At 36.4% G+C, this 71,317-nt stretch overlaps 6 protein-coding genes and 1 non-coding gene across 12 annotated transcripts; 4 read left to right on the top strand and 3 right to left on the bottom strand.

The window, feature by feature from the left end:
- Positions 1-7,905: 7,905 nt before the first annotated feature.
- LOC141653199 (uncharacterized) lies at positions 7,906-10,604 on the bottom strand. The gene is made up of 3 exons (XM_074460880.1): positions 10,122-10,604; positions 8,682-9,076; positions 7,906-8,570 (listed from the first exon to the last, which is right to left on the bottom strand). Exons 1-3 carry the CDS (start codon positions 10,237-10,239, stop codon positions 8,091-8,093), a joined length of 993 nt encoding a protein of 330 aa, XP_074316981.1. The 5' UTR covers positions 10,240-10,604; the 3' UTR covers positions 7,906-8,090.
- Positions 10,605-22,173: 11,569 nt separating this feature from the next.
- On the top strand, positions 22,174-34,243 carry LOC141653201 (protein NRT1/ PTR FAMILY 4.6-like). 3 transcript variants are annotated; one of them, XM_074460884.1, is made up of 5 exons: positions 22,174-22,289; positions 31,088-31,193; positions 31,734-31,951; positions 32,628-33,068; positions 33,239-34,243. In XM_074460884.1, exons 2-5 carry the CDS (start codon positions 31,100-31,102, stop codon positions 34,145-34,147), a joined length of 1,662 nt encoding a protein of 553 aa, XP_074316985.1. In that variant the 5' UTR covers positions 22,174-22,289; positions 31,088-31,099; the 3' UTR covers positions 34,148-34,243. The 3 variants fall into 3 exon arrangements, with proteins under 3 accessions (XP_074316985.1, XP_074316984.1, XP_074316983.1); XM_074460883.1 differs by lacking the exon at positions 22,174-22,289 and adding an exon at positions 30,893-30,980; XM_074460882.1 differs by lacking the exon at positions 22,174-22,289 and having other exon boundaries at positions 31,076-31,193.
- A 180-nt stretch (positions 34,244-34,423) lies between these two features.
- On the top strand, positions 34,424-34,496 carry TRNAA-AGC (transfer RNA alanine (anticodon AGC)). Its single transcript has one exon. It is a non-coding gene; the product is annotated as a tRNA-Ala (tRNA).
- A 189-nt stretch (positions 34,497-34,685) lies between these two features.
- On the bottom strand, positions 34,686-36,243 carry LOC141653200 (uncharacterized). Its single transcript, XM_074460881.1, has 2 exons — positions 35,982-36,243; positions 34,686-35,268 (listed from the first exon to the last, which is right to left on the bottom strand). The coding sequence occupies exons 1-2, from the start codon at positions 36,132-36,134 to the stop codon at positions 34,825-34,827; spliced, it is 597 nt and encodes a 198-aa protein (XP_074316982.1). The 5' UTR covers positions 36,135-36,243; the 3' UTR covers positions 34,686-34,824.
- A 1,299-nt stretch (positions 36,244-37,542) lies between these two features.
- LOC141653203 (pectate lyase-like) lies at positions 37,543-44,718 on the top strand. 4 transcript variants are annotated; one of them, XM_074460886.1, is made up of 6 exons: positions 37,543-37,692; positions 41,704-41,779; positions 42,505-42,645; positions 42,741-43,398; positions 43,630-43,872; positions 44,154-44,718. In XM_074460886.1, the coding sequence occupies exons 4-6, from the start codon at positions 42,886-42,888 to the stop codon at positions 44,376-44,378; spliced, it is 981 nt and encodes a 326-aa protein (XP_074316987.1). In that variant the 5' UTR covers positions 37,543-37,692; positions 41,704-41,779; positions 42,505-42,645; positions 42,741-42,885; the 3' UTR covers positions 44,379-44,718. The 4 variants fall into 4 exon arrangements, with proteins under 4 accessions (XP_074316987.1, XP_074316989.1, XP_074316988.1 ...); XM_074460887.1 differs by lacking the exon at positions 37,543-37,692 and adding an exon at positions 38,497-38,588; XM_074460888.1 differs by lacking the exon at positions 42,505-42,645 and having other exon boundaries at positions 37,588-37,692.
- Positions 38,708-41,171, bottom strand: LOC141653202 (uncharacterized). Its single transcript, XM_074460885.1, has 2 exons — positions 41,030-41,171; positions 38,708-40,325 (listed from the first exon to the last, which is right to left on the bottom strand). Exons 1-2 carry the CDS (start codon positions 41,169-41,171, stop codon positions 38,989-38,991), a joined length of 1,479 nt encoding a protein of 492 aa, XP_074316986.1. The 3' UTR covers positions 38,708-38,988.
- Positions 44,719-50,899: 6,181 nt separating the features above from the next.
- LOC141653204 (pectate lyase-like) lies at positions 50,900-53,037 on the top strand. Its single transcript, XM_074460890.1, has 4 exons — positions 50,900-51,208; positions 51,389-52,052; positions 52,200-52,442; positions 52,643-53,037. The coding sequence occupies exons 1-4, from the start codon at positions 51,009-51,011 to the stop codon at positions 52,865-52,867; spliced, it is 1,332 nt and encodes a 443-aa protein (XP_074316991.1). The 5' UTR covers positions 50,900-51,008; the 3' UTR covers positions 52,868-53,037.
- The last annotated feature ends 18,280 nt before the right edge of the window (positions 53,038-71,317 follow it).

Genomic DNA, 71,317 nt, shown 5'->3' on the forward strand with positions numbered 1-71,317 from the left:
GTAACGGCTTCGTTTTTCCTATAAATAAAGCACTAGTTCAGCACTCTCAACATACAATATATACAATCTCTTCATCTCTTTCTCTCTAAAAATGTTCCTGGTTAAAGTAATCATCTTGCTATCGTTCCAAAGCTCTCGCGTCTTGAGTGGGCAAGTCCGAGCGCTGTAGTGTAAATCCTTGGGGGACTACCGCCACCTGTTGATCGCCACCAAGGTCGTGCCGAAATAGTTTTCAAGGCAGTGGCTCTCATACCACGTCACTACGAAACCGGTTTTATTTTTTTGGTTTCCTTATCTTTCCATTGTTACTGCTTCTTTCGCACCAACGTTTAAAAATCAGAAATCTTAACTGTTATATCGAGATATAAATCCACCTATATATGAAACTGTGACGCCGTGTTGTTTATAAATATTTCAAAATTAAACATTTGTAATAAAAGTCTTATCAGTCTCCTAAGATTTGTGGCGCAGTCACATAATGGTTACTAGATTTAGTGCCCGTGCGTTGCACGGTTACTAAAAATTGTTTTTTTTAAGTGAATTTGTGAAAAATGTAATTATATTGTTGTAAGTAACTAATGACTTCAAAATTACTTTGTAAGATCAATATTGTACTTTATCCAATTTCTTATTATCTTCCTCCTTTTTTTTGGCACAAAAAATAAGAGAGGGAAAAAAGAAAAAATAAAGTATTGTAATAGAAAATGAATGAAACTTACCAAAAAAGAAAAGACGAAAGATAATCAAACTTGTTTGAAAAGAGAAAGAGGGAAGATAATAAAAAATTGGAGGGATGTTATATCGAGTATTATTAGGAGTTGTACTAAAATTTTATCCTCGTGTACTCATATATTCATAGAAGTATTTAAACTTGCGGAAATTATAGTGCTCCGTACGCAAATGAGATTGTGCATTTCGTGTTCCCACACTATATCACTACTACAGATACAGGCTATAACAACGGTCAAAAACCGTTGTTATATAAAAAAGCGGACGTTGTTAAAGCGTCCGTTGTAGAAGGTTTTAACAACGGTTAGTTTTCTTAAGGAAACCGTTGTTAAAACTATTAACAACGGTTTTATGTATAAAAACCCGTTGTGGAAAGTGTGACTCAATTTTGGGGGGAAAGTTATAACAACGGGTTTTAATATACAAAACCGTTGTTATAACTAAAGACAACGGGTTGTTTTAAAATAACCGTTGTTGTTTGTTCTTAAAAAATAAAAAAAAAATTAAATTAAATATTACTAGATGCATGCATAATTACGGCCTGTTAGAATTCCGATGCATGCATTATTACTGACATCACTGTACATATGAACGGATAATATGGAATGAGAAGGGTTAGTAATAAGATTTGAAGCAGCATTATTGAGAGATATGATGATGATTATGGCACAACTTCCTAACATATATATTAATTAAAAAGCAACTCAACCCACACATTGCTTAGTATAAATACATTGCATATCTCAACTAACATTTCCATTATCTCAATATATTCATCTACAAACCCTAACTGCTAAAACAAACTCTACTTAATCTTTCAAAACAAACTCAAAAACTCCAACAAAATGAATGATTTCATCCTTAAGACTCTTACCATGATCGAGAACAACAACAACTTCATCCGCCGGTTCCTCCATATTGAGGAAAGTTTCTCAAGAGCTACCTTGCGGATGCTCGATCCGCACCGAAAGCACGCCAAAGAAGATGGCTTGATTTAACAATGACGAGCCATTGCGGCTATATGACGATATAGCAATCACTGAACGGAACCTCCAAATAGCCAAGGAGGAGAGGACGGATACGATAGAGCAGAATAAGATCCTCTATGAAAATATAAGAATTGCATTTTTACATATGTAATTTTTTTTTTAATTTATGTATTTATAAATATATATATATATATTAATTATGTTTATCTTACTTCTTCATCTTGCTTCTTCATTGTTTTACTAACTAATTATGCGAACAATACTTAAACAAATAACATAATGGTCGATACAAACACATACATGCAAAAGAAATAAATAGAAAAAAGAAAATAATGACGATGAAACTAACAGTGACGGCGAGGTTTACCTGATAAATACAGAACGTAATAGACGATGAAATCACAGTGACGGCGAGAAGATAAAGCGACGATGAGAAAGAGAGAAAGAGAGAAAGAGAGAAAGAGAGAAAGAGAGTGTGTATGTGTTTTGTGTTTGTTTGTCTGCTGTGTTTGTGTTTGTGTTTGTGTTTGTGTATTAAGGGTTATTGTGTTTTGTGGTCACAGCAGATTTGTTTGTGTGGTTTATAGTATGGAAGGTATTGACAACGGTTATTAAACAACAACCGTTGTGAAATATGTTTTAACAACGGTTGTAAACAATAACCGTTGTGATTACTTTTCACTAACTTTGCGCCAATTTTGCGCCAAATTATTAACAACGGTTGTGCATGTGTGACCCGTTGTTAAAACTAATAACAACGGTTTTTATAACCATACCCGTTGTAATTTATTTTAGTAAAATTCGCGCCATACATTCTACAACGTCTATTGTGATTTTCGTGAATAATCGTTGTTAAAGGGGCGTTGTAGTTGCCTGGATTTGTAGTAGTGTATTGACCCGATTAAAATAGAAAGTGAAAAATAATGAAAAGATATATACTCCTTGAGATTGAGATTAGATATATTACTTTATATAATATTAAAAAGAGATAAATCACCTAACTAATACCCAAAGCTCGCATTGTTGTACACATTATACCCATTATACTTTTCCATAAATTTCTAAAAGAGACAGTTTTTCATTAATTTTTTGTGAAAAACCCCTCTCATTATAGATAGTTATTATTTTTAATTTTAATTTTAATTTTTATCTTTTAATTTTTAGTTTATTTATTGGTTGACTCTTATTGTTATTTTTATTTAATTTTTATCTTTTATCTTTTTAGTTAGTTTTTAGTTTATTTATTGGTTGTTTCTTATTAATGTAGTCAGAGACGGTTTATCGGGAGATTTATTGTTTTGGGTAAGAGCAACTATCGTATTTGTATTGTCTCGTGTCATTGTCTTATCCTTCTCCCACGCACATTTAATTTGCTTATTATTATTTTTGTTTCTTTCCGTCGTTCATAATTTCCTATCCTTCTACTGGACGTTAATTTATTTATTAAGTTATTCGGGTGTTTGTTCTATAATCAAATCCCTAGTGATTAAACCTTAACTTGATTAGTATGATTAAATATCAAATAACATTCGTATTTATGATTCAGTAATAAATCAGCCGGAAGCCGAGACTAATCAACCATTACTATTGTTATTTTCCGTTCCTTCTCTTGATTGCTAAAAGAATAACCAAACGTTTAATTCACTACTAAGGAAATTAATAACTTTGCATGTTGCTAATATAATACTTCGGTTTATGAGGTTTTTACCAAAATTCAGAGATATATTTTGTACAAACATTACCTAATACAGTATCATACCATATTTTAAACAGAGTTTACATATTAAAGCATCATACATATATTTTTGGTAGTTAAAGAATATAGTACTACGTTTTATTAGTAAAGAGAAACAAATGAATAAATCCGAGAAAGTATAACACAATATTTATGCCAATAAGAATAGTTTGTTCATATAAGGAGTATTATTTAATATATTTAATCCCAATAAAACTATAACATACATCTATTAATCGTAAAATAATGAGCATTTGCTGAAAAGTTGTGCAAAGCCCTCGACTAAATAATGATGGCCGTCTTTGAACCTCCATTTCTTTATATTTGTGTTTTCTTTCATGCAAATGCATCTTGAACTTGGATACAACATAGAGTATACAATAATATTGCAACGCATCAGGGTCGGTCGCTAAGTCCTCTATGTTATATAGAGGGCCTCATGTTAAATTTCCGCACAGTGACCCTGAAATCTCCGGACTGGCCCTGTTGCAACGTCACATAGCATTAGTCGTTGGTGGTTAATTACCTTTTAGTCGTATTGTGAAGACAATGAAATTACCCCCCATTATATTCCATGCTACTCCCTATATGAATATAATTGTTCTGCATAAGAAAAAAAGAGATCAATGTCAAATTATTATTTCTATGATCAAATAACCTGGAAGAAAGAAATAGATTAAATCAATATCAAAACAATTCGAGTGGGTTAATTTTACAATTAAAACTGCAAGCAATAACGAATATAAACTATACAAAATTGCATTTAACTTTACGGTAAAAGTATTTTAACATCACAAGAAACTAAAAACGTGAAGCTGTTAAGGAGCATTGAATGAAAAAGACTAAAATTATTATTGACTATTTATAATATGTTATTATGGAAGAATTTAAGGTGTAATAGGAGTTCGTTTAGCAATAACAAAGATACAAAGAGTATATAATATATATGCATATATATGTAAGTGTTTGGGATAGAATTCACTTTGGTTTAATGATCTTCGATATTATCTCTTATTATTTTAATTGTTACTTAATTAGGATATTGGGGATAACTAACTATACATAAATATTGGGATAATTATACATATTTTAAATAAAAATAAAATTAATTAGGCAGTTTTATAAAGTTGGAGTCTCTAAAATTGCCTGAAAAAAAGGCTCTTTTATATATATATACTAGATTTAATGTCCGTGCGATGCACGGGCCTAAATGTAAATGCATTACTCTAGCTACCTATTTGTAGTATTCAATGTTTATAATGTAGTAATTGAAGAATGTTACAGTGTATGTTTAAAATACACGCTACTTCAAGTAGGATAACGTTTTTAATTTTTCTTTTTTACTCAAAAAATTGTTTATAAACAATATTTGATCTTCTTATAAGAGTAACTCAATAAATTAACTTCGTAAATTTTCTTCAACTATATAAATAGATCCAATATTAATTATGCTTCTGAATAAAGTCATTTGAAATGGTGTGCCAAAGAAGTTTTAAAATATGACTTCTCTTATGACATCAAAGAGCTGCTATTTCGTTGGAACACCAAGAGGAAAAGAATTTATAACTTTTGATAGAGTTAAGATTATATAATGTGTACCATGACTTTTTTTTTAGCAATTGTCCATCTTATCTTATTTAAATTTAATCTTAAATATAGAAGCATTAACAATCTAAACATGTAAGTGATATAGTCCCTCCTATTCACAATAAACTTCCTCTTTTATTTTGACACAAAAATTAAGAAAAGTAAAAATATTTACTTTCACGTGAACTTATACCTACAGGCTACAACTACTCATAAAGACGGACTCTGCCACAAGATAATGCTGACTCTGCCATTAAGATCACTTTATTTTCTGGGGGTTTTTTCTATCTTGTATGAGGACGATTAGAAATTCTTTAGTATGGAGTATATTTATTCAGTTGGTCTTGCTTGTGACGAACTATCTATCACAAGTTGAAAATGGATATTGCCCCTCTCACAATAGTTGGGGGAAATGAAGCACCCCATGGATAGTGTCACTTGCATATTGTAAGAGGGATACTATCCGTCATATACTATCCGTTTTCAACTTATGACGGATAGTATCCGTCTTCAATGAGATTTTGTGTTATTTTTATTAACGTTTTTTATTAGAAGATATTTTTTTTTATAGTTTTTACTCCCTCAATTTCTTTAGTAAAGGATTACACTTCCCTTGAATGCTAATATTTCTTCCAAACTAACAATTTGTGCTTCAATCAAAGTAGCCGGATAGCCAATTTTCTATAGTTTTTAGGTTTCTAATTTTATTTTATAGGATGACAACTTCTAAGATTACTTCAACTTTCAATGAGAGCAATTAAAGTGGCGTGCGCCCCGTGCGGTTAATAGCTCAAAATAATCCTTCATCCAACTTAAACCGGAGAAAAATAAGACAAAAGTTAGCTAAATATATAAGGACTCCAATAAAGTTAGCTAAATATATTGTCACACCCTAACTTACATTTACATGTCCTATATATGAGAAACAAACTTTAAAGAAAGCATTGCTTTCACTTTATTACTCTTAATAATAATAAAAATAAAAATAAAAGCGTTGTCAAACAACAATCGGCAACAACGAAATTAGGGTCAACAAAAATAAAACAAAAGAAAAATGGATTACTATAATCATAGTAAATGCTAATTACCATGCATAGTTGTATCTGGTCGTGTTGAGATCAGTATCGATGTCGATATCTATATGATAAATAATCTCGAAGCAACAATGCTCAATAGTTTAATGTTAAGCAGGAGTATGCCACTTGTAGATTAAAACTCTCCATATTTTTAATTGTTTTAGAGTTTTTGCATTTTTGAGCCTAAGATCCTGTGTTCCTTTATATACGAACGTTATAATACGCCATTAGTCCCGACTATCACAATTACGACAACGTTTTATACGGACTACAATATTATTTTTCTATCTATAATATCATGAAATTTAATCTGCACGCTTTATCCTTTTGTCGACTTAATTTATTACGTACGTACTATGTTTTGAACCAAATTTTAATACAAAGGAGGCATTAAAAACACATTGCAATTCGCAAATCATAAAAGTCATTTGTGCGTATATGTGTAAACACGGCTTGGAAACATAGGCAAGTGCTTTGTACCTTCAAAACTCTAACAACATGCAAAATTGTAATATACATTTAAAATTTATTTCCATGCAATATTCTCTAATTGTAGGCATCCAAAACATCATATCTAAGTCGCCAAACCACATCCTCAATGCCTTATGGCAAAGTAAGCAGAAAAGATATGGGAAAAATAAATTGACATAGAGCAAGTTTTGAATTTATATCTAGTAATCTAACCTAAATATATATTAGTATATATACGTTAAACAAAGGAAAATTTGAAAAGTTTCATTGACATGGTGAATGCAACAAACTCATCAGAACACTGAAATATGAAAAAAAAAAATATTAAATACAAACTACAACGATATTCAAAAAAGCCTGCTACAACTGAAATGAACGACTCATATGCAGAAATAAAAATACAATGATTGATAATGCAAAAGGGTAAAGTTGAGAGATCAAAATCACTTACACGTTAATATATGTGGCGATTTTTGTTTCCGGGCTTGAAATCTCTTGCGTATTGTCAAGACAAATGACAATCTTTCATAATATTGCAAATTATACCCTGAATAAAATTATGAAAAATCATTAATGTATAAGAACATAAATATCTCAGAAATTAGGTAACAAAATACATAACAAAACCTATAATTAAAGTAATTAAAAAACTTCTAAAGTTAAGCAAAAAGTATAAACTAATCATCATAATAACAACTCTAACAATAACAATAAGCTAAGCAAAACGTATAAAGTTGTCAAAGCAGCAAAACAAAAACATTAATGTCAAATACTATGAGCAACTAAAAAAATTACATGGAACAATAAATAGAAAGAAATTGAATGACGATCAAGTCAGAGCATTGAATATATATAGCTTTGGAGCCAATATATTGGAGTCGTATTAGACTTCTTAAACATAAATCCTAATCATTGTTAGTTTTCACTTTTTTATTGTTCATAAACTCTATCTTTTGTTCGTAAACTCTATCTTTTTGTTATATACGTAGTTTACAAAAATTGGAGACTCTATAATCGCTCGAAAAAAGCTTCCTTTAATAATATAGATAGATAGATAGATATTGATTGGTTTAGTTGTCCGTAGTTAAGTTCAAGCAAATTCAGTTTAAGGGACAATCGATGTTTTGTGATGTGCTTTGAAATTTAGTATTACTTTGTTTATGATAACAGGAAAAACCAGAAACGAACAAATAATTAAAAATTATATTAAATCGACCTCACATTCTAACAAGTATGGCTACGCTATTGTCTAATATCGACCCATATTAAAAAAATGCAGCATTTCTTTCTTAACAATTCACATACACTATTAGCAACATGCTGAAATTGGAATTTGCCAGTGACTGGATTTATTTAGGAGTGTCTCCACACTTCCCACTAGATATTATATGATACTTAAAGTCTTGGACCAACAGAAAATTCACAAATTCTTATTTAAGACGGTTATATCCGTCTTAAGGCAGAAAAATAAACATGATGCACAACAACTGCACAAGTATCAAATCACATATACAAAGAGCTTGGCATTTTGAGGTTGATATCCCAGTAAGGCCAGAACAGAGAAGTATGATCATCTCCTGAGAGGCCAAGGTGACCAGAGTTGGATGGCAGTTCTACGTCCTCGATTTTTGGAAAGACGTGGGACGAAGGCATGATACTCTTGTTAAGGTAGTCTTCATCATCCTGAGAGATATCGGAATGGTCTGCTTCGAAAATGTAAGAAGAGTTACCAGGTTCTGCATAACTTGAGGAATGCCCAGCTTCCACATAGTACTGTGAACTGTCTGAGTCGATTACATCGCTCTTAGCGGAGCTCAGATCTTCATGCTTGCTATAGCTGAAGATGGATGGATGCTGTTCCTCATTTTCTGAGGCAGATTCAATATTCGGGTTTTGTTGAAGAGTTTTCAGTTGATCAGACATGTTGCATGATGCAGGGTTTTCATGCTCCTTTTGTTCCAGCTTGTTTGACAAATGAACAACCTGAATTCACAATAACATCATTATCCGAGTGCCTCAGGAGTCTCACTGAAAACCCGTAACAAAACTGCATACTGAAAACTCTGATAAATGACAAATAGAGAGTAAATATACCTCAGCTTTGAGCTTCTCCTTCTCTTCAAGGAGACTTTCATAGTCGGATTTCAGACTGTTATAATTGTCTTGCAATTTGTCAAAATCCTTTTCCATTTGCTTAGTTTTCCACCTTGCCCTTCGATTTTGGAACCAGATCGCAACTTGACGAGGCTGCAAGCCAAGTTCCTTGGCAAGCTGAATTTTCCTATCTGGTTCAAGCTTGTTGTCAGTCTCAAAGCTCTTCTCCAGGAAATGAACTTGCTCAATGGACAACCGCCTTTTCTTCCCAGGTTGATGTAAATATTCGTCATAGTCATCGTCTCCATTTTCCTCCTGGTCGTATGTACAAAAGAAAGGCCTTTCTGACCTCTTTCCTCCACAAACATCTTCAAAGCTAACCATTGAACTTGAGCCTAACATATAATATAACACAATAACTTATATGAGACGGACTTACATGTGAGAGTATGAAACCAACCCAGTATTCATATAACAAAGTGATGAATACGCAAATTTCAGTTAATTTCAATACTGTTTAGTTAAGTTTAGACGATTTTAGTCTAAAAGAACAGGGCCTAACTCATAAGACTTCCTATAAAAAAGAAAGCGAATCCACATCTTCCAAGACCATGTGACATGACAAGGAGACCGTCTCACACAATATCGAACATATAAAGATGTGGGGGACAGATTTTCATGTTTATAAAGAATAATGATCTAATACTGGTTAAACACACTAAAAGTAAAGATTATGTTTGATTAGATTTGGTACTTATTATTGATTTGTGGTTTGTCAATGAGGAACAAAGCTAACTTTTCAAAGGATACCCTTAAAAAGATGGAATCATTTCTATACAACAAATTTTAAGCTAATTATCATAAATCAAAGTACTAATAACCCAATTTAGGAGACAAACATAGCCCAACTCCCTACTAAAAAAGGACTCATTTTAATCTTAGACTCATATCATGACTAAAAAGAGAGCAATTATAGCAATAAGTTGACTTAACCAAATAAACCCCATGTACAACAAAAGTACTAAAAAAACGTCTATAATCATTTCTATGTTGGTTTTGTTCGGTGTAAAGGGAGCCACACAAGGACGATTTTAATGGGATTTGAACATAGGTCATGAGCACAATTTCTCATGATTTTACCAACTAAATCAGTTGATATCTACATCATTTCACAAATAATCGGGATAAATTGAGTAATTTGCTGCTAAAAGGATCATCACTTTGTTACACCACCATGAAGAAGTATATCAAATCAACAATAAACAAATCCGATAAGTCAAAGTAGTGGTGGAACCAGGATTTATACACGGAAATTTTTAGGAGGACAAACTAGTAAAAAAAAAAAAAGGAAAAGTCAAAGACTTGGACTAAAAATTTCGAAATTTTCATTTGCTTTGGCAAGCGAGTGCAAGAGACTGATAAGAGAGAAAGGAGAGATACCTAAAACAGAAGAGGAAGAGCCATAAAGGGAAAAAGATTGAGGAAGGTGAGAAGATGAAAAAAACCCGGCACCACCACCACCACCACCACCAAAGAGCCTTCCACGGGCGCCAGCCATGAGAAAGTGAGATCGAAAAGGGCTTATTACAAATTACAATATGATCAGAAAAGTATTATACGACCATAATTGAATATAATAAGCTAGAAATGTATATGATGGTGTATTGGTGTAAGAAATTAAGATTAGAGCTTCTTATGACGAAAAAAACTGGTAATGATGAGTTCAGTGATATGGGAAGTATGAGACCTTCTATTTAGAACACCCATCATTTATTTATTTGTATTTCAACAATTGTGTTATTTGAATGTTTTTATGTCATGGAGGTGGGATTTTGAGTGTTTTTTGTTGGAAGAGAGAGAGGTGGTGTATGTGTTGTTATTGTTTTGAGAATTTGAGGTGTTGATGTAAGTAAAATCGAATATGAAAGTTTGGAAACCAATTTTGATTGGGGTTATAAAAGTGAGTCATGTAAAATGTTGTGGGGATTACTTTATTTTCATGTGGGGTATCATTTAGGAGTGTCGAGATCTTGTATAGTCCTATGTCACTATGTGTATGGTGGTGTTTTTTTCATCTTTAATTAGGTGTGGCTATTGAATTGATCTTAGCTTAGTTATGAATAGATCTTAGTCTAGTTATTATGGTTGATATATCGTGACAATCAACATGTCGGGGGTATGGAAGAGATTTTAGCCTGTTGAGATTAGTTTATTTTGGTGTGGGGTACGATTTAGGAGTGTCGATATAATCTCATATAGTTTTATGTGTATGGTGTTGCTTTCTAAACATTTTCAACATTTTCGTTTGGGGTACGATTTAGGAGTGTCGATGTGATCTCGTATACTCATATGTGTTATGTGTATGGTGGTGTTTTTTTCATCTTTAATTATATGTGGTTATTGAATAGATCTTAGCCTAGTTATAAATATCATCTTAGGCTAGTTATTAAGGCTGAGATATCGTAACAAACACTCCGTAAGTACAATCAATAAGTCGGGGGTATAGAACAGATTTTAGCCCATTTATATTAGTTTATTTTGGGGTGGGGTCGGGTATGATTTAGGAGTGTCAATATGATGATCTCGTATAGTTTTTTTTTTTTGACAGCTGGGAAGAAAGAGTTTTACATTATAGTGGTACGGTGCACTAAACCGTACCTATAAACTACAACATAAAACACAAGACTACTACTACTAACATAAGCTAGAGCAAAGTAACACTTGCATCGGTTAATAACGTTGTGTTGACGGCGTACGACTGAAGTCTGAACACGCTCTTCAAACTCAAAATCTACCACATTCTCTAATGGATGAGCAGCGTCGGCCAAAGGAAAACACTCATACTTGCTTGTCTTGATTGATGGAGCTTTGGAGAAATACCTGCAACAAGACCCAAACAAGGATCTCGGAGATTCATCTCCTTAGTTGTGAAAATCTTCCTCGGAAAACCAACGAGCCCCCACAAACACATTTTTACTCTTCATAAACGATACAGCTTCGGAGAAATACCTTCTACAAGACTCAAGATAGCGTCTCGGAGATTCATCTCCTTGGCTGTGATACACCTCATCTAAAAATCAACGAGCCCCTTGACCCAACGAAAAAGAACAAAGTGCACTTACGCCCCAAGGACGTAGAAAGAAAAGGCGAAAAGCAGACCACAAAGATCTGTCTCTAAAGGAGATCAAACTCCTACACTTTGGAACATAACCCCCGTTGACCAGAACCTCGTAGCCAAGAAAATCGAGTAAAAAGGTAGATAACAAAGAGGGAAACCACCCCCTTACCAAAACGATCTCAGGAGACCGCACCAAGCTATTCTCAACACCGACACGATGCAATGTACCAGTCAGCTTAACTAACTCGCGGATAAGGGGACAGGACACCCCAAACCACAAGGAGATTATTATACGGAATAACAAAAAACAAGAAAAAACGGAAATAAACATTAGTTAAAGGCGGATCCACCGCATCCGACCCAACCAACCCCACTTCCAGCAAACCAACTTCAACCTACCCAAAACACCTCCATTTTTAAGAATAGCCGACAGCTCACTCCAACCAACGAACAAAACGGATCTCCCAAACCAACCACGAACGACACGACCGATCCAACAAACATCTAAACCTGAAAACAGACCCTGAGACTCCAAAAGTAGTTGTAAGTGTATGGTGTTGCTTTTCTCATCTTTAATTATGTCAAGGGTATTTTGAATAAATCTTAGCCTAGTTATTAAGGCTGGGATTTCATTTGTGAGTCATGACAATATGTTAGAAGTATGGAACATGTTTTAGCCTAATTGGTAAGACTAAGATATCATTGTACAATGATCATATGCATCTAGAGGTTTGCTAGAGGTATAATTCTTTTTATAGTGTGGTGATCTCATATGTGTATGTGTTGCTTTTTTCATTTTTCAGGGATGGTTAGGAAACCGTAGATGTTATTTTTGGTGTACACTGGGTAACCTATGAGTATACTACTTGATAAGCTAGCCTAGACATGACCTCATGCCATAAATAATCGGAATTTCACTCAAGTCTTCACCACGAGACTCCACCCTTGCGAACTAACTTCGTGACAAGCTATTTAACTATGATGTTAGAGTTGATTTTAGCTACGAAGGTCTGAGGTTGTGAGCAAACTTCGTGACAAGCTGTTTACTCTTTTGTAGAATACTAGTACGACTAGATAATTATTGACAGTTATTAACGTTAGAGTCGTTTGTTTATTACACGAAATAAACTATTACACGCCAAGGTTATTTACTTTTATACATTTGGTTCATTTTGGTTAAGTGTTATTTCTTTAACTAAATCAATGATAAACGAATCGAATTCAATTAAAATGAATTGTTAGTTTCAAAAGAACACACCTGTTTTATTTTATAGCGTTTTAAGTATTTATTTAACTTTGTTCGTGGTTTTTTTTTTTTTTTCCAATTTGAAATTTCCTCTCTTTTCTATATTACTTGTATAAAAGTCTTTTTGTATGTTACTCTGTAGTTGTTAACTTGTTATAGAGTATAGAGTACTTAGAATGAACTATTGAAGTCATTAAACTAATATATGGGCAAATACTTGCTAATTTAACTTTTAACTAATAAAGGTAAGATCTAAAGACCTAATTCAGTAATTCACTAGAAGAAGTCTTTACGAGTATACTCCGTATATTATAGTCTCATACATATAATGGGAGAGGTATATATGATGCGAGTATGGAGGATTTCCTCATCACAAATGAGGAATCAACCAAAAAGATAAAGTAAGAATAGGACGTGAGCCACTAAAATGGTCTCAAGGAAAGTGCAAGTGTCCAATTGTGTGATTGTAGCAAAAAACATTGTCATACTAGTGACACAATAACTAAACAGTGACATACTTCTATTACGAAATACTGGTATATACTTTAGTTTACCTTGAAATTTAATAAGGTAATTATATCGTATGTAACGACCTTATTTTTAATAAGAATCTCGACTAATAATTGCACTATCCTGTAGTATATTGCACCGTTTAACAATCTTATACGAGGTACAAAAGTAATCGAGTAAATTATAGTGAAAAGTGACAGTAATTTTGCCAAGCAGCATTATAGACTACGAAAATTACTTAGGTCGAGGAATGTCCTCCCTGGCCAATAGGAAGTTTTATTTCTAATATTTTCCTTAAGAATTTTTCATAGACTACAGAACTAGGCAATTGTCATCACCTCAAATAATTAAATATGTGGGTTAAATTTTCTAAATTGGTATAACAACAAGACATAAATTTTCTAAATTGCATCAAACACTGCTACATGTAGGGGTAGATAACATGATCGATCAACCGGTTTGACCCATTGGTTAGGGCTTTAAAGGCCATACCTCGAACTAGGTTGACTCAGTGACCCGGACCCCTACCTGCCCAAAACCCCTTTTACAACATTTTAAAATTAAAAAAATAAGAGGACTTAACATAACCTATTCTTAATCACGCCCGGATTAAGTTAGGGTTCAAACTAAGTTAACTCAACAAGAAAGGCTTTCTCATATAACCAGGTTCACGTGTTGTCTAATGTTTATCCAACCTAGGCCTGTGACTGAAACCAACTCGGTCCGGCCCGTGTCACCCCTACTAACTCGTGCATGCAAACATAGGGGTGCGCTTATCCATAGCAGAAAATGTTTCCACACAAAATCTCATTATAGACGGCACATATCCGTCTATAACTAAAGACTGGTCAATTACATTACGACATTTTTAAACCGACAAACAACAAGTGGGATGATGGGGGTAAAAAATGTCACCACTTTAAAGCTATTTGACCCGTTTTTAGTTATATCCGTCTATAACGAGACTAGCTGGTTTTTCCACATGAATAGATTTTACCATTTGATTGGCACGAAGGGGCAATAAGGTAAAGTGGGAGTGACAGTAAAGTCAAGGGTGCGATGTGGATTGAAAACGAGGCAAGAGACGACTTACTTGAGCTATTTGTCCAAATCAGTCACTATCTTCCTACAAATGGTGGGCCATTAGACAACTACTTTTGGGCCCACTTTTACTATTTTCTTGTGAGGATTGAGCCTGGAAAACCACTACCTACACGTCAAAGACTCAGTTTATGGGCTTACTATTTTGCAGTCCAATCTAGTTTTTCTAGCTTTTGTGCTTGGGTCCCTTGTCTTTTGGGTCATTTGTCCTTCTCCATCCTACCCCATAAGTTCTTTTTTTTAGACGGTTATTTTTGTCGGAAGATTTTAAAAGGTTATACTCCGTATGTAAGTAATGTAACTCATCTGAAACCTTCAAAAGAAATTTGTCGTCTGAAATAAGAATTAGTGATCCCCACCCGTTTTACATTTATTATTAAGGGAGACTCGTCGATAAAATCAAATGATAATATAACAAATTGCAAACATATATTTCGGCTATAATACCACGTTACTTACACTTTTCATTGAGACTTAACAATTGTAAATCGGAGATACTACACCATGCTAAAGTTCAGGCATGAATCTCTCATGTGCGGATCAAAATTTATTAAATTTGTTATTATAGTTGTTCATAAATGAATTTGTGGATGCTTAGTGTAATTCTGCAGCATAATTTAAAGTTTTTTTGTTTTTTTTTTTGTGATTTAGTGAATTAATTTTTTTTTATTTAATTGAAAGAGTGGAGAATGATATAGAAAGTGAAAGGAGCTGCTACTTGCCGTTGACATAGTTATTAGAGCCAAATGACCAAATTGGTAAAAAAAAAGGCGCTAAGTGACGAATTGGTAAAAAACTTAGCAAAGTGACATATTGGTAATAAAAGTTGATGGCAAGCGACAAATTGGTAAAAAACATTTCCGAGGACAATTTGACGGAAAATTGGTAAAATAAACATTTTGGAGGACAATTTGACGAAAAATAAAACATTATTTAAACTAACTTATTACCGGATTGTTCCTACCATAAAACCGTCTTATAAAACTTTCCGAATGGGTCCATCTACTATTTCTTATTCTAATTCCTCCGTAAATTCCATTTCGCTAAATACTTAGGTTAATTTATGACCTTATTTTGACATTTTAAAAAAAAAAAAATTCTCTTTCGAATCAGATCAACTTTAGAGTTAACTTTCAGGTCATGTTCACCTTTCCAAAGTCTAATAGTTTGTTTGGCTAGACAAAGAGGAAGGACATTGCGGATTGACAAGGAGGAATGGAAAAAAAAATTAATTTGCAGGTTTGAAATGCTGAGTTTCTCCTCCCAATACCTTCAGTTTAAACTTGGCCCAAAACTTTAAAACTTGTTATGTAATGTCATAAAATCGTCTAATCTTTATTTAAGTAAATCGGGCAAAATCGTTGAATCACGGAGTTATTACGTTTTATGAGCATACATCTTTGTAATAGTAAGTCGCCTGCGATTTAACAACTATAGAGTAATAAAAATTCAATCAACATTTAGTGACTTCGTACCAAGTTTGGAAAAGAAACACCGAACATATGTCCATTATACTCATAGTAAATATTTTCAGTTCAACCCCATTTACGCAATTATCTTGTCTTCCAACTAAAAAAAACAAACTTAATTTCACCATAATTGTAGTTTTTCAAGGGTTATCATTTCATATTTTTCAACATAAGAAAATTCAACATAAAGAAAAAAGAAAAAAAATAATGATTATATTTCATCATGTTTTTTTGCTGAATAAACGTAAATACTTTGACAAACAATGATAAAAAATTGCTTTTACATAAAATTATTTGATAGAAAATGTTTACTTACTTGGAAAACAAAATTCACGTTAAATAAAAAATATTTGTAATATTACCGTGTTTTATTTTCGGTTAAATTATCCTCGGAAACCTTTTTTTACCAATTTGTCACTTATCATCCACTTTTTTTTTACCAATTTGTCACTTTGCTTAGTTTTTTTACCGGGGAAGTGGTAAACTAGCCCCTTAAGTTTGCATCAATGTGAGAATAACCCCTTAACTTTATTTTGGTGTAAACAACCCCATAACTTTGTAATAAAGTGAAATCAAACCCCATTCACTTTTCCGGTCAAAATCTCGCCGGATTGTTAATTTCTCACCAATATGGGCAATATCTCACCAATATTACGTATAATTGCTCATAATTTAACAATGAGATTTGGGTGCAACTTTTACAAAATTAAATTGCTATGTCCGTAAACAACTGGCTCGGAAAAAACAAGGAAACCTGAGATTGTTATCGCCTCTTTGAGAATAGAATGCCATGACATCATTTAGTCTTCAACAATGAAACTCTCCTCGCTCGCTTCTTTAAAATTAAATTTATTTATTTATTTGGCAAAGTTGAGAAAAGGAAAAAAGAAGTGATAATGTTGGTGTTGAGTGTTCTGGGTGATAGACAAGACGCCGGGGAGAGAGAAAGTCAGAGGTAGGAGTGGTAGGACATATGTATTGTTGGTTAATGTGCTAAAATAAGACGTATAAATCTTGCGGATACATGCATTGGTATAAGACTATAAGTATATAGAGCAGAAAGGGTGAAAATTATACGTAATATGTACAACATATGAGATATTGTACAACATATGAGATATTGGTGAGAAATTGGCCATCCGGCGAGATTTTGACCGGAAAAGTAGAAGGGACTTTATTTCAAAGTTATGGGGGTTATTTACACTAAAATAAAGTTAAGGGGATTATTCTCACATTGATACAAACTTAAGGGGCTAGTTTACCACTTTCCCGGTTTTTTTTACCAATTTGTCACTCATCCCCTACTTTTTTTTTACCAATTTGGTCATTTGGCCTAGTTATTAGTATCGTTGCGCAAATTAGTGTAATTGGCAATTATACCCTCTCACAAAAAAAAAAAAAAAAAAAAAAAAAAAAAAGAACTCAAACATTTCTCTAATCTCTCTAATTAACTTCAAAATTTACTAGAAATCAATTAATCTCAAAGAACAAACAAATTAAACAAACTGTAACAATAAATTAGTAAAAACAAAAACTAATATAAGTAATCGATTCAATAAGGAAAATTTCGACGGTCGAGTATGTCAAACGACGTGAATAACGATGAAGAAGAGGCAAGTTTGCAGACTTGGTGTAACTAACTACCGATATACGTATTTATGTAATGAAAAAGGGCTTGGATGTGCAGAACCCGCATCCTAACATTGGCTTGAACGTGTATGTTGATCCGTGTCCCAAACATAGGTTTAGACATAGGCGTGGACGTGAACACACGCGCGCCTAGACCTAAAGCTTGACGTAGTCGATTTGTTGTTGTTGATGGCACACTTGAAGTTTTGACGACGTCAATTCGTTATTCTTATGGAAAATTTGAAGTTTTGAAAACGGTTTTTGATTTTGATTTAGTGAGACGATGGTAGTATTTGGGGTTTAATTACAAGAAAACAAAATATAGGGGTAGAATGAATGGGTAATTTATTAACTTTCTCGAAGATAATTAGTAGTTTATCGTTGACAAATAGCGATTCATAAAGTGAATTGTAAAAGTCCGTTAGCTAGGGCAAAGTTAAAAAAGGCGAAGAAAAAGCCAACGTCACTAAGTAGAAGGTATACCGTATACCCATGACCATGAACACTAAGATCAATTAGTAAAGAGTTGTTCTAAGTTAACAAGAGGTCTTGGTTCAAACCGTAATTAAGCATGTAACTATGCTAAAACTCTAAGGGAGAGGCTTACTGCCTAATGGTTCTACCCTACCCGCTCGAATTCGGACAAATCAGACGATTTACAAAAACTAGGTAATGGCAAATTCTCATTGGGATAATTCCCATGGTACCCCTAAAGTTCATATTTTTTTCCCCACATATCTTTACTTTTCTGAAAAATTACTTTAATTGCTTATATTTTTTAGTTACGATTTCATAAAGCTGCGATTCTTTTTCTAAAATTGGAGATTTCGGAAAGACAATCATTTAAAAAAAAAATTCATTTTCTACATATGTGATCGAAAATAAGAGTCGGTCAAAGTTTCTTAAACATAAACTTTGACAAGCCGTAACTCCGTAATAAGATGTCTGAAAACACATTTTTTTTTTCAAGCAGAAGATCTTGTAAAAACGTTCCACTTAGGAAAAAAAGTCGCTGTTTTTCGATCTCGTATCTAAGAGATATGACCAGTCAAACCTTATTATTATTATTTTTTTTTTTGAGACAATAGTATGGATATTCGGGTAAAAATTGCAAACCTCAGCGGTACCATGTGAATTATCAATTCTCATTTAAGAGGGTTATATTCGTCCTAAGTTTAAGACGGGTTAAATATGTCCATTTGAGTGAATAAGACAAAAACAAAATTGATAAAAACAAAAAAAATTGTCCTATATATACCCATGTGAGAAGATATTTTACCTGTTTTATTGTTATAGACGATATATCCGTTTTAAAGAAGGCTAGCCGCTAAAGTGCTAAGTATAAGGTGGAGTATACAAGTTTTACAGTTGGTCTCCCTTCAAACGGGATTTTGGGATCATTTTACAACTAAATGTGACCATTTTAAAAAAAAATAAATTATCATAAACCGTAAAATTAGTTAGATCATTGTGGTTAAATTTGACCATAAAATGATTCTTCCAAGAATTTGTGCAAGTTTGAAGGTGGAGTAAAAGGTGAACTACATTTGGGATTTTGGGCCATACCATGCTAGACTACGCAGGCCTAATAATCCTCGGCCCGAGTTTTCAATTTTTCATGTCTCTACCAGAAAAATTAGTTATTGACATACTCCGTTTGACATTTGTTCTATCGAGTCAACGAGCCACTGCTATGCGACTGCATTGACGGCATTAATGAAATCTCGTATACCAAATTAGTGCTATTAATTGTGATACTAAGAACCTTATTTAGTATCTGGGTTTGAATACAAAATATTCATATTTTGGTGTAAAATTACTTAATTAGGCGTCATGAGGAATGCACGTAAGGTGTTTGTTTAAATGCTTGATTGAAATGTTGTATTTTTGACTGCTTTTGTTACATGGGTAGTTCTAAAATGGGTTATTTGAGAACTATTTTACCATACTTGTTTAGAAGGATCCGACACAGGTGCAAGTTTAAGTGTTGGACTCGGTTTATTTATGAAATATTCGCCTATTTTGGCTTAAAATGAGGTGTATTGGACAATGGAAGTCTGGCACGCGAGGAAATGTGAAGGATCGGAGTAACATAACTTGAGAATGTTTTGAACTTCTGATAGTTTGCTCAATGTGTTAAGAGCATGTACCAAGTTCATGTGTCTAAGTCTAAGTAGTTGGAGACAAATCTCAGGGCGGTAACTGAAGACTGTAGCCTGTAGGTTTGTAAGAAATGTGTTTCTGCAAAATGCACTGGTTGAACTGAATTCAAAATTCGGATCATGACGGATGGAGTTATGTCGTTCGGTAGATGTTGGTTTGCTGGAATGCGTATACTGGGTGGATAGTCAGCTCACGGGTTTGAGAACGACATGTTTAGGGACGTTGGGAGTTATTGCTTTGAGTAGGTGAGCTTGTAACCACTCAGGACTTGATGGTGTCATAGTAGCATTCTGACTGGCATTGATGCTCAATTGAATTCTTGAATGTACCTGTTAGATTGGAGGCTTACCAGTAAGTAATGCACGGAAAAGTGATGCTAGTTTTGTACTCGGTCATTTCAAATTCACAACTATGATATTTGATACATTCCAGTCAATGCATTCCTGTTGTTTTTGGCTCCCTAAATGCCATGTCTCTTCATATATTGATACTAATTGCTGCTGAAGTTCATGTGGTAAAATGTAAATGTTAAAATACATGTTGGGTACATTATAGAAGAAACTAGCTTCTTTGAGCTTCATTAGTGTTTCACTGAACTGCAGGTAGGATCCAGAGCCCTGCTCGGAAGTGTTCGATAAATTTTATTCTTTACGAGGTTTGAAGCTATAGAACTGCTCTTGAGTTGAATCCAGGACAGTCAGATTACAAGAGCTCTTTTTTGTCAGGTAAAGTTGCTGTTTCTTGTAGAACCTGAATCTATTTGTACATTCATCATGTTTTGTGATAAGGGAATATTGCAAATTTGCAATTAGTGGCCATCTTCCAGTGAAGGCATTCTGCTTCTCATGGCCATCGGAGTCTGAAAGGGTTGAGCCAATTATTCAACAACAAATTTCTTGTGAGACCGCTTTATTTATGGTTCATCTGTTAGTTGGATATGAGAATGATACATGATTGAGACCGTCTCTTAAGTAATCAACTGATTAAACCACACACTCACAGTTATAGTCATGTACCAGTCGATATTAACTCTACCACACATAATTCATTTGCTGATCACGGTCTGAACTGTGATTGTGATTGGTACAATGGTACCACATTCTAATACAACATTAGATGATTGTTCGAGCCTCTAGAGTCATATGTATAGCACTGTTAAAAGCACACAGGGGAGGGGCAGAGCACAGGGCACTTATAAAAGCTCCCACTGTGCTGTCGTCATGTTGTTGGTAGTTTGGTTTTTGGTACTTGAAGGAGATTATATTCACAGGAAACTGCATTTCGTAATGCTGTTTCTCACAGACCACATTATTCCAATATGTGTGGATATGAGTCTTGTACTCTTGTTGAAGGTGTCCTACTGTCCTATGTATCCTTTCAATTAAACCAGATACAAACACAACATTTTATTATCAGGATATCATGTTTGTTTTCTTTTGTAGTACTAACAATTCATAAAGCTTGAGAAAATACTTCGTTAGTCCTAATTCTTTCTAAAATAAATCTTTGTTGTTCGTTTCACATAGAACATAGGAATTGAAATTTCGTATGAACTTTTTGTCTTTGCAAACAAGAGAAAGGTCCACTTTACCTAGGAAATAGTGAAATACTAACTAAATCAAATACTTCTGCATTGGAAATTAGCACATGGTAGTAGTTATTTACGGCTTTTAACGTGTGCTTAGAGTTTAGACTCTTTAGATGGTTGTTTGGTGGAACCTGCTGATCAAGGAGGCATGTTTGCGTTTCAAATTATGCGTCTTAGACTAGCGACTAACTATCATTTGAAAGCAATATTTTCCTCTTTTCCCTGTTTAAAGGCACCTCTTCAGTGCAGTAGCTATTACATTTTGAAGAAGACTCTTAGTGGTACCTCCAATATGTGTGGCTTGAGACCAGCGTATCGGAATATGGAAAGTTTATTTGATCAATGCTTTACTGCATATGGAAATTCCCTTCTTGTTAAGGATGAATCCGATTTTCTGTGATCTTTTTTCAATGATGTCACGGAACCAATTGATAAGGTATATGAGCTTAGTATTCTTTAGTCGGTGCCCCCTTTAAATGATTAGTAACTTTACTAGAACCAAAAGACTTGTGTAAAACCGTCCTACATTAAGTTATCACTTCACCCTAAGTGATTACTGTAATGGGGACACAAGTACTCAGGTAAAACTGTAAAAGACTTATTTGTCAGTGCTCTCAGGACCATATTCCCACTAGCTTTCCAATTTTGGAATATTGCAGTTTTCCTGAAGAAGTTGCCATTTTGCTGTTGGTTTCTTACAGGTGTTAAAAATCAAAGTTGAAAGTGATGCAATCGCACGAACACGTTGGCGATCAAGAAACTTCTTGATTGATAGACACTCACTGTAAGTAATTGTCAACCTGTAATTGTTCCATACTCAAAACCTATGTTACTCAGACACGGATACGAAGTATCGTAATTCGTATCTGATACGTATCGGAGTAACCGACACGTGATTTTGAATTTTAATAGATACGGGAATACGGTCAAAGGAGTATCTTGACTTTTTTTTAGATACGGATACGATACGTTTTATATATATATTTTTTATTATATTTGAGAAATAAATAAAAATATACTTTATACTGTATTTTTTTTATTTTATACAAGTCTTGTTATAGAGTATACTACCCATATCTCTCTCTATTAGAAAAAGAAAAACTATAAAATACTATACAATAGTAATTATTAAAATATTATCACCTTTTACAGCTGTGTATCATTAACCCAACTACCCACCCCCTGCCCCACATTTCTCTTTTAAAAAATAAATCCCTAATCTTTCTCCTTTTCCACTCTCCTTTTCCACGCACACCGCTCTCCCTCACACAAAGATCAAGATCAATCTCTTTCTCACACCAAAGATCAAGATCAAGATAAGATCCTTTCCATACATAAATATTAAAATATTACAGTTAAATCTTGTTTTTCCATCAAAATTAAGATCAAGATCAAGATGTTTCCATTGTTGTTGCCGTATCCGTATCGTGTCAGTAATTGGCATATCCGATACATATCCCGTATCGTATCGTATCGTATCGATACGGAATACGCCACTCAACAGACGTGTCCGAGTATCGGAGCTCAAAACTAACTTGTTCTTAAAGTTCATATTAGAAAACTAGTTGCCTATATCAATCTTATATTATGAACTTGTTTCTGTTGTCTGTAGTGCACTGCTGCTTAGTACCATTTGTAGTTGACTAGATGGCCTGAATTTCAGATGGATGTAAAGGGAAAGAATGTAGAATATTTTTTGGTAAATTGGGGTTCTTCTACAAATTAATTTGCTATTTTAGGTCGGTTTCAAACTAATTTGGGCTAATGGGTCCACGTCATCACTTGTATTTTTTTTTTCGTGTTTTAATATGAAACCGCTAGGATAGTTAGTGGTTTTAGTCGTTCTTATTTCTCAAAACATACTGCAAGAATTAGAAAACGTAAAAGGATAAGTCGCTAATGCCCATAGCGGTTTCAACCCTTCATATTTTCTTGAACATCCTGTAAGTGCTAGCAAAATGTTGAAAATGTGGGAAGCCGCCTATAACTTAAGCGGCTTGCATGGTGTAATTTTATTTATTTATTTATTTAGTTTTTAATCTACTAGCCTTATGGAATATTATGAAAATAGTAAAGCCGCTAACTATCCTAGTAGCTTCATATAAAAATATAAAAAAAAAATATAAGTGATGACGTGGACCCATTGGCCCAAATTAGTTTGAGACCGACCCAAATCGCAAATTAATTTGTAAAAGAACTCCAATTTGCCAAAAAAATTCAAGTATCAATATGATTTACTCTATATGGGCTTTAGCTAAACTATCTAAGATGTGAGATTTGCATGGTCTTAGGTTATACCTTTAGTGGGACAGTTATATAGATTATCCTAAATTGCTAACCGAGTCTGAGCCTTTAACACTGGTTTAGTGTGGCTGATTCGACCGTGTGGTTTGCGGTTATCACAATGTTGGGGATATACTCTATACGCAACGAGGGTACGTAGAACACCCGAATTAACCTTGGTAATGTTGTTGGTATCCATTTGGGTTGTCTCATGTCTGTCCTAAGTCCTAACTAAGAATGTGTAGTAAGTGGGTTAGATGACTACCACTTCAGCCTTACTTAAAGAGGGTATTGGTGGATGAAAACTGGGGGTTTAGAAACCCAACAGTGGAGAAAGAAAAGGGAAAGAGATGAAGAAAGAAAATTCCGTAGGTCTGGTAGACGCAAAATCTGTAGTCGTTGTCGTGGTTGTGGTCGGGCATAGGGCCGTTTAAGGACTTTTAGAGGCTTAAATTTTAATTTTCTTAGCAAAAATTCAATTACTCAATGAAATGCATTTTTTTCTTGATAAGAGTACAAGACTTTAATCTTAAAACAACTTTCAAAAGATAGAGGTTAAGTTTTCACCTGAACAATGACGTCTTTCTAACGTTTTGTGACACAAAACAATCAACTAAAATTAAAAGTATGATAAATATTCAACAATATATGAATATTTTTTAAGTAATTTAATTAACAATAAAAATTTCAAAGCTTAACCTTTCTTTCTTCTAGAAATTCTTGAATTTGTTGTGTAAAAAAAGCAAAGTTGTATGAAAAAAATAGGAATCAAAGTAAAATGAATTTAAGTTATTCTTTGATAGGAACACTAATGAAAGATTTAATACACTTCTATCTTCTCTACTATTACGAGGGAAAAATTATTAATTGCGTACTATTATTTTGAGAAATCACAATATAATTGAGTTCAAAGGAAATTTGGTTAACTTAGTGATTTGTAATACTGATCTGGATTTTTTTTTTTTTAAAAAAAGTTAGAGGAAATCAATTAACTAGGAGCCCTTCTATCTCATGGGCCCTGGTTCTGAGAACCTAGCGAAGCCCCTTCTTGGACGGCCCTGGTTGGGCATCCAAATGAACTCTAATTGTCTCTAATTTTTCTTGTTCATTTTTCTTCATATAAATGTTTCAAAATATGTAAACAAAAAAAAAAAAAAAAAAAAAGTTAATGAATTCTATAGCTTAAATTATCGGTCATAAAATTACACAAAACTTAGTTTCGACAATCTAACTCATCCAGTATTTAATATCCTGAAAGGTACACATTGTGGTCCGAATATGGGGAGAATTTCCTACAAAGAATGTACTTTCTAGTGATGGAGAACATGTATATGAATTTGAGGTGGAGAATGAGCTTTTTGCCCACATGAGGAAAAACAAATATATAGTCTTTTTCAAAGTTTTTTAACCTCTCATTTGCTATGTCTTATGTACACTCGTTTCATTTTTCTACCCTTTGTTTGGATACAAAGATTCGGAGATGTGAAAAAAATAGAAAGGGAAGCGAACAACTTATTGTTTGGATATATGGTAGTGGTAAGGTAAGAGAAGAATAGATTAACAAGAAGTTGCATCTTTTCTCTTGAATTACCCATATTCTTCCATAGTTTTGAGAAGAAATATTGGTGGTAGATTATATCTCTAATGCGCGATTTGTAATAAGATACAACATATTAAATAAGATATTAAAACAAAAATAACATTACAACATTACCTTAATTCCTCGGTGGTGGGGTTAAGAGAGTCTTTTTTCTGACTGTAATAAAATGCTACAAAAACAATGTAATTGAACGAAAATCTAGAAACAATGTTTAACAAATAAACACTATTGGTCTTAATGTCGTACAAGTAAACAACGTTTAATCGGAGTCATATTAGTCGTTATGTTACTATCAGATAATCAGATATGCATAATGTGCACGAAAAAGTAACAAAATTTGATGATGAATAGATAGCAAGAAATAAAAACTAGATCATGCAAGAAGAGGCAACATAACTTCATGATTAAATTGACATTGGATAATGATAGGGCGTCATCGGGTGGCGCCGAAATTGGGTGTCACCCTCTCACATGCATCCTTTCCTTTATTAAAGGGGTCGCCACTTATTGCATGTGAGAGGGTGACGCCGAGATTGGGTGTCACCCAGTTGCGCCAACTCCTTTTCCATTGACATTTGCTTTAACTAAGTGGCCGTACCACTACTAAAAGGAGTTTATATGAGGGTCATATTAAGGTCGGTGATGTTAATAACAATGTAGGGCATATCAGAAAATAAAGACAGCCTACATGTTTCATCTTGAAAATACTGTGAGCATTTAAACACACATGGCCACTTGCATTTGTCAATTCACATCTTATATTTTTATCATCATATATGGCCTCAAATTATCTGATAACTTGATAAGGCGCATGTGGCTACCGTTTATTACTATTATTAAATGAAAAGGTTTATGATTGTAAACCATTGTACGCTATACAATAGTCTTACAAGATAGTTACATGTTACTGCACTTATAGTATATGGTAAGGGTCTTAGATCAATGCCGGGGTTATAGGATGACAATGCATATTGCATACACCGGGTCTTAGGGATGATGGGATGATACCTCGTTGGGTCTGGTTCACATCTGTGAAACTCAATACTGATTGGGTGAATTGGTTTCGATTTTTACTCGGTGGATGGATATGGAGTAATCCATTATTTGTTGATGATGATTTATCTAGTCTTTGTTGTCAAGTTTCCCTAAAATGCTATTTTTGATCGGATCGGATCAAAATCTGTTACAACTAACATTGTCGGATTCAAAACCGAATGGGGATATTTTGAACCCAAATAATCTTTTAGGGCAAATCTGAATTCTAAACAAAGAATCGTGAGTCGACTATAACCAGTTCAGATTGGGCCCCTTGCCATATTCTTACTAATGAACTCTAGAAGTACCTCACCACAAAAACATTGCTGGATCACCCGTCACACATAGGCAATCTACCAAAACCACGCATCACTTCCCCTTTTAGCAAGTAACACCCTTTCCATACCAAAGTGTACCTGTTTTTACTGTACACCTTTTGGCTTTTGTGAGATATTGGTATTCTCATACAATAGGTCTCCCTTGCGACGGGTCGGATATTGCGACGGGTATTATGTGAGTGGAAATGGGTAGAGGGGACAAGGTGGACACCCACCCCATGTGCTTTGTCTCTCACCCTTGTGGGTTTTTTGTGAGACGATATGGTATCCGTCGCAAGTTTGCGACGGATACCCTCCGTCATAAGGGAGATTTTGTGATTCTCATATGACTACAAATAACTCCTGAATATATTAACAAAAAAATATTAATCACAATGTTAAGTTATCTAGTGTTACTGAATTTAGTACTATTTGGTAGCACAAACACATTTCCCGAGTCAGAATAATACTTTTAGCTTAGTTCGATAGGAGTCATTTGTATCTCGACCTGGTGCGCCTGCCTCTACTAGTCTTCAACCGTCCTCCCTTTATGTAATACCGGCCTTGATTTGTTTTAAGTTTTAATTACACTCAGGTGACTCAAAGACGGAGTGATAGGGCTAGCAAGGACGATGGTCCTTTATGAAATTTTTTACCATCTGAGTTAGATGCCGTATTTAGCACTAATACATTGATGCATAGTTTACTTGATCAAATTCATGATTTCCTTATTTGGTAAAAAGCAAACTTGCCCATAAATAGATCACAAAATCTTATTGAAGACGGCACGTATCCGTCACTTTGGAGTGACGGATACCATTTTCTCTCATAAATGACCCAAATGGAGGAGAGAGGGAAGCACATGGGGGTGCCCCCACCTTGTCCCCCCTATCCGTTTTGTGAGTGACATTACCCGTCACTTGCTCCGACCCGTCTTCAGCAAGACTAATTGTAAATAGATAAAGCTTAATTAATCAAACAGTGGAAGAATCGCAGGTGTTCCTCACTAGTGGGACTATGAAATTCTCCACTAAATAATTACCTTAGAACACTAATGAAGTTAATGATGTAAGAAGAGAAGTTTTTTTTTTTTTTTTTTTTTTTTTTTTGGTACTGTCCCTTTAGACCATCCCCAAACAAGGTCACCGACTGGGTCGTGACCTTGTTGGGTCACCTTAATGACACCTTAAATTAGGATTAAGGGGTTAATTTTGGTGACCTTCAACTACTCAGGGTCAATTGGTGACCTTGAGTTGAGTTGGTGACTTTGTTGGTGACCCGCTAGGTGGCATATTCCCATTGGCTGAAAACAAAATAAAGGACAACCGTCAAAATAAAGAGAAGGTGACATTTGGTTGAGTATGATGACCCGGTAGGTGGCACTCTCTCATTGGTTAAAAAGTGAAAAATAATTGAGTTGGTGACCTGCAGTCGTGACCTTCTCGCAGGTGGAGGATGAAAGTGGGTCAAGATAATTAAGGTGTGATAATAAGGAAAAATATTGGTAACCCGATTAACTCGACCTTCTGCTTGGGGATGGTCTTATAGTTTAGGTCCTTTACATGAATTTTTGGCTAATGAGTGTTCAGTAGCAAGCTAGTTAGGAAATTAGTGTTAGTTTCAAACTAATTTGGTTTATTTTTATTTTTATTTCAATTTTATACAAAACGCTAAGAAATTTAGCGGCTTTACAAAATGTCATCGTCCAAATAATATTTGTATCTGTTTTATTAAAAAAAAAATATTAAAAGTAAGGCCGCTGAGAACTTCAGCGGCTTATTCCAAGTTTCCAACAATTTCATACAAGTTGCATTTGCTACACTACAAAATGACCGTACTGATATGATAAGCCGCTAAGATTCCTAGCGGTTTTGCCTTTTATATATATAAAAAAAAACTAAGTGAAGCCGCTAGATTTTTTAGCGGTTTCATATAAAAATTGGAAAAAAAATAAAAAGTGCTGACGTGGACACCATGGACCCAAATAGTTTCAAGTAAACGCTTATTACCTAATTATCTTGCTAATTAACGCTAATTAACCAAAAAAATTCCCTTTACATCCTACCTGACGGGCTGAAAGTCGTATGCCTATCAAATGTAAATTTATAATCACTTACTTACTAAACTACTAAAACAGTAATATAGCGAAAGTAAGGGGTCGAACCCACAAGGAAGGACTAAGTCAATTAAAGTGTACGATAATGTAGAATAAAGTAACCAGTTTAGGGGGGGATTTGATTTGTTTGATTAACTAAAGAACTAAGATTAAGCAAATAATGAAATAGATGAATTCAAATGGTTTAAAAAGGTCTTAGACCCAAGCATATATCCACACTCAATAACAATTGACCATTGACGGTTTCAATTACTAATCTTGATTACTCTATCGTGAATGTAAAATTCCAATTCTCCTTAAGAATAGTCAATTAAAACGAATCCCGTTCTTAATCAACCCTAACTATTAAACAACCCTAACAATCCAGTTCAAGGTTTAATTTAATAGCAGCAATATAATTTAGAGAATTCGATAGAGAATAAATAGCGCATACAATCCAGTTGCACTTTAGATATTTATGTGAATCGCTTCTAAGTACTAATATCAACGTATCCCGTTCAATATTAATTCCTAGTTGTTACTATTGTAAAGTCAATCAATAAATCCTATTCAATCAACAATACTAACAATAGAATGAAGAAATCGGCTACTAGTTGCGCACCTAGCAATTATCAATCAACATTCATATAATTAATAGCTAAGCAATTCACAATAAGCAAGAAGAGAAATTAAAACATTCAAACTCACAAGAGTGCTTCAATCGCTTGAATCCAAGATGAAAGATTAGTTACACATAGTCTTGATGAAAATAACAATAGGGTTTTTTGTTTCTCTCAAAACTGCGTAAGTCCTTTCTAAAACTGAAAATGCTAAGTTATATAGTAATAAGGTAAAATAACTAGATTAGGAAATAAAGTACTAATAATAATAATAATAATAATAATAATAATCGGAACACATCGAGTAAAATAAATAAACAAACACGAGTCTAACGATGCTTAATTACGCGACTAAAGCACAAACAAGTGTCAAATGTAGGTCGCGCCTCGGTCGCGCCTCAGTTGAATGCAGGTTGCAAAAACGTTGTTGCTGCGTCTCAGTCTGTCCCACGCGCGCACGATTAGTGCACCTTAAGCGCACACGTCTCAGGTATATTCATAGGTATCCGGGCCCATCTTTCGTCGGACTTGGACTCCGTTTTTGACATACAAAACCGACCCACAAGATCTTCTTCATCGTTTCCAAGCTTAATTCTCAATATTTGGATCCAAGTTCCGTCAACGTTACAACTTAAAGCATTGTACCATTATAATTCATTAAGTACCGCCTTTGTCACTTGAACTTCACTAATTCAACCTTCTTAATACCTACTAAAACCGTCTAATCACTACCGTTTATGTTACTTCGACTGTTCATTTTAGAGCCGTACTCGTGTCTGACAGTCTGACACTACGCTAAAGATTATGAAATCTGCACCTGACCGTATTTGGGTAAGAGTGTCTGGTATCCTTAGTTTGAAAAGCCGCACCTCGAGTGTGCGTGCCTAAGGCGCGCCTTGGATGAGGCACTATCCAAAACGCCTGGATGCATTTTAGGTGCGCCTTTTAGATAAGGCTCATTTAGTAAGGTTCATTAGTATGTCTAAACCTTTAAATATGCCTTTTCCTTACCCCATTATTCCTAAATTTTACACATTTAGATGCTAGTCAACTTGAAAACTCCTAAAAAAGGTATTGTAATACCCAAAATTTTATTTGGGAAATAAAATAAGATTCCAAAAATAACGCGACTCGGGTCTAAAAGGCACGCGCCTTCGCCTTGGGCCTCATCGCCTCAGCCCCTTAGCGCCTCGGTGCCCCTTGCGCCTATTCAAACTAAACTGGTATCTAAAAATACGAGTCATACCGAGTCCGTCACTTAGATACATACCCAAGTTCAAGTAACATAGCCTGCCGCAGCAACATTGGTCGAGCGAAAAAGGTTAATACGAATGTCTGGTCGCTTTCATTGAACTCTAGACCTTTCTCTACAGCTCATATTATTCACTATCACGCTGCTATAAATACTTATAGTCACCCTGCAATTGCATTTAGTGCAAAAAAAAACCCTGTCATAAGTCATACCCTTAAGTATTAATCTAGGTTTATCATATCCCAGCTCAACTTGCAACTAAAGATCAAAATGGTTGGTTTCCGATTTTACATTTTCTACACAAAAACTGCATATCTTCAGCCAATGCTGTTTTTTCTGCTCTCTTCAATTTACTGACAAGCATGGTCATGTACATGCAGGATGAAGCACAAATGGTAAGCAAATGGGAAGGCTATGTAGATTGGAGGAATAGACCGGCATTGAAGGGCCGTCATGGAGGAATCCTTGCAGCATTTTTTGTCTTAGGTTAGTACTTACTACATCTTCATTATATGTCATCTAGAAGTAGCCTCGAGAGATATTTGTGTTTTCAGTACGTAAGGATGTATTCATCCATGCAATAGCAACAACATTACCCTCTGCCTCGAGGGTTCCCACAGTGACGGAGTGAGGGGAGATCGGATGTACACAACCTTATGCTCGTGTTAATAACACTAAAAGACTGTTTTCTGATACCCATGATGAAAGTTGTATGGAGAATTGCACTGTATGACTGCTACTTCACAACAACAACTGTATTTAAGCCCAAAAAATTGTAGGAAGACTGCCAAATTTAATTACGAGGTCCTTATTTAGTGAACAACAACATAATTTTGTTACTCTGTGAAAAAAGCAATTACATGCGCTTGAAGCCTTGTGAGACGACCTTTCTTAAGGAAGTTAAAGAAAACCGTATAAAAACTGTCATTCTGGCAGCATGAAGTTAATGTAGTGGAAGAGAACTGATTATGCTTCAATGAACTGATTGTTTTGCCACTTTATTTTCTTGTTAATATGATTTATCAGTTGTGGAGGTGATGGAGAACCTTGCGTATTTGGCGAACGCGAGCAATCTAGTACTCTACATGTCAAAGGACATGAATTATTCTCCATCAAGATCGGCTATTATTGTCACTAATTTCATGGGCACTGCTTTCTTACTGGCTTTGCTTGGAGGTTTTTTATCAGATGCCTTCTTCACTACTTATCACATATTTCTGATTAGTGCTGTCATAGAATTCTTGGTAAGTCATTTCAACTATTACTGGAACATATAAGATAAATCATATTTTTATATGTGCATGCAATCATGCATCGTCTACTATGATAGGTAGCATAGGATTAGTTCCTGCAAATGGGTTGATAAATATAAGATTTTTTTTTTATTTTTTTTGTGACGACTAAAGTCGTATGTCTAACTGCCGACCAGGGTAGGAATGTGTCTTTTCTTGGAGATGTAAATTTGCATTTCCATATTAATGCTGGTTTGGTCCACCAGAATCATGCAGTATGACTATGTTTGTTGCTGAAAATCTTTGCGTTCCTGTCAACAACTACCAAAGTGACCCAAGGCACTGGCATATGCCTTTTGAGTCTATACAACAACTACAACATCATACTGCCTCAAAGGTTGGATCAAACGTACATAACCTTATCTCTGTGTCAAAAACGTACAGATAGAAGCAGTTTTCAGATGACTCGTAATGAATATTGCATTGACTAAATTACTATTCATGATATAAGAAGTGCAAACGACGACTGTGTTTTGCTTTTAGGATTAAGACAATGCATTGGAGTATTGGACTGAAGTTATTCCACATTACATGCTCGGCCTGCAGAGGGCTGCTATTTTAGCTGATACTCATAAGTCATAACTCTTGTTAAAAAAATGACATGATTAAAACTGTAACAACGATGCAGGGACTCTTGGTACTGACCATACAAGCTCAGATCCCGGCACTAGAGCCTCCTCACTGTTCACCAACTGCCACAAACAAAGGGTGTGGCGAGGTGGCTGGCGGGAAGGCTGCAGCTCTATTTATAGGGCTTTATCTGGTTGCACTTGGTGTCGGAGGCATCAAAGGTTCGCTGCCTCCACATGGAGCCGAGCAATTTGATGAGAATAGCGCAGATGGAAGGAAAAAGAGGTCTAGTTTTTTCAATTATTATGTCTTCTGTCTCTCCTTTGGCGCTTTGATTGCAGTCACATTTGTGGTTTGGATTGAGGACAACTTAGGTTGGCAGTGGGGTTTTGGGGTTTCCACTCTCACTATTTTGCTCTCTATTCCTATCTTTCTCCTCGGATCTTCTACTTACAGGATTAAGGTTCCAGCAGGAAGTCCTATTACTACCATTTTCAAGGTATATACACAAATCTTTTTCTGCATTGGAAATAGTCGATCTCACATATTTATACTTGTATAAAACAGCCTTACGTGCATTAGCTATAACTATATTACGACTGCTTCTTTAGATTCTTTTACGTTATCTTATTAGGCAGATATTAACGAGACTACTTGATCTTTGATCAGGTTTTAGTAGCAGCAATTTGCAATAAGTTGTTTCCCAGAAAACCTAGCAATGCCATAATGAGCATGGAAACGAGCCCTTCAACAACAACGGAAACACAAGACCTGAAGTTCCTAAACAAAGCGATAACCAGCAATCCCAGCCACCGCCAACTAGAATGCAGTACAAACCAAGTAGAAGAAGTTAAAATAGTCCTCAAAACAATTCCTATATTTGCATCAACCATAATGCTCAATTGTTGCTTAGCTCAACTCTCCACCTTCTCCATCCAACAAGCAGCCACAATGAACACTACTCTCGGCTCCTTCACTGTCCCGCCTGCCTCCCTCCCTGTCTTTCCTGTCGTTTTCATCCTGATCCTCGCACCAGTCTACGACCACCTTGTACTCCCATTCGCAAGACGCGTGACCCGCTCTGAAATGGGTATAACCCATTTGCAGAGAATCGGGTTTGGCCTAGTCATGTCCATTGTGGCCATGGCTGTTGCTGCAATAGTTGAAGTTAAGAGAAAGCGGGTTGCAATTCAGCACGGGCTTATGGAGTCTACTGACCCACTTCCGATCACCTTCCTTTGGATCGCGATCCAGTACTTGTTTCTCGGGTCAGCTGATTTGTTTAGCTTGGCGGGTCTACTGGAGTTTTTCTTTACTGAAGCGCCTACAAGTATGAGGTCATTGGCTACGTCATTCTCATGGGCATCATTGGCAGTTGGATACTACATGAATTCAGTTTTGGTATCAGTTGTGAATCGGGTTACTGGATTATCCGGACACACTCCATGGCTCATTGGACCCAACTTAAACCATTATCGGTTGGACCGGTTTTACTGGGTTATGTGCGTCTTAAGTGGACTGAACTTTTTGAACTATCTCTTTTGGGCTAGACGATACAAGTACCGATCTAGTAATTAGTCGAAGATGTACTTAGAACTTTAGAAGCCATAAGAAGCATCAGGATATGTGTTTATTTAGAACTTAGAAGAGAGCTTAGCAATGGCGGACTTCCGCTGTAATTATGATTATATTTTCTAATATGCATTCACTACATTTTCATCAGTGAAATCGTGGTCGATTATGAACTAGCTAACATCAGTTACGATATTTATGATCTCTTTTCATATGGCGGAGTTCGGGTATCGGAAACTATTTACAATATAATCATTATAATAGTCTGTAATTTAACAAACAGGGGATGTAGCTCAGATGGTAGAGCGCTCGCTTAGCATGCGAGAGGTACGGGGATCGATACCCCGCATCTCCATTTTTTTTTTTTTTTTTTTTTTGCATTTTTCAGAATCAAAAGAACAGAGTATGCATTAGGTAATCAAAATTCCCATGTTTTCGTTAAACAAAATTCCCATTTTTTTCCGCAGAATTTTGCACGGGCGTCGAAAACTAATCAAGATAATTATTTGAATTTGAATCTCTATATCGGATATCACAATAAGAATGAAAAGGAATTTGAAACTAGATTGTTATATATCCGATTCTAACCATTTGACTAAATATTCAGTCATACATCGTAGTAGTACAAATCATTTCGAAACAAATTCATTATCAACAGGTAGACATCACAAAACTCGTCAAAATCAATCAGCCTCTTGTAACCCCTCCAAAACAATAGACCCAACAAACAACCCGACCGCAACAACAGCTAGCCCTCCTGCTAGAAAATTCTGCGCCACCACAAGGGTAACTGAATCATCAGGGACGAAGACAATGGTGGCAATAGCCGCGGCTAGGAAGGGCAAAGAAGCGGAGGCTAAAGCAGCGGGCGAGAGGCTAGCGGATGTCTCTAATAAGCTTAGTAAGCCCAATTCCTCAGCCTTGGAAAACAGTCCAAGTTTCTCAATTGAAGAGAGTGTAAAACCGAGTTCCTCAGCTTTGGATAATAGTCCTGCTTTCTCGACCTTGCTTAGGACTTTCCGTTTCTCTAATTTCTTAAATACGTCGACTTCCACTTCTTCACTTCCTTCAAAAAATAACCCGGCTCCAAACCATTCCTTCTTCCACCCTTTATCATATTTGTCTACCTGTTTACAGCGGAGTTAGGATTTGTCATTAGGAAAACGTAACATAAAATTTTACTTAAACAAAGGACCAAAGGGATACCATGGTAATTGCTAAACCGTGTTAAATGGTGCAATGGGTCTCTGCCACACTCAAATGGAGAGAAAGACTCCACTTTATAAGTTCAAGAAGGTTCAACTTTAAAACTAATTGACAATAGTCGGAGTAGCCCCTTAGCGCAATATTAGAGTCCTTACCAAAGTAGCCTCCAGTTGATTAGTCAATCTACTTTTATAGTTTTATGCCATGAATTACTCACCTCATCTCACAATATTGTTCCAAATTGGCGGAGCCAGGATTTTAACTTTAGCAGAGGCAAAAACATTTCAGTGGGGGTGAACGAGTAATTGTATAAGATAAACTTGAAAAAGTCGAAGATTTTAACTAAATTCTTCGAAATCTCTATCATCTCTCCCCTAGCTCCACCACTAGTTCTAATGAACAAGCTCTGAATCAAAGGAATTGGAATGTTGTTTTAATAAACAAGCTCTAAATCAAAAGGAATTGACCTACTACAACTATATAGAGAAGCAAGCTAAGAGCCTAAGAACTTGAGGAAACAAAGCAAAAGTCACAAATTATAGTAACGGGTATTTAACCAATAAAATGACCGTCTCACGCCGTAAGACAGTCTTATCCAATAATTAATCATTTGCAAAAGTGGGAATTAAGTTACCTTCTTTTTGGGTGCCATAGCAAAGACTTTCATGCTCTTTGAAGAAATTGAGGGGGAAGAAAGTCTAGATTTAGAGGAAGATAAGGAACCATAATTATCAAATTTAGCAACATGAGTAGAGATTAATGTACTTGTAGCAGCTGATGCTGCCATGTTTAATGCTGCAAATGCTCAACTTTTTCCAGAGTTTTGAGCCTTCTACAAAATGTTGTAGAATTGTAATCTGTTGTGCTTATTATTAGCCAACCATATTGCTGCAGGAGCCACGATGCCCTATCTATATCCCCATGGTTCATTTCAGAATATGTGGCACTCAATAGTTGCATTTTCTTCGAGAAAAATTCTTAGGTAGATCGGGTGTACTAGCCCTGGTCAAACATTAGGGGTGACTCGGTCAGCCCGGACCCGACCCGTGTGACCCGTGACTAGCCCAACCTGACCCATAAAACAATGGCATGACCCTAGTCGAACAAATCCAACCCAGCTCGCCCAGATCCGCCCCTTGACCCAGAGGGCCGGTTCCCGGTCCATCTCTATAGGACTGGTCCGGCCCGTGTTGACCCACCCCCTATCCCAAGCCGATTTTAGGTCCGCCTAGTAAAGCCCGACCCATGGGTCAGCGCGGAACCGGCCCGCGACTACCCCTAAGGTGTACCATGGTTCTTGTGTACGAATATAATTGTGGGTTGTTTGAGTATAGGTGGCATCCAATCATTTTGCATTTTCTTCTCGAAAAATTCTTAGGTAGATTGGGTGTACCATGTTACAACTTACGAGTTACAATTATGATATGGAGTATTACAAATTTACAATTGAATAAACCGTAAAAAAACCTATGTTCTGTTTTATGCAGATTCTAATTCAATGTTTATTAAGAGTATGCCTCAATTCTAATATTTTTATTGAGTAAGTCCCAATATTTTCATCAAGTTAGTTATCACGAATGTACAATAAAGAGGTCCACTCAATTTACACAAAAAATTATTTATTTCAATAGGACATACAGAAATGAGACAATTCACAATAAAATTATAATTGGAACGTAACGATCATTTTATTTAGAAGTTCCAAAATACAACATTAGATATAATTGACAAAATAAACCGACTAAAAAATGATGGCTCTAAGTAGAAGACATGGTCAACTCAATGAAATATAAAAAAATTAAGACATACTCCGTATATTTCAGAATAGGGCCGTAAATAATTTGAGCAAGTTCTGAGTTAATGAAATCCGTTCGGTTAAGAATTGGCTTGCTTGGGTTTAGTTAGACCTGGCAAAACGGGACAACGGGTTGGGTTCGGGTCAGGCTAATTCGGGTCAGGTTAGTTCGGGTCTCTCATTGAATTCGGGTTAATTTGGGTCGGGTCAGTTAGGGTCAAGAAAACTCGGATCATGTTCAGGTCGGGTCGGGTCAAATCGGATTTTCGGGACACATTCAGGTGATGTAGTTCGGGTCATTTCGGATCTCGGGTCAGTCTTTTCGGATCGGGTCAGATTACTTTTGCCAGGTCTAGGTTTAGTTAAATTGATTTCAAACTTAAGTCTGAGCTCATTTCCGAGCCAAGTTCGAGCTTATCCCAGCTCGACTTCAAATCGGCTCGTTTACAACCATCCCAAAGTCCCAAACAACCATAATTATGCAGCAGAGCACAAGAACTCCAGTTTGTGTTGCTACTTTGCTCTCCCAAGTCCCCCCTTTCATTTTGCGGTACGTTTCATTGTTTCTATATCTTCAATACAAATCTACAAGTTCTAAGAATTCTTCTTGTTCAACTTGGAAACCATGCATGTAGAAAGTTTGATATATTAACTGCCTTATTATTATACTTTCTTGATTGATTTGCTGGATGCTGAGATTAGTAAATGGATGAAATTACAAAGTTCCTAACTAATTAATTGATAAATTAGAGCACCCACATGTTGAAAGTTGGATTCTTTTTTGTTCTAATATCAGAAAACATGAAATGGTGATTTTTTTAGGTTAATAAGTATACCCTTGATTTTGATTTAAGAGTTTGTATTTAATAGTGTAATATTGGAGTCATTTATGCTGTCCTGTTAATACGTGGATTATGGGTCAGCTCGTGTTCGGGTTTGAGTTCGGATATTTTGTGATTTAATAGTGTAATTTAGAGTCATTGATGGTGTTACTGTTATTGGGTAATTTAGGGTTTGGCTTAGTGGGGGGGTTCGGATTGGTTGTGATCACTGGTTAGTTCGGGTTTGGGTTCGGATTGATTGTGATGACGGGTTGTGGCTGTTTCAAATTAGTCATTTTCCGGTCAATTGTCTGCCATCTTGTCAATTCGGGTTTGTGTCTACTTTAGAGTGTTCTTTTTGCATTCGAGTCTACTCTAGTGTTTGTTTGGTGAGTTTGTTCTTTTGCTTTTGGCTTGTTTTTGTGTTGTGACTTGTGAGTTCAAATGAATGTGTTCGGATTTGATGCAATGTTTTCTTTCTTTGTTTTTTGGCATTTTGAGATGGTGGGACTAGGTTGAATGAACTCATGAAGAGGGCTTGAAATGGTGGGACTTGGGTGGTGTAATAGCTTTAAGAATTACGATTCTTTGCTTGTTTAAAAGGGTTTTGATTGCCTCTAGATAGGTACATGGGACTTCTATCAGGCTCAGCTACCCTCCTTTATTGTTTTGTTATCTGTTTCTGTTCTACAACCTGTAATTAGATTGCAAAACATCAGGATGGATGAATATTAATCAAAAACATTACTTTAAAACAGCCAGCAAGTAATTATTAGAATCAATAGCAATATCTTTACATACTTACATTTACTTTAAAATAGTCAGCAAGTAATTATTAGAATTCACACACTTAGTTACCAATGTTATTAGCAAAGAGAAATGGCTCTTATGCCCTCCTTTTCAAAAGGAGCCTTCGATTGTAAGGCTTTTTCATAAAACAATGATGTGCAGGAAATTTCTTTCATAGGTAGACACAATAAACAATAAATTGGCAGAGCAGCGGAGGGAACATGAGTGCAGATGATTTATTTAGATGGAGGTTTATGGAATTTTTGTGAAAATAAAACCCCCAATGTAAATGATATAATTGATGCTAATAGTATCCCTCTGTTCTTAATGATTTTCTCCATGATAGAATCCTCTGATGTAATTCCATGGCCTGAATCATCGTTTCCTTTGATAAGATGAACCTTTTTTTGGTCCTTCCGATTTTTTTCATTTGGGTTTTCTACGTTTTCTTGCTTGGAGTTTCCCGATTCGTCCCTTTTCTCTTCCCTTATTGCTTCACTACTCAAAGCTCTATTCTCTATCTCTGGTTCCTCATTCTCTTTTGCTACTTTGGCACTCTCAGATTCTTCTTTCTTCTCTTCCCTTATTAATTCACTTCTCAAAGCTTCAGTCTTGGATTCTGGGTCTTCCTTATTCTCTTGTGTCTCCTTGGAACTCTCGTATTCTTCCCTTTTTTCACTCAGAACTCCTTTTTCTATTACTGGTTTTTCCTGAGTCACTTTTGATTGGTTGGATCTCTCGTATTCTTCCCTTGTCTCGCTCGGAACTCCTTTTTCTGTTACTGGTTTTTCCTCCGTCACTTTTGACTCGTTGGATCTCTCGGATTCTTCTCTTATGTCTTTGCTAAGAGCTCCATTATTGAATTTTGATTCTTCCTTCATTTCTTTTAACTCCTCTGAACTCTCATATTCTTCCCTTTTCTCTTCTCTTATATCATTGCTCAAACCTTCATTCTTGATTTTAGGTTCTTCCTTCATCTCTTCTATTTCTTCCGAGCTCTCAAATTCTTCCCTTTTCTCTTCCCTTAAGTCACTGCTCGGTGCTCCATTCTTGATTTTTGGTTCTTCCCTTTTCTCTTCCCTCAAGTCACTGCTGGGAGCTCCATTCTTGTTTTTTGGTTCTTCCTTTTCATTTTCGCCCTCCAAGCTCTCGTTTTTTGCCGTTTTTGCTTCCTTCAACTCGCTGCTTTGAGCTCCATTCCTGATTAGAGGCTTGCTCTTATTCTTTTCCGCTTCCTTGGTGCTCTCCGATTCTTGCCTTTTATCATCCCTTAATTCACTGCCCGAGACAACATTCTGAACCTTTTTTTCTTGCTCCTCTTTCACATCCTTGGAACTCGAAGCTCCATTCTTGATCTGTGGTTCTTCCTTCCTCTTCTTTGCCACCCTTGGAATGCTTACTTCAAGTGTAACTCCCTCAAACTGCATGCTAATTTTCTTAGTGTCTGAATCTTCTGGCGCCTTGAATGTCTTCTGGAATCGGACACGTTTATACTCTGATACCCGCCTTTCTCCACTGATTGTTATAGTGCCAGAGTCATCAATCTGATGCTTGATATCACTTCTCTTAAAACCTTTAATATAATAAAACAAAAACAATAAGTTTGTATTAAGTTTTTGTCTGTTGCTCTATTCATCCTTTTCAGAAGCATAGCAGTACAAGTGTATAAGAATATTCAGGTATGGGCCAGGTCAGTTGAGGCCGGGTCCTGCAACAGGTCAGTTAGGTTAAATACTAATAGATCAGGTCCATTTGAGTTTTGGTAACTTTTGGGTTGTTCTGTCGAGGTTGTTTTGTTTTGCCAAGTCTGGTATATTTTACCCACGGCAACTTTTTAGTCATCTCATTTGACCAACATTTTTTGCAATTAAAATTTAATCGACATTTCATGTTAAATGTAGTCATTTACTCATTTAGGTAGCTCCAGGACATATTGTTCTTCAAATATCTTACATTTGATCTCTAACTTGCTCCTTGATAAGGGGTAATTTACGCGAACCATGAACTAAATAGAACATGTTATAGAAAGGGGATCAGTTTAGTTTATATACTCCCTATGTCTCAATCATTTGTTTACCTTTGATTAAAATACCCTCACAAAGAATTGAATGTAAAAGGTAAACAAATGATTGGGACGGAGGGAGTATATCTTTCTTTTGTTGTATATGAGGCACAAGCACAGATTTAATGTTTACAGTCGTGTTTTGGACTCACCTTAAGTAGCCAATCTAAGTCAAAAGTTTCAACATTAAACAACAATGAGTGCTCTTTTCTTACCAGGGAGATTAAGGAGGAGTTGGTGGAAAGGGGATTGCGGATCGTTGGTCCAGCCCATGCCTGGGTCAATATCTTCATAGGTCACCCGAGAAGTAGGCTTTAACCTTGCACCCATCCAGTTCAGCTTCTTAAAGTCTGCCATATTTCAATGAATGTTTTAGTTTCTAAAGCAATTCTTATTGTCTGATATATGATGGTGATAGTGAATGTTCTTCGGCTATATACTATACGAAGATACCATATTTGAGTAACTTAAATGTGTCAAATCAGGAAGACTTTTCTTGTAGTTTTGTGTATTGCTTTATGCTAAACATTAGTCTTTACATAAAATTCAGTCTCTTGCATGGGAAAAGGCATAATTCCTTGCTTTGTTTCATTGTCCTGAAACTTCTTTTCTTCTGCTGTACAATCTATTGAACATGTGTTGTTTGTCAGTGATCATGCTACTTATTTTTTTTTTTCCCTTCTTTTATTGTGATGAATCATGTGGCAAATATGTTAACGAAATATAAGTTGGTACGTCAGCAGCTCAGTTCAGTCAACACCTTTTTAAATATTTTTTGGTCAATATGTTTATTGAGTTGTTTGGTTTGTACCATCTGATTTGGAGGCGGGTGAACCACCAGAGCGACAAAACTCCCTTCTCTTGAGTTTTAACACTTTTGCATTTACAGGGTTCAAGATCAATCCTCAACTCAAACACGCTTTATTATAAGTCAACATATTGCATGTTAGATGTGGCATCGCTTGGTACGTCCCCTGAACAACTTCGTTTTATGCTTACGACTATGTGCGCTTATAAATTATAATTGTAGCTGTATTGCGTTGATGTAATTTCGATTATGGTCATCTGGGAAAAAATCCTATGTATGTGGACTGACCCTCTTACCCTCCCATAGACAAACGTCTTTGAGATACTAAGGTAATGTTATAGTCAAACCCAACACTTAGATATGCACATACACGTGCAGAAAAATTTGAGAACATAAGACTTGGGCGATCCTTTATTTTTCTCCAAATGATGTAAAATTTAGGCCATTTACGATTTCAATTTACTTAACATGTTGAAATGGTCTTAAAAAAATTTGTGGGATCTGAAGCATGTCTGACCTGATATCTAGCAAACGCCAAATTTCCAGAAATAGCTAAAAAGGGAGAAAAATGATTTTTCAGATTATTGGTGTTCATGATATTTATTTGCATTTTTCAGTTTTATGGCTGTGGTAACCTGTTTACCTTTTTTCTCTCCCTGCTTCCCATTTTTCACTTGTTTTTCCCTACAAAAGCTTCTGAAATTGATTCACTATACACCAGCACAAGCTCGTAAAAACAATATATCTAAGACAAATAAATTAGGGTGTAATACCTCAAAAAAAAATAAAAAAAAAATTAGAGTGTAATAAGGTAGTATATAAAATGGCATCAAATAATGATATTAAATTCAGGCTTCTGTTTTTGTTCGTCTTTGTTTCCAGCATCCCTCTTCTACAAGCTAATATTGGCCACTATGATGACCATTGGCAAAAGCGTCAGCAGGCTGCAAAGAAGGCAGCGACCAACGCCTATAACCCCAATCCACATAATGTCACAAATCACTTTAATCACCAAGTCCGCAAGTATGTCTTGAGCCTCTGCGTTTTAATTTGGTTATTTGAAAAAGACTGGTTATTGATGTATTAATGCAAGCTATGAATGTTGTATTGTGACACAGGCTTACGGATTGGAACACTGGTACAAGGAGGTTATTACCAGAGACCAAGTACACAGGAAAATGCTTAGCTACCAACCCTATAGACCAATGCTGGCGTTGTGACCCAAACTGGGCCAACAACCGTAAAAAGTTAGCCACGTGTGTGATGGGTTTCGGTCACAAGACTTCAGGAGGGGCAGATGGTAAAATATACGTGGTGACAGACAAGTCAGACAATGATGTGGTGAACCCTAAGCCAGGGACCCTACGCTACGGTGTCATCCAGGCTGAACCATTGTGGATCGTCTTTGCTCGTGCAATGACGATTAAGCTTAGTCAAGAGCTCATAATTGCGAGCCATAAGACCATTGATGGCCGTGGGTGCCATGTACACATTGTTGGCGGGGCTGGGTTAACCTTACAATATGTAGAGAATGTAATTCTACATAATTTACATATACATGACATTAAGCCATCGAGTGGAGGAATGGTAAGGGACTCTGTTAAACATTATGGGTTCAGGACACGTAGTGCTGGTGATGGAATCTCATTGTTTGGAGCCACAAATATTTGGATTGATCATATGTCCATGTCTAATTGTGCGGATGGGTTGATTGATGCTATTGAGATGTCTACGGCTATCACTATCTCAAATTGTCATTTCACTGACCACAATGATGTAAGTTTTACTCTATATTGTTTTGATATATGCCACTGTTTTTTCAATGATCCTGTTAAAGTAGATATGTTACTGGATTTTACAATCCTGAATTAAAGAACCGCTCTGACCCTTTTGTGAAGGGTTGGGTATAGGGTTTAGGGTTCAATCTAGCGTTCTACGTGTCTGATCTTGTCAGCTCCCGGACCGGAGTAATCAGCTCTAATTCCCCTATCTATTATTTGATGACAGGTAATGTTATTTGGAGCAAGTAACACTAGATCAGAAGACAAAATCCAGCAAATAACAGTTGCCTTCAACCACTTCGGTAAGCGCTTGATTCAAAGGATGCCAAGGTGCAGATGGGGATTCTTTCACGTGGTTAACAACGATTACACTCACTGGGAAATGTATGCCATCGGAGGCAGTCAACAACCCACTATCATTAGTCAAGGGAATCGATTCGTCGCTCCTCCTAATCGAAATGCTAAAGAGGTACATTTTAAACCTGAAATTGTATTTGGACCTTAAAGTTGCAAATTTTGGTTTTATTTTCGACACAAAATTGTCTAGTTATGTCTAACCCTAACACTGGATTTGGAGTTGAAACTTCAAAATTCTTCCTAAGTTTCGACATGTAATTGTTAACTATATCGTATCCAGACATTGAATTTGGCCGCATGTATACTGCAGGGACTTATTCTGATATCAAGTCTTGAACCAAGAGTTAATACCCCTATTTGGACCCTAAACTTACAAACTTGGGTTTGTTTCAGGTGACGAAGAGGGATAATGCACCCGAAAGTGTGTGGAAAAATTGGTTGTGGACATCGGAAGATGATGTATTTGTAGACGGAGCTTACTTCAGAACTTCTGGAAGTGGTAATCATATACCCGTGTTAAGTCAGGAAGCTATAATCACTGCAAAGCCCGGAACGTTTGCTAGAGAGATGACACGATTCTCAGGCGCCCTGAAATGTATAAAAGGCAAAGCGTGTTAAGATCAGTACATTCCTGACATTATTTAGATAACTAGCCTAGGTATCTCTATTATAACTGTTGCTGTTACTGTTAGTGTTAGTGTTAGGGTTAGTGTTAGTAAATTTAGGAGACTTGTAAACCAACAGCAAATTCTGCTGGTCTGGTTTATATGTAGGTTTGAGAAATGCAGTCAGATAATTAGTGTGTAGATAATAATGTACGAGTTCATCTGGATCGATGAGGTTGAAAGTTGTAGTTAGTGTGTAGATGATAATAACGTACGAGCTCTTCTTGACCGAGGTTAGAAATTGCAATTGATGGTTTGCATCAACTTTCGATGGTAACTATCTTTGCTATTGATAATTGGCCGTGGTTGCTAAATATCGGTCTCTAAACACGCTATATATCGCCATATCGCTCGCCAAGGAACGTAAAAATGTTGAAAGTGCTTGCTATCGTCAAAAATCGGCAGATTATTCCCTTTTTTTTTTTTTTTTTTTTTTTTTTTGTCGCAAACACTTTCATATGTAGTTTTCCTTAAATTTAAGCCTAAAGAATAAATGTTTTCATAGGAGCTCTCAAATAAAACACTCAAAAGCTAACGGAAATTAACTGCCAGCTTCTTTTGTTCAATTTAGGATTTTGTTTGATAAAACAAAAACTTCTGAAACCTAAAAAGATAACTGAAAATTGAAAATATAGTTAAAACTTGAAAATGTAGCTGAAAACTAGGGGCTTATAATAAAGATAGTTGATTATATAATAATCAATGTTTGACAAGTTACCTGAAAAGTTAGGGAAACTTCGATAAAAGAGCATAATAAGTATATATTATAAATTGAAGAGGTGAAAAAGGAAGATGATATAAAAACACTGAATGTCTTACCAAACAGAGCCTAACCAAACAGAGCTTAATATTAACCGAAACTATTACAAGGTAGCTGATGAGTTAACCGAAAACTAGGACCTGATAAGGTAGCTAATTACATATAAAAGATGTTTGGCAAACTAGTTGAAAATGTAGTTGATTTTTGGTAAAATGACGTAAAAGGATATGATAATTATTTAATATTATAGATTTAAGGAGTAAAAAATGGAATATAACTTATTTCAGTTACCCGAAAAATCTCAAATGCTACTTTAAGTAGCATTTTATTTCAGATAGTCTATTCGAACAAATAAGCTACTTGTCAAACACTTGTAAAAAAATCAGGTAGCTGAAATTTTGGTCAAATAAGCTATTTTGGTCAAATAAACTACCTGAAATGTCATGGCAAACAGAGTCTAATATTAACCGAAACTATTTGCGCCATAAGCTAATTTTCCTCCCTCCTGGTCAGCAAAAAGAGAGAATATATATGCAACGAGTCACTAGCATCTACTTTGTAATACCCGAACCTAAATTTAGGGTCGAGAACGATCACTCACGGTAGCTCGTCAGGTTGTGTATATTGCCCACAGATCAACACGGGTCCTTTCCAGCGCATTTTGCCCTAACTCATGTGCATCCCGGAAACCTTACGAGGAGGTCACCCATCCAAAGTCTATTCCCAACCAAGCACGCTTAACTGTGGAGTTCATTTGCATGGATAACCAGAAAAGAAATTGCACTTTATTGATATGAGTAGTACTTTCAATCCCTTTAAACACTAGTCAGATTTTAAGGCTATCAAGTGACCTCTTTAAGGGGATACCCCACCCAAATAACGTCTTCAGTTCAATGGAGTATTACAACTTCCTCCATTTTCTTTTTATCCCCTCACTTTTTTTTTGCCATTTTCTCTTCAATTTGTCTTTATTTCTTCTTTTAGTACATTTTTCATGCCATTTTTACCACATTACTCTTAAATACGTTTTTTTTGGTGCGACCCTTAAATATGTTGGTGGGGGTAAAAGACTCTTATGGGTAATCTGAAGCGGTTCTTTTTCCCTCATCCATGTAATACTACATTTTTCTACGTCTTGTTACTTGGCCGAATAGGGTTTACTAGGCCGAGTAATCCGTCGTGTGTTTCTGGTCAGGCTACTGTCCAGGAATACTCAGTCGAGTATGGTAATACTCGACCGAGTAAGGGATACTCGGCCAAATATACTCCATACTCGACCGAGTATCCGGTCTGACGGGAATTATTTCCGCTGTTTGATTAAAGATGATTAGAGTTATAAATCGGGATTTACAGTTTCACTTTTACTTTTTACAAAAGCTAAACCTTCAAACGTAACTCTAATCACCTCTAATCTCTTTCAAGATCGTTGATTGTTCGTGAGTCTTTGTTTATTCCTCTCTTGCGTCGGTAAGCCACTAGTCCTATAAGTTTTGTCCGTTTGTCTTTTAGGGTTTACCCCAGTTTTGTAATTTGGGGAAAATGGGTGTTTTGCATGATTGCGATTCGATTGTATGATTGTTCTTAGGTGGAGATTTCGTAGAAGAGTCGTTCTAACTTTCTTGTTGACTCGTATAAGATTTGTGCTAAGGTAGGGTTTTCCTACTCCGTTGATTGTATAATTGATTTAAGATGTGTGTTGTGATTTAATTGATATGAATAATATTGCTGGTTGATCATTGTGGTTGATTGTATTATGAAGTATTGGAGTTGAGACGGATTGATGATGTTTGTGAGGTGCGTCCTCGGCTGAGTGGAGTCAGTTGCGGGAGTGGCTTCACGCCCTTGATTCGCCCTTTGTGGAACCCGCCACAAGAGGGGATGTGCACATTAAGGAACATGGGTTATCGCTCGTGTGATGAGCGGGGCTTAGGTGGGCAAGGCTCTGGTCCCCCACTGGCGGTGAGGATTATTTGCTGCGGCAGTGAACTGACAGGGCTACACACTTGTGTGTAGTCAGTTATGAGATGTGATTCTGAGTTGGAGATTGATTGTGGAACAACTGTTTTATCTTTGTTGTATTTTGTCTTATTTTGATTATGCAGTGAACTGACCCCGTTGTTACTTAATAAATCTGTGGTGATCCATTCGCGGATGGTGAGTAGATTGTGACAGGTGATGATTGTCTTTAACTACGGGGACGAGAGAGGAGTCATCACTTCGAGTATAGCTTCCGCTGTTACGAGTTTAGCTGTTTTGTTTTCAGTTGTTTTGAGACTAGTAAACATTTCTTTTGGTTTGTTTTTGGAACAATGTAATCGTTAATTTTTATATACTTTAATAAATGTTTTTGGATGATTACTTTTGATCTACCAGTCTCGGGAAAACGAGATGATAACAGTCTCTCATGCTAGGGTGGTCCTGGTAAGGCACCTTGATATGTAGGAGTGTTACAATCCAAGGCAAACTAAAATCTTCCATCATAGGAACGATTTGGAGGGAAATTGTATCCATACAATCATACTTAGATCTGTCAAACGGGTCAGACAGGCAAGTTACGAGTTCGACCATTCCGGGTTCGTAACGGATTGGGTCTATTTCGGATTTCTACGAGTCGGATTTAAACGGGTTTCAGGTCAGAAATGATTCTGATTAACGTCAGTTTAAAAATGTGTATAGTGTTTAATTTTAATTATAAACATATATTTAAACGGGTTATTTTCGGCGGATTTCTTAATCTACGTCTTAATAACTTGGAAAAAGTCTCTTAATTTATTTTAAATATGGCTAGATATTTAAGGTTTCTTGAACTCATTTCCAATCACGAGGCCCTGTTTGGTAAAACAAACTGAAAAGGTAGCTGAAAACTGAAAAGCTAACTGAAACCTGAAAAAGTAATTGATAAGGTAGCTGAAAATTAGGAACTGATAAGGTAACTGATTATATAAAATAAATGTTTGACAAAATAACTGAAAAGCTAACTGATTTTGATGAAATGACGTAAAAAGATATGATAATTATTTAATAGTATAGATTTAAGGGGTAAAATGGAAAATCAAATCAGGTACCTGGAACTGGAACTCAAATCACTCTAGGTAGCATTTCATTTCAGGTAGCTTATTTGGTTAAATAAGCTACTTGCCAAAATCTTACAAAAAAAAAAATAAGGTACCTGAAATTTTGGTCAAATAAGCTACTTTGACTAAATCAGGTACTTGAAATGCGTTGACAAACGAAGCCTAGCAAGTAGCTTATTTAGCCAAATAAACTACCTGAAATCTCAAATGCTACTCTAGTAGCATTTGAGATTTCAGGTACCTGATTTGATTTGATTTTCCGTTTTTACCCCTTAAATTTATATTATTAAATAATTATCATATCCTTTTACGTCATTTCATCAAAATCAGTTACCTTTTCAGTTAGTTTGGCAAACACTTTTTTTTTATATAATTAGTTACCTTTTCAGGTTTCAGTTAGCTTTTCATTTTTCAGCTACCTTTTCAGGTATCAGCTACCTTTTCAGTTAGTTTTACCAAATAGAGTCTAAGGCTCCGTTTGGCACAACACTTCAGACAGTTTATTTGACCAAAATAGCTTATTTGACCAAAATTTCAGCTATCTGATTTTTTCGCAAGTGTTTGGCAAGTAGCTTATTTGGTCAAATAAGGTACCTGAAATGAAATGCTACCTCAGGTAGAATTTGAGAAATCAGGTACCTGAAATAATTTATTTTCCATTTTTTACCCCTTTATTCTATAATATTAAATAATTTTCATATCCGTTTACGTCATTTTACCAAAATCAGCTACCTTTTCAGCTAGTTTACCAAACACATTTTATATAATCAGTTACCTTATCAGCTCCTAATTTTCAGCTACCTTATTAGTTAACTTTTCAGGTTTCAGTTAGCTTTTTAGTTTTCAGCTACCTTTTAAGATTTCAGCTACCTTTTCAGGTAGTTTTGCCAAACAGAGGCCAAGTTCCTAACTATCTCATTATAAATTCACTAAGACTCCGTTTGGTAAGATATTTCAGGTACTTGTTTTGACTAAAGTAGATTTTTTGATAAGAATTTCAGGTAACTTATTTTTCCGGAAGTGTTTGACAAGTAGCTTATTTGCCCAAATAAGCTACCTGAAATGAAATGATACCTACAGTATCATTTCACATTTCAGGTACCTAATTCTTGGAAATATTTCTTTTCTACCCCTTCAATTTATAATATATTAAATAATTATTATATCCTTTTAAGTCATTTTACCAAAATAAGCTACTTTTTCAGTTAGTTTGCCAAACAATTTTTTATATAATCAGTCGCCTTATCAACTCTCAATTTTCAGTTACCTTATCAGCTACCTTTTTAGGTTTCAGTTAGCTTTTCAGTTTTCAGGTACATTTTCAGATTTCAGCTACCTTTTCAGTTAATTTTATCAAACAGAGCTTAAATGTTGCTCCTTCCTAGTCTGCATATTGTTTCCTTTTTTCTTTCACATTAGTTAGGTTTTGTTCGTTCTTTCCTTATTTAGAAACCTTTGTGTGGTCCAAGTTCAATTTCATGTCGGATAGGTTATTTTATATAGTTTAAATTCTTTTCCTTAATTTTTGTGCAAAACGAAAGGAGAACAATAGGCGATTAGGAAGGATATTTCTCACACAAGTATTAGTGAAAATTTGTAAGTCTCTTTAAGAGACTTTTAAAAGTGTTCACAGTTAGAGCTGTAATCGAGCCGATCTGAGCTTGAGCTTAGGTGAGCTTGGGCTCAGCTTGGAATTTTGAACTCAAACTTGGGCTCGACCATAAGCTCGTCGAGCCTATAATTTGAAGCTCAAGCTCGGTTAAATCCGAGTCGAGCCTTGCTCAGCTCGGAATTGGCTCGGATTTAGCCAAGCTCGATCGAGCCGAGCTTTGAACAAGCCGATTCTGAATGCTCGACTAGCCGGCTTAGATTGTTTATAGTCCTATTGGCCTATTCACAGTATATACTCTTGTTTCGACTTTCACACCATTAGCTTGATTGATCTCCCATTGTTGAAAATTGTCCCTTTCCTCTTGTAACTTATAGATCGTTCTTAACAACTACTATGTTAGATCGTTTATATGTGGTGTTATAGTGACTGTGTAATATTCAAGTCATCTTCTTTAACGTATACTCTCTTCCATCCAATCCAATCTACCGGCCAAGCGGCCACTTGCTTTTGCACGGTCTTTAAGATGTTACTTGACCTTATATTTCTTCATTCATGTATGAATTTTTTTTTTTTTTTTTTTTTTTTTTTTTTGTAAACGAGTATTTCTAATAACAATTTTAAATATGTTAAAATCACATTTACGGTCAAGGTTTTACAAGTTTGACCTTAAAAATTGAAGTGCCTAGGTAGTAGTCTTTCTTCGTATTACGGAGTATCAAACAAGACACAATACCAGTACAATATAAATTAACATCGCGTATGCTAAAGAGAACAATATGGATTAGCTTTGGTAGACGATGACAAAGACAATGATTTATTTAGCTTAATTAAACGTGCTCCTTGAAACAAGATTGATGAGCTGAAATCTAGCAAATGTCAAAAAACTAGGAAAATAGCTAAAAATGGAGAAAATTGATCTTCTATCTAATTTGTGTACAAGAAATTAATTTGCAAATTTAACTTTTATGGTTGTGGTGAAACTATCACCTGTCTTCCCTATAAGATTCCAATTTTATCTTCTTTAATTTCATTGATAATCCTGCTCTTTCATTCCCTTCAAAAACAAATAAATTCTTTTCTTCGAAAAACCGAAAAAAAATTAATAAATAAAAAAAATAAGGTTTTTCATAGATAATAATGGAGTCAATTAATAATGATGTTAAATTAAGGTTACTTTCCTTGATCATTTTTTCATGCATCCTTGTTGGAGAAGCTAATATAGGCCATTTTGATGATCATTGGCTAAGGCGACAGGAGGCGGCTAAGAAGGCGGCCAACGCCTCGTACGACCCCAATCCACATAATGTCACAAACCACCTTAATCGTCAAGTCCACAAGTATGTATTTTTTCTCCTCATTTCTACGTGTTTAATTAATATCAACCTGAAATCAACTCGACCTGAAAACTTTGTTATTAAAAACTCAAATCATATTTATGCACTCGGGTTGATATTGATATTTGAATCCGATCCATAACGGGTGCAAGGTAATGTTATGAATATTGCTTTGTGACACAGGGCATTGAATGAAAGCGACGAAGCAAGTACAAGGAGAGGCCTATTTGGGAGCCTGTACAAAGGCGAATGCTTAGCCGCCAACCCAATCGACAGGTGTTGGCGATGTGACCCAAACTGGGCCCAGAACCGTCAAAAGCTAGCCGATTGCGTACTAGGTTTCGGTCACAAGGTTCGAGGAGGACAAGGTGGTGAAATATACGTGGTGACGGACAATACCGACACTGATTTAGTAAACCCAAAGCCAGGGACCTTACGTCACGCTGTCATCCAAAAAGAGCCCTTGTGGATCATCTTTAAGCATGGGATGGTAATTAGGCTTAGTGAAGAGCTTATGATTTCGGCTAATAAGACGATTGACGGACGTGGGGGCCACGTACACATTGCCGGTGGGGCCGGGTTGACGGTACAATTTGTGGACAATGTGATCATACATAATATTCATGTACATGATATTAACCCAGGTGGTGGAGGAATGATTAGGGACTCTATTGAGCACTATGGGTTTCGAACTCGTAGCGACGGTGACGGAATTTCATTGTATGGAGCTACTAATGTTTGGATTGATCATGTTTCTATGTCTAATTGTGCGGATGGTTTGATTGATGCTATTGAGATGTCTACTGCTATCACCATCTCAAATTGTCATTTCACTGACCATAATGATGTAAGTATTAATTAGTCCTTTTGTCTCGACTCTCAAATTCTAGCGTCAGTTATCACGTTTAAGTTATAACTGACGCTAGAATTAATAAAGACGGAAATAAATAAATAAATTACTCGGTCATTGCATTGTTGGATAAAATGGTGACAGGTAATGTTGTTTGGAGCGAAAGACGAAAGATCAGAAGACAAAATCCAGCAAATAACATTGGCCTTCAACCACTTTGGTAAGCGTTTGATACAAAGGATGCCAAGGTGCAGATGGGGATTCTTTCATGTCGTTAACAACGACTACACTCACTGGGAAATGTACGCCATTGGCGGTAGCCAAAATCCGACTATCATTTGTCAAGGAAATCGATTCATCGCTCCCCCTAACCCCTTTGCTAAAGAGGTACGTACATTACATTTTTGCTCATTTTATATATCCACTAGCCCGCTTATCTGTGGGCCACAAAATTCATGTTTGGCCTAAGCTCGCATTTTCTGATCATTTTGCGCATGAATTCATCGAATTAATTATTTCTAAATACAAATTAATTGTAAAAACTATAATCATTGGGGCCTAAACTTGAAAATTGGGGATTGTTTTAGGTGACAAAGAGGGATTTTGCGCCGGACTATGAATGGAAGACTTGGTTGTGGGTATCAGAAAATGATGTAATGATAAACGGAGCATACTTCAGAGGATCAGGTGATAAGAGCAAGATGGCCTCCTTCACTAAACAAGATATGATTAGTGCCAAACCCGGAACCTATGTCAGGCGGCTCACTCGCTTCTCCGGTGCCCTGTTATGTAAAGAAGGCTCACCGTGTTAGATCATTATTTACATGACAATCAATAAATGGTCTATGTATATTTCGCATCACCTCTTTGTTATTAAAAATTTTTGTGTAAGGAAATATAGGAGACATGTAATTAAACAACAAAAAATATTAGTCTTAAGTTGTAATTTGGAATTTTGTTAAAGCAAAACATCATTTATTCATATATATTTCGTTATAATTTTAGTTCATAGAGATATACCGGTATTGGAGACATAGTTGTTAGTTAATCAGAAATTGCATAAAGTAATAACGAAATATAAGAGGTCAATTCATACAAATAAATAAGTATCCTAATCTATCTAAGTTTCGATAATAAAACAATCCTACAAAGTAAACAAGTCGCAATTAGCAAAGTTGTAGCTAGCATCACTAGGAGAAGAGAATCGTGCACACTAAGAATAGTAACAAGCATACAAGTATAGACGGAATTATGTAAATATTTTTCCAATACCGGATTACGGGTATTAATTAAAGACTGATTGAAAGAAACACCTTGATTGAATTGAAAAAATTGTGCACCTATTATATATGTACAGACAAGTATTACAAAAACTATTGGGAATTTACTTAAATAACTCAAGTCCATTCAGAAGAACAAAAAATTCATATACATAAACAAAACATCTAACAAAAAAAATAACAATTCCTACATTAATATATCATCTAACAAATACTCCCTTCGTCTCATTTAAACATTTAACTCGATATAATATTCTTGATGAAAAAAAATAAAAAAAAAAATAAACTATAAATAAAAAGTAAACAAATAATTGGGATGTAGTAAATACGTTGTAAACTTGAAGTTTACGCATCTAGCTTAGGTAAAATACAATGATCATGAAACAAACGTGGTTGCATGGCGTGCATCTTACCGTTGCATCCTCTTCTTCCTTCACATCCATGTTTACCATGCAAATCGAACAACATTTATCGTCCCCGTCTTTAACATTTAACTAATATAACTTTACCCAAATAGCCAACTCTTTCGATATATGATTAATCGAGACAGTTAGACATGTTGGTCGAGGGTTCGAGTCTATGTAGGATGTGAGCTTACGCACCACTTCTTGTCTCAAATTCATGTCATCAATGCTTAGGAGATACTTTAGGAAGAATTCGATGGTCTCCAACGTTTCACCGTCCTTCATGTCTTCAATAAAAACCGGCATACCGGCAGTGGTACGTATCATTCGTGGAATATCTTCGCTTACCTCGGGATCCGATGATATTATCATACGACTAATTTTTGAGAAGCAGAAATCAACAAAGAAAATATTAGGGTCGCTCGATCCATCGTTGCTTTCTTCGACTGCAATTTCTACGTTAAGAGGGCTTTCGACGTTCGACATTGTATATGAATGTTGATGGAGTATTGAAGGTATATATAGGTGGGGTTTTATATGGGTGTTGAATTGTTTCCTCATTCGACATGCCTTAGGAATAATAATACGTATTATAAATTTTCTAGGATTCAATTTACTATTATCCCTAATAGGATTAAGACTATATATCCCATAACATGCATGCATTATTAGGGTGTTATTGATATTTTCGATTAATTGTCCATCAACTTTCGTCATGGTCGATTTAAATTAGTATTTCGTACTTCAACCCGTGTAAAAGAGATTTATTAAATTAGCTACAAGAAAATAATAATAATTACTTATAAACGGAAGAATGAAGAAAAACAATTATCTTAAAGTTTCGTTTTACAATATTGTTAGGACTACTTTTGTGTTGATGATGCCAAGTCAAGTTAATCTCATTGTTTATTTAATTATATGCCTCTTGAATTTTGATCTTATACAGTAGTTTGGAAGCTCTTTTAATTCATCAACCAAGGTTGGCCAACTATGATTATGATTAAGAAAGAAGATTGTCATTGTTGTACTCGTAACTTTGGAACTATGCGTGTACGTATGAAGCTAGTCTTACTGTACTACCTTAAGTTGTACTCGTAACTTTGGAACTATGCTTTGTAATGTGTAATAGAATGACAACTTTTTACCTTTGTAGGTAAATTAACAAATTCTCTAAAAAATATTTTTTTTAAATAAGGAAGTTATTGATAATTTAATTTTATTTAATAAGAAAGCTAATAATTATAATGTATTTTATTATATAAATTTTTTTATTAGAACTAATATTTTGATATAAAATCGCGTGAAGAGTGTCAAACTATGCATCGAATTCACAAGCTTTATAGTGCACCTAAGGTGTGCTCATCAACTACATCCAATCCATCCACATCAATCTTTTTATCAAATTATATAATTTTTTTAAACACTAAACTATACGAGTAATATTTTAAATAAAGTATAAATGATACTCCGTATAAAATTATAAATCATTAATTTTGTGGTATAAAAAAATACCTTTTTTAAAAAAAATACTTTTCAGCACATTACTCAATTCTCTTGAAATAATTTTCAATTAATTTTTTTTTCTCGAAACAAAATACAATAACGAGAAAAATAAAAAATTAATGAAATGCTAATATTATTTCACAATTCAATTTTACTCTGTTTTCTAGAACAATTTTACAGTTCAGTATTTTTTCTCATATAAAAATATAATGACGTGAAATATGAAAAATTAAGAGGTATTAATTTAGAATGATTGAGTAATACAAAAATATGCAACTCTATATGTATTGCGCATTCATTGTGCGAGATTTAAATTAGTTATTAGAGGTGGCAATCGGGTCACTCGGGTCGGTTACGGGTCGGGTCAAAGCGGGTCATGTCATATAGGATTCAGGTTATGTCGGGTCAGTGACGGGTTTGGTTCATATCGAGTCATCAACGGGTGGCAAGTCGGGTTGGGTCATTAGCGGGTTAGTGTCGGGTCAGGTGTATTAATTGTAGTTTTAAGTGAAAATAATTAAGATGATTGTCAATTTGGTGTTATTTAAACCATTATTAAGCCAGTTCATTATCGGGTCATCTATCGAGTTGAGAAAATATTGGGTCATGAGTCGGGTCGGGTCGGTTTAGGTCGGGTTCGAGTTAGAAAAATAAGGCTGTTATCGGGTCGGTTCAGGTCGGATTAGTTTGGTTTCGGGCGGGTTGGGTCGAGTTCATCGGGTCGGGTCAGCTTTTGCCAGCTCTACATACTTAACAAGAACAAAAAATAATTCATCTAAATACAAACCAGGACATAATATATAAAGTTTTCAACAATTCCAAATTTCCAGCCTTAAAAATAGCATATACAGAGTAATTGTTATAAGTTCCTTAAGAACAAAAAGGGAGGAAACGTGAAGGTTACGCAACTGACTTAGCTACAGCCAAATTAAAACGACAAAGGGGACAATGAGGCTTTTTCTTCAACCACCTGTAAATACAATGATCATGAAATACATGTTTGCATGGCGTGCATGTCACCGTTGCTTCCTCTTCTTCCACAGCCATGTCTACCAAACAAATCGCGCAACATTTATCCTCCTCGTCTTTAAAATCCATGTCTTTCGCCATTACCTTCTTTAAATTCGCCCTAATCGCCAACTCTTTCGAAAGCACCACTCCAAGATTAATCGTGACGTTTAGAGCCGTTGGTCGAGGGTTCGATTCTATGTAGGATGTGAGCTTATTCACCACTTCATGCCTGAATTTGTCATCAACATGTAGCCCATGTAGGCCAACTCCTAGGGCACATACGATGATGTTCGAATTAGCACGGTTCTTGATGTTTCCAAAGGATACCCGTGGAGTTCGACCTAGTATTACTCGTCGAATATCTTTTATCACCTCGGGATTTGATAATATTATCTGGCGACGGATTTGTATCACCTCGAAACCAACAGAGAAATTATTAGGGTTGCTCGACTGCCTATCGGCCGGATCATTGCTTTCTTTGATTGTAATCTCTACGTCAGGAGGAAGTTCTATGTGTCGTAGATTCGACATTATTATGATATATATACGCAAGAAGATATAAAAAGGTTGAATTATAACTTAGTGTATGTATGTAGAATGATTTTTGATCGAGTATTGAAGGTGTATGATGAGGCTTTTTATACTGTTTTGTTTCCTAATCCGATATGAAATAGGACTATGTGCTATAACAGTATAACTTGCTTTCCAATTCCGTCAAGCAAAAGTTTCCATGAATAATTCCGTCAAAAAAAAAACATTCTATAATTCCATAGTATTAAACTATTAATACCGTAAAGATGTTTTTGTATTACTTTCCCGGTCATTTGTAATTCTATTTCATTTTTGGGTGTCTCGGTCTATTGTTGTCCTTTCTATTTTACGATTGTATTTGATGAGCAATTTCATTTTTCACACTCAACTTCATCCACTTGTCATCTTATAATTAACTCGCTCCCATTTCCTTGATTTTTGTGCCAAAATCAAAGGACAATAATTGATCATGACGAAGGAAGTAATAGTTAAAACTACACGTTCCTGCATGATCCTCCAAGTACGTACGAATTTAACTAGGTTTAAAATATTTTTGTAAGAATAGCGATAGGACGTCATTGGGAGGAAGTAAATTTTAGTATGTACCACCCTAATTCGAGAAAAGGAAAAAAATTAATATAAAAACCCTAGTTTTCAAATTACTCTCAAGGTTAATTTTTACTCGTAATTTATTGCATTTAGGCTGGATTATATCACAAACAAATTTAAAATATTTTTTCTAATCTAAACAAAACCTAGCTTTAATGTTAGTCTTCAATAAACCATTAAACAGTAATGAAAATTTTTGAGAAAAAAATACAAATACGTGACACCACAAATAAATTCTAGAAACTAATTAAATACATACTCCGTTTATAGAATCGTTATCTTCATGACAATACAACATACAACAATCATATAATCCGCAAGTATCAAGGTATTGAGCAATTACTTAACAAAAAACCTCCGCTTTCTCTCTAGAAAAAAACCCCAACAATCTTTGTTCTGTCTACGCCGCCTTTTCCTTCCGCCCCTCGCCTCCCTTCCTTGCCTGCCATTTCGCCGGAGATGTGGCCTCCCCTAGGCCACATCTACGGCGAGTCCCTCCTCCATACCCTGGCTTGATGGTCTTCTTCCCTCGTCGGACTGCCATCCCCGCTCTGCCATCACCGGACTGATTTTTTCCGGGTCTTTCACTACAAGAATATCCGTTAAAAGCGTCTAAAGTAGGCGACTGGAATTTGGCGACAGAAAAAAAAAAGCGGGCAACTGAAAATAGTTACCAAATTCCCGACTATGGAATCTTATCCCAAAATCCTTATGAAATCCAAGGCGACGGAATAATATCCAAATTGGCAACGGAAAAAGGTCGCTAAATTGGCAACTGAAAACGGTTGCCAAATTGGCGACGGATGACGATCGCCAATTCTCTGATTATGATTTTCTTCACCTCCTTCCTTCATTTCACCCGTCATTTGCATTCTACCCAAAACAAAAACAAAAAAACGCAGCACACACACCCGATGCCACCACCATCCATCACCACCATCGGAGAGGTAACCCATCCACCGTAGGCACCACATCACCACCGACCACCGGAGTTTCCTTCATTATCTTCTTTTTTTCTAAAGGTTTGTTTTTGACTTAAATTGATTTAATTACTTCAATCCTTAATTGTTTTTTTGTTTAATTTGCGATGCCTATTAAGTATGTAGTAGTAATTTAAACATTAGTGATGCCTATTAAGTATGTAGTTGTAATTTAATTAGCATTTTTCTTAATTAATTGCAGTTAGGGTTAGAAATTGAGGGTTTTGTTAAATTGCTAATGTCATATGATTAGGGGATGTAATTGAAGGTTATCTTGATAATATTAGTATTATTGAAGGTAGTAACTTAGTTTTAGTAATATTGAAGGTAGTATAGTGTTAGTATTGTTGAAGGTAGTAACTTATTGTTAATGTTTGTATACTTTATCAATTATATTGATTAGGATCTTGGAATATAGTTTAGTTAGTTGTTGAATAGAATAATGTTAGTATTGTCAAATTTTTTCATACTTTAGTTATAACACAAATTTGCCTTATAATTGACGAAATTAAGTTAGAATGAGCATGACGTATAAATTGCATTTTTCAAAATTTTATTTACATTTTTGAAAACTTGTTTAATAATGACTTAGTACCCGTTCAATAATTACTCATTAGGAGCAATTCTTGAATAGTCCCCATTTTGGGACTGTCTTAGTACGTTTCAAGTCACTTAGGTAGTAAACACATAGTTGTGATTTTATTAATGAGAAAAGAGTTTGGTGGCAATTCCTTTAATCTTCTCCGAATACATATGTGGAATATAAATCTATTCCACATTGTGTATTTGGAGAACTAAGGGGAATTGCTGCCGAATTTTTTTTTCTCATTAATAAATCACAAATGTGTGTTTCCTAGTGACTTGAAACATACATTGATGGGTTTAGATTGGAGTGACAAGGACCCAATTAAAATATTCACCCTAAGGGGATAGTGGAGGATGTGTTAGTAGAGGTGGATCATTTAACTTTCCCGGCCGACTTCTATGTCTTTGACATGGAAGTCGACTCGAGGGCCACATCGATTCTATTAGGGAGGCCTTTTATGAAAACCTCTAAGACCAAGATTGACGTGTCTAATGGGAACCTCACTATGGAATTTGACGAAAAGAAACTCAGATACAACATCTATGATGCAATGAGACAACCTAACGACTCACATCCATGCTATTCTTGAACATAATCGAGCCAATTGTCACCCAAGTGTATAATTTGTGTCAAAGGAACTCTCTTGAGGTTGCTCTCACTAACGATTTGGAACAAGAAGGTTTGCGTGTAGTGTTGTCTCATGATGTGCAGGAATATTTTGAGGACTTGGACAAGGAAGAAAGACTTGAATATGGGGAGGAAATACAAAAAGGAGAAAATGAACAAGCACGTACGATCCAGCCTGCGTCATATGACGCAGCCTGCACCCTTTCTCGCAGCCTGCGTTGTCCTCGGGTCTCAGCTGAAATGATAGCTTATCAAGAGCATAAATTCCCTACATCATTATTCCTCCCCCTAGAAGCCAACCTTGAGCGACCATTACCCTCCACCATCAAACCACCTAAACATGAACCAAAACCTCTTCCAAATCACTTTAAGTATATATTCTTGGGAGAAAACGATACCCTCCCATTAACGATCTCAAACCAACTCAAGAAGGAGCAAGAGGAGAGGTTAATAACCATGTTGAAAGATCATAGGGAAGCTTTTGGGTGGAGCATCACCGATATCAAAGGGATAAGTCCAAGTACTTGCATGTATAAGATTCGGTTGGAAGGAGGAGCAAAGCCCGTGAGACAACCTCAACGAAGACTCAATTCACCCATGATGGAGGTGGTGAAAGAGGAAGTCATCAAACTACTTCAAATGGGAATCATTTACCCAATTAGTGATTCCCAATGGGTAAGTCCTACTCAAGTTGTACCGAAAAAGGGCGGGGTGACGGTAGTCAAGAATACCCAAGGGGCATTGATTCCCACCCGTTTACAAACGGGATGGCGGGTATGTATTGACTATCGTTGTCTCAACCAAGTCACTTTAAAGGACTATTTTTCCCTACCCTTTCTAGATCAAATGCTAGAAAGGTTGGGTGGAAAGAGTATTATTGTTTTTTGGACGGGTACTCCGGATATTTTAAAATCCCTATCCATCCAGAGGACCAATCCAAAACAATTTTCACTTGCCCTTTTGGTACACATGCTTACCGTCTCATGCCTTTCGGATTGTGAAACGCACCGGGAACCTTCCAACGTTGCATGATGAGCATTTTTTCCGACTATGTGGAGCGCATATTGGAAGTCTTCATGGATGACTTCACCATCCATGGAGACTCCTTTGAGTCGTGTCTTAACCACCTAGCTATGGTCCTAACACGGTGTATAGACTTTCACCTCATATTAAATTCCGAGAACTGTCATTTAATGGTGAGTAGTGGCATCGTGCTAGGACATATAGTGTCGAAAAGAGGGATTGAGGTGGATACGGAAAAAGTGGAAGTGATAAAAAGCTTGCCATATCCATTTAATACTCGAGACATTAGATCATTTTTGGGACACGTTGGCTTCTATAGGAGGTTTATAAGGGACTTTTCAAAAATTGATAACCCCTTGTGCAAGCAGAGTTCTTGTTTGATGATGATTGTAGAAAAGCGTTCGACTTATTGAAGGAAAGACTTGTATCGGCTCCAATCATCCAAGCACCAAGGAGGGACCGTCCCTTTGAAATCATGACGGATGCAAGTGATTTTGTCATTGGAGCCATGTTGGGCCAAAAAGAAGACAAAGCTTCCTATGTCATCCAATATGCCTCCTCCCTTCTCAACGATGCTCAAAAGAACTACACCACAACCGAGAAAGAATTCTTGGTGGTGGTATATGCACTTGAGAAATTTCGCTCGTACTTATTGGGGTCAAAATGATCGTTTACACTGACCACAAAGCCATCACTCAACTTGTGGGCAAGAAAGATACCAAACTGAGTCTTATGCAGTGGGTCCTTCTCTTAAGTGAATTCGACATTGAAATAAGGGAGAAGAAAGGGTTGGCAAATGTTGTGGCCGATCATCTTAATCGGTTACATCTTGATGAGCAACAAATGTAAAGGATGGGTGTAGTAGATGGGAGTTTCCCTCATAAATCCCTTTATGCATTGAGGATGACGGAACCTTGGTATGCTAACTTGGTGAATTACATGGTGACTAAGAAGTTCCCTACTTCTTTATCATCAATTCAAAGGAACAAGATTAAAGTTGATGCCCGGTTCTACATTTGGGATGACCCTTATTTGTGGAAAATGTGGCAAGACCAAGTCATCCGCTATTGTGTGCCGGATGTGGAAATACCACCTATTCTCAAACATTGTCATGAATATTCATGGGGAGGTCACTTTGGACCCCAAAAGACGGCGAGAAAAATACTTGAGTGTGGGTTTTATTGGCCAAATATTTTCAAGGATGCCTACATCATCACAAAGACTTGTGATAAGTGCCAAAAGGTTGGGAACATATTAAGGAGGAATGAAATGTCTCAACAACCCATGCTTAACTTGGAAATCTTTGATGTGTGGGGAATAGATTTTATGGGGCCATGCCCCAAATCAAATGGCTATCTCTACATCCTTCTAGCGGTAGACTATGTCTCGAAATGGGTGGAAGCCATACCAACTCGAAATGATGATGCGAGAACCGTTTGAAGTTTTGTTCAAAGCCACATATTTTCAAGATTTGGGTACCCGAGAGCATTGATAAGTGATCGAGGCACTCACTTTTGCAACTGAATCACGGAGGGATTACTCAAGAAGTACGGGGTAATACATAAGGTCTCCACCGCTTACCATCCCCAAACAAATAGGCAAGCGGAGGTATCCAATCGGGAAATCAAGGGGATCCTAGAGAAAACGGTGTATCCCGATAGAAAAGATTGGAGTATGTAGACATGGCCACCTACACGCCAAGCCAATCTGTGGACGTATAGCGGTCTTTTTGAAAGCCACGATCGGTGGCGTAAGAATGCTTTCGACCGGATTGTTTTAGATCGGTCGGTTTCGTCTCGGCAAGGGTCTCGAAACGATGCAAGAGATGTTCGAAGTCGCCATCAAGCGTTTGTGGGATGCTTGGAACCCGTTCGAATCCACTTTATACCTTGGTCAAACGAAGCACAAAGTAGTGTTTGACATAGGTACTAAAGATAAGGAATCGTCCCTCTTTAGCATCCTATCTCTAGAATGACTCTCGTACGCCCTGGAAAAGGTCGTCCACTATCCAAAGTTTCTGAGTAAGAGGTGAAGGTACGTATTGGGAAGCCCTTTAATTAGACACCCAATCCTGCCCGCGGTAGCGGCCTCTACTGATCGATCTTGGTTGGTTTAATACAAAAATTGATAAAACGGTTTAAATGCATGAATGCGCATCCAATAGTTTGAACCTAACATGTGAGCTTTCTACGTCGGTTTATTTAATCCAAATACAAGTATAAGATGTCGAGTTGGATTTAACGTTGATTTGCATGCAAGACGAAAATTAAACATCTATTTACCGAGTTAGGTTTATGGTGCATAACGTGATCCATTTGTCTTAGTAAGGCGTTTTGCAAATATGATGTTTGAATGAGTAGATTCGTCATCTGATCCGTCCTGTATTCGGGTTAACCGAAGTCGGGATCATCCTAGAGGAATGGTGGAAGGGGAACAGACCCTGCATCAGACAGCCAGAAGAGGCACGAGCCTGTTGGCGATGCAAATGGGCTCCCCTTGTTTGAAAATAGAAAAATAAGCGGCCTGTTTAGGCGCGGGTCAGTAAACGATGGAAAACATGTTCTGACCATTGAAAAAGTTTGTAAAACGTATTGAAAAATGGGTATTTGAACCCGTTTTGGTTTGAAAAGGCCGTTTAGGCCGCTTTTGTGTTGATCTGAAGAACGAGACTTGAATAATCGTCATTGTTTTGACGATATTCGATGTCGGGTTCGATTTTGCAAGCTTGACATGAATAGTTTTGAAAATGGTTATGAACTAATTGTTTTAAGTTCATTTGTATATAATTAGTCGACATTCATCATCGTACTCGGGTTAAAATCCGACATGGTATGTAGAACCAAGGATGACTTTGTGTTGGTGACTAATACATTTGTTTTGAAGATGTAAAGAAATGAGAAAGGCTTTAAAATACCCTTCAAAATGTAAAGATATGAAATAAAAGGCTTTAAAATACCTTTTAAAATGTAATTAACCAAATATTATCACCGAAACACGGATTAAACCGTCATGGTATTAGGAACCAAGGGTGAAAAATGCTTTATGGTTAAAAACTTGTCATGAAAAATGAAAGATTTGAAAATATTTGAAATGGTAAAACTCGATTACAAATATGAGATAAAAATGAAGGAGATGAAGAGACCAAACACGGTTTGGATTTAAGGTTGGGCAGGCTGCTTTAGGCGCGAGCACATGTGCTACGTAAGTAGCCTCTCCTCAACAAAAATTCGGCTTTGGCTCATTCTTCCCATGTTTTGGACCATGTTATGCATGATTTAACATGTTATAGTCATGAAACATATAAAAAAACAAGATAGAAGAGGATTTTTACACCCTCATACTTACATGTTAGGTTTGTGGCGAGAAATCGACGTAAGTGTATCAACTCGTTTAGTCGGAAAACTCGGTTTAAAATCGTTTTGGTAAGTAAAAAGAGTGTTTTGTTAAGTTTAGTGATGGTGTAGTGGTCGAGATGGTCGGTCAAGTGATTTAATGCACGATGACGGTACCAAACAATGTGTAAGGCTTGTGTTTACGATCGGTAGGTCGTAAACACGTGTCGGATTGTGACTTGAGAAGTCGAGTCTAGAATTTTAAGGGACAAAAGAGGGGGCGGACACTCGCGTCACTCTCAAATGGTGGCATTTGAGGGGTATTTATAGGAAAATGAGTGGTTGTGTGAGTTTTGAGCGACGTGGCCGCATGGGCTGCTCAAAGAGGCACGAGCCAGGTAGCACGTCTTCGAGGTGTCTTGTCGCTATCACACAAGTGCAATCATGATTTGTTCTATCCTAGGATTTGGATGAACATGTTTGGTACTTGACTATGTAAGATTTCGGGAAACCTTAACATAGAAGTATTTGAATGGTTTATTTTTTGTGTTTGACTCGGTTTGACTCGTTGTTGGAGTCGGGATTTGAATTTTGAGTCGGTTTTTGGTCCGGTGTCAGTTTTGACTCTAGTTAGTGTCATTGTGACCCCGTCGTCATGCATTAAACACTTCAGGTACTTTTGAAAAGTTTTGAGATGTTTTATTTTCGAAATCGTTTAAGTTTTCCGACGTAAAGTTGTACACAAACTGTCGATCAAACGCCGCGATTCCTATGCATGTTGTAGTTCGATAATCATCGGGTATTTGTTGGAGACTCAACAAATACTGGGTATCTACAGAGTAAAAGGTTGAACGAAGCTTTTTGGGCATATCACACCGCTTACAAGACCCCGATTGGTATGTCCCTGTACCGACTCATCTATGGCAAGGCATGCCACCTCCCCTTGGAAGTAGAGCATAAGGCCTATTGAGCAATCAAGTCTTTCAATCAAAGAATAGATGATGCGGGCCTTCATAGGAGGCTACAACTTCAAGAGATTGAGGAAATCCGTCTTGATTCTTACGACAATGCCGCCATATACAAGGAAAAAGCAAGAATATGGCATGACCTGATGATTAGTCGTGGGGAGTTCAAGGAAGGTAGCAAAGTCCTTGTCTTCCAAAATAGGCTCAAATTTTTCGCCAGAAAGTTAAGATCAAGATGGTTCGGACCATACATTGTGAGGAAGGTCCATTCTCATGGAGCGGTTGAGGTTGAAAATCCAAGTTCGGGGAAGATGATAAAAGTGAATGGACAACGGCTCAAAACTTATCATGATGGAATGGAAACACAAATGGTAGAAGAAATCACCTTGGAAGACCCCATTTATCAAGCATGATGAAATGAAGCACTAAGTCGAGCCATCAGCGTTAAAAATACGGCAACCTTTGTAAATACAGCCTCTTTAGCGTAGAATTACCGCTTTCATAGCTAGAAATTACATTCATGTCATTTCATTCCTTGTTAACAATTGTTTGCATCAAATTCTTTAAAGTTACTAATGCTCTTGTGGAGGTTTGGTAGAAGCGTTTTGCATAGGAAAACGCGATGACAAGGGAGATACGGAATTTGTGGAGTATGAACAACAACTCAAGTGTGGGGGAAGAACAATTTACTCAAGCAAAACGAGCATAAATATCAAAGCTAAGACGCAAGCCGATAGTCCCAAACGCAGCCTGCGTCATCCTACGCGGGCCTGCGTTGCCCTCGGGTTTGTGCAAGTTTGTGCTCTAAATCAAACACCCTCAACCCTTATCCTTCATAATTCCGGAAATCATCACCAATATCCCCATTGCAATCTCCATCACAAAACCTTCTAACTCCCCAACCTTCATTAAATCTCCACAAATCATCACTACTAATCACCATCCCTTTGTGCAAATTCATCAAATTTGTGACTTCCACCACAAAACACCACCCACAAAACCGTTTTGACAGATTTTGCCCAACTCTATCAAGAACCCTAATTCAAGAATCATCAAATTCAAGGTTTCAAATGGGATTTCAAGGTTCTAGGAGGGTTTTGCAAGGATTATTCGACAACTAGTGACAAGCTTTGTGTGGAATTGGGAAGGTATGACCATACTCTCCCCTCTTAGTTTTACACATTTGTGTTGTCTCGAAATTAAGAGTTTTTGGACTCATTGTTTTGTTTTTACTCTTGTTATTGAGATTATACCATTGTTGTGGCAAAAAAATTTATGGGTGAGGTAGAGGAAATCATAAAACACAAGTTTTTAAGTTGTTGCTAAGTAGTGCACTCCAAGTGTTTGTTGATTTGCCTCATAGAGTGAAAAATTCTTTTGAGTGGTTTTTGTTGTGCTATTTATCTCAAGTAAGGTATAAGATGGCTCCTAGGTTTTTAAGAGGCAAAGGTAAGGGTAAGAGGTAAGCGGCGGAGGAAGTTGATTCGGATGTCGAGGAAGTGTTCATAGGACATGAGGGCATGACCGCCGCTCAATTGAAAATTTGGAACAAGTTCTTTGCCCCGAAACCACAAAATATTGTCACCACCAAATTCCTATGCCCGACCACATTGAAAAAACTTGGCCTTTATGACACCACCTTCTCCTTAATTGCTAAGGTGGGACTAGAGGCGTACCTTCATGAGGATACTTGGGACAACACCTACCGTTCCTACACCTATGAATTCCTCACAACCTTGACCGATCTTGATGTCGATGACAATGTCGAACGTGCCTATAAGTTTAGGATCCACAAAAAATGGTATGAGTGCACCTTTTCACAAGTGAGGGAGATCTTGAAAATTACCAAAAACCCGGAACCAATCATGGCAAGAAAACGCACCGCCGAGGAATTTTGGAATGCACTAAGCCACTAATGGATAGAACCTCTACCACCAAGGATGACAAAATTTCCGCCCTCACAACCCCCCCCCCCTTTTCGAATAATAGCCCGTCTCCTTATCACCTTTTTCACGGCCGTTGGAGAACCTACCAAGGTTAGTGAAGCGGTTAAGTTTTATTTGTGGACCATGCTCCCTGAGGGAGTGAGTATTCCGGATTGGGCTAAGTTGTTCATGGATGCGTGCTTGCATCACAAATTGAAGCAATCGGGTGGGAACATCCATAATGGTGGACTTGTGACCTTCTTTGTCCCAAGATTTCCATGGCCAAATCCCCAAAAGCCAAGCCGTCAACGAATCTAAGGGAATTTGCTATTACAATGAATTTGCCCTTCAAAAATGCAACATGTTTCGAATTCTTCCAACGGTGGAACTTTTGGGTTATTGGTTGGGAAATAATGGTTTATCTTATCTTCGTTTGCCCCCTCGCATGCCACTTCCTAGAGGGCCTACGGCTCGTCACTTTTATTGCCACAATGATGCTTCTATTGACAATGAACAAGATTAAGGGGCAAGGAGGAGTATGTCAAAAAGGGGTGAAGTGAGGCAAAGGAGGGAGAGTAAAAGAGATGAGGAAGAGAGGGAAATAGAAAGGATTGAGGAGCCTACTTTCCAACAACCGGGTGCATACTCCACTTTTGTGCACGATACTCCTATGCAAGAAGCTGGAGGTTCCACTACTCCACCTTTGGAACCTTGGCAACATCAAATGTACAAGTATTTTGAGGACACCCGGGGAACTTTGCAAGCTATTAATGGGAGAGTTGAGAGCTCACACACTTGGTACCAACAACATAGGCCAAGATTGGAGAGCTTGGAACAATGGAAAAATGCTTTTGATGATCACAAACGGTTGGGGGATGAAGCCGAAGCGGCCTAAATGAGAATGCTTGAGGGAATTTCCAAAAGACAAGAAGAATCCCTTGCTTGGCAACAACAACAACAACAAGTCAAGCAATGGGAAGCTAATCAAGCCTTGTGGAACTCCCAAAATGAATGACGAGAGCAAGTGAGTTAACAATTGGAGTCCAAAATGAACGACATCATCAATACATTGAGGACTCCTATCAAGATACTTAAACACAAGAGGATTCCTTTGGCATCATCCGAGGCCTTTTTGGCATGACCCTCCACCAACACAATCGCGACACCAACCAACCATTAATGAGCAACAAGTTGAAGAAGGCTATGCTAGAGCAAGAAGTGTAAGAGAAGCAAGGGAGAGGAGAAGAAGGAACCAAGGGACATAAGAGCAAGGCGGTGGCTCGGGTCCCTACAACAATTAAAGGTGAGAAAGTGATGGTACTCCTCCACATTGAGGACAATGTGTGGTCTAAGTGCGGGGGAGTAAAATGGTTGTAATATATGTCAAATACTTAGTCTTTGATGCTTGAAAAAAAAAACGAAAATCTCGGCTAGGTGAAAACCCACAAGGGTGGGCGCCTAAAGCAAGATTGAGAAAGTGGCCGAGGACGGGATAAAAAACCGAAAGGGCGTCCCGGGCAAAATGAAAAAAAAAAAGAGAAGCGAGCCACCATGAGAGGAAAGGAAAGCTAAGGTGAAAATTCGAGAGGGCACCTTAGGCAAAATGAGGGATTTTCAACAAAAAAATCGAAAAATTGAGAAAATGCAACAACAAAAAGATGGAGGGATAAGAAGGGACTGATAAGGAGGGTCTTGGAAGGAGTTTAGATTAGGATTTAATTTCTTTTTGAGTCACATAAAATTATTCTAAATTGGTGGTTTTGCATAGGCTACTTGTGTTGTTGATTCTTGTAGGTGTGTGGCCAACCAAGTAGCATGATCCTACTTTACATGGAGTGATAAGGGGGCGGTATAAGTGTGATACACCGAATAAAATTATATTATTTAATAGATTTAAGTAAATTATTCATTGAAAGGGGAAAGAATTTTTATCAATGTGGAGTCGAGAGAGTACATAAAATAAAATGGATCCCACCCGGAGGGAGATATTGACCCAATAAAATTCAAAAGGCGTAATAACTTAGTATAAGTAAGACCTTAGAATAAGAATAAAATAGTTCGGTTGGAGTCCGACTGAATTATAACTTTACCCGTAGAATTTTTACTAGACCTATCTCAAAGAAAATAACGCAGAAGATAAAATATCTAAGATATTTTAAAATTTTTACATCATTTAATGAAATTAAGCACATGGCGAAATTGTTTGAGGAAAATGTTTAATAATATGTTATGGTGGCAAAGGTCCCACGTGTTAAGCTATGTAGTAGCATGGCAATTGTTACATTTTACATGGTGAGGAAGATCACCACGTATGAATTAGCTAGGCTAACAAACCGACATTGCAAAACTATAAATAGGCAATGGTATAAGCTCATTTGACACACATTTGGGCACGAGACAAGAAATGAAGATCATTACTAGTTAGTTCATAGTCAATACGGTAGCTAAGGTTCGGTAAGGGAATACATATATAAGGTATATTTCCTACCCCTTCATCTTAAGTTAATGTAATGAGTAAGTATGTTATCGTCATAATTACTTAACTGATATTATAATATACGTGAATTATTGTTTGTGTGATAAAGTTATGTTATACTTGTATAATTTACGTAATGTGGTTTACGTGAGATATGATTGTGGTACTGTATATGTTAAGGATTGACGTTATAATGCTCATATGGTAATGTTAATGTTATGATACTGTTATTAAGATGTACATTTGGCCAATGTATCATCCGAGGACATTATTATTGGAAGGGACCGGACCACATTATTAATTGATCCCGTGTACATGGACGTGAGCTCTGAAGTGGGCTCGGCAGGGGCTCAGTAACTGGCTCCGCCCCGTTATATCCGTATAAAAAGAAAGAAAACGAGAAAAAAAAAGACAGAATAAGATAAAAAGAGGAAAAAATTATTATCCTGTGTACACGGAGGAGGGCATAGCCTAAGAGAGTCTCGGCTCCGTAATGTGACCCTGTTCAATAATAATGACCCGAATTATATTAATTTGAGTTGGAGGTTATGGGAAATATACTCAACCTGTGGTTGGTTGACCCTTTATTTTATTAATCTTTTTCAGGTACAGGAAACAGGGAAGGGCATGAGTGAGGTTGACGCAAGAAAATGGAATACGAATAATGTATCATAATAAAAGAATCTTATCAATAAGATTGTTACTAGCTATTTGGTTGTACTTCAAAATAATATAAGCCTTGTATTTCTCTGTATAGGGAAATACGGCGGTAACGCTCTGTAATTTCCGCTGCTATTAATAAAATATACCATTTTGTACTCCTGTTGTTTACGGGGCGTTACAATAAGTGGAGTAATGTGATGATTTAGGAGGTTGTCTAGGCCACTTTGCTATCACCTTGGGATAAGGTGAGAGTGGTCATCTCTTGCTTGGTGATATAAGAAGGGTGGAGTTGGAATGAGTCGGAGTTGGAGATATGTTGTGTCTTTGTATGAGGGACTTAAAAGGAGGAAGTGTGAGGGAAGAGCGAGTGTCGAAACTTTGAGTCTAGATTTTCATTTAATTGGTGGATTGTTTATGAGGGAGACATAAGATGGATGTGGTAAGGGAAGAGTGATCATTGACCCCTATACTCGTCTATAGACTTGCCCAATTGCCTTCCTTGAGTTTTAATCGGAACGAGCAAAAGTCTAAGTGTGGGGGATTTTGATAGAGTCAAAAGTGTCGAGTCAATAAGGCCGTATTAGGCCTAGTTTGGTTTTACTTAAGGGTCTTTTGTCGGAATAATGAACTAGTCTTCCCGTCTCATTGGTTGTTTTGTTTAACGTGTTTTAATGCATATGGAGCATGGTTTTGATAAGAAAGTACGAAATCCCGAGCAAGTGCCTCTAACCATACCCCGAAACAAGCAATCAAGTGAAGACGGGCTCCAAGCGAGCTATCATAGAAGTTTTCATTCCTTGGCGAACGAGCATGAAGGCCAAAATGGTGAAATAACCTTTACAAGATGAAGAATTTGGAGCGGAGATCAGTCCAGGATGCAACCTGCGTCTGTTGATGCAGCCTGCGCTGTTTGACGCAGGCCTGCGGTGGATGACGTAGTCTGCGTTCTCCTCAGCCTTCGAGAGTTGATCATCCATCTTAAACTATTTCTTGGACGCCCAAATCAGGTTTAACCTAGAGGGAAGTGAAGTCATATATATAGTTCATGGTTTGAAGACCTAGTGAAAGGGATCATTATTGAATAATCACAAACTTTCATGTTAAGGAAGAACTTGGTATTTTGGAGAAACGTTGTAATCTTTGGCTTGATTTTGATGTCAATATTTCCATTAATCTTAGATTCATCTATGGTTATGGAAGGCTAGACCTTTTGCTTAGTGTAATTTGGTAGACACTACTTTCCTTAAGCTTTGCTGTAAGAATCTCTCACTCTTTCCTCAATAATTATTGCATATTCCTTGAAATTCTTGTTTATGTTGGATTTTATTGTGTTAGGAATGATCAACC

The sequence above is a fragment of the Silene latifolia genome, chromosome 4 (assembly GCF_048544455.1).
Source record: "Silene latifolia isolate original U9 population chromosome 4, ASM4854445v1, whole genome shotgun sequence".
NCBI lineage: Eukaryota > Viridiplantae > Streptophyta > Magnoliopsida > Caryophyllales > Caryophyllaceae > Silene > Silene latifolia.

Bases quoted from the DNA above. Each gene is read 5' to 3' on its own strand.
- LOC141653199 (XM_074460880.1), bottom strand. From the start codon at position 10,239: ATGGCTGGCGCCCGTGGAAGGCTCTTTGGTGGTGGTGGTGGTGGTGGT. The intron at 9,077-10,121 runs GTATCTCTCCTT...ATTATATGTTAG, and splicing joins CTCTTCCTCTTCTGTTTTAG to GCTCAAGTTCAATGGTTAGC. The intron at 8,571-8,681 runs GTATATTTACTC...TTGTGAATTCAG, and splicing joins AGGAGAAGCTCAAAGCTGAG to GTTGTTCATTTGTCAAACAA.
- LOC141653201 (XM_074460882.1), top strand. From the start codon at position 31,076: ATGTACATGCAGGATGAAGCACAAATGGTAAGCAAATGGGAAGGCTAT. The intron at 31,952-32,627 runs GTAAGTCATTTC...ACAACGATGCAG, and splicing joins GTGCTGTCATAGAATTCTTG to GGACTCTTGGTACTGACCAT. The intron at 33,069-33,238 runs GTATATACACAA...ATCTTTGATCAG, and splicing joins CTATTACTACCATTTTCAAG to GTTTTAGTAGCAGCAATTTG.
- LOC141653200 (XM_074460881.1), bottom strand. From the start codon at position 36,134: ATGGCAGCATCAGCTGCTACAAGTACATTAATCTCTACTCATGTTGCT. The intron at 35,269-35,981 runs GTAACTTAATTC...CGCTGTAAACAG, and splicing joins CTATGGCACCCAAAAAGAAG to GTAGACAAATATGATAAAGG.
- LOC141653202 (XM_074460885.1), bottom strand. From the start codon at position 41,171: ATGGCAGACTTTAAGAAGCTGAACTGGATGGGTGCAAGGTTAAAGCCT. The intron at 40,326-41,029 runs GTAAGAAAAGAG...ATTATATTAAAG, and splicing joins ACTCCTCCTTAATCTCCCTG to GTTTTAAGAGAAGTGATATC.
- LOC141653203 (XM_074460886.1), top strand. From the start codon at position 42,886: ATGGGTTTCGGTCACAAGACTTCAGGAGGGGCAGATGGTAAAATATAC. The intron at 43,399-43,629 runs GTAAGTTTTACT...ATTTGATGACAG, and splicing joins ATTTCACTGACCACAATGAT to GTAATGTTATTTGGAGCAAG. The intron at 43,873-44,153 runs GTACATTTTAAA...GGTTTGTTTCAG, and splicing joins CTAATCGAAATGCTAAAGAG to GTGACGAAGAGGGATAATGC.
- LOC141653204 (XM_074460890.1), top strand. From the start codon at position 51,009: ATGGAGTCAATTAATAATGATGTTAAATTAAGGTTACTTTCCTTGATC. The intron at 52,053-52,199 runs GTAAGTATTAAT...AAATGGTGACAG, and splicing joins ATTTCACTGACCATAATGAT to GTAATGTTGTTTGGAGCGAA. The intron at 52,443-52,642 runs GTACGTACATTA...GGATTGTTTTAG, and splicing joins CTAACCCCTTTGCTAAAGAG to GTGACAAAGAGGGATTTTGC.